Here is a 72,089-nt window from a genome sequence, read left to right as displayed (position 1 = left end):
AAACTGCTATGACCCTCCTTATCTCCACTAATGGCCGAACAGAACCATAAATTCCGATTAGGGAAAGACGCTGGTTGGCAATGACATACAAGAAAGTTTGTGATTAGTGAACTGTAAAAGCTAACATGACATGCTCATAATTGGGATGTATTTACTGCGTGAAAAAACGCCACGCTGCCATTCGGGCAAAGTGACTTTGAGGGAACTTTCTAGAGGAGACTGACACAACTTCCCTCTTTTGCTTACCAAACAGCAATAACCATTATTGATGGTGCTTTTCAAATGGCAGCTACAGAGAGGGGCTGTGATTTCTTGTCAGAACTGCTTTATGGTGTCGTATTTTCCGGGTGTTTAAGAAGCCCTGTTCATTTGCTGCATTATCTCGGGTGATTTATGGACCCTCAAAGAGCTTACTTCATTTCGATGTTTTAGGCATTTCGCTTTTTTACAACAAACCTTATTCCAATATAATCAATGGAAGTTTCTCCTTCTGGCCTGGGAAGGGAGTGCCATGTGAGTTTATAGCAAAATCAATATGAGGATAAATGGACAGCAAAGGAAGTCCATTGTCAGGGTGGAAAGAGCCTTGTAAGTCTGGGACCCAGCAGCAGAGCCATCAAGAGGGGCTTGTCCAGAGGCCAGCTTCACTGACCATGGCCACAAAGTCCTCTCCTCACTGAGGGATGTTGGAGCAACATAGCTGGGCTGTGAGGAGAGGGCTCAGCCATGCTTTTATTAAATATGTTTGTTTATAAATGACCCCCCTGCCAGTCTCATTAATGTTCGAGGCTGTTTGAATGTGTTTTCTAATTAAAGTGAAAAATGATTCCCAAACACATCAATGTTCTAATATTTGCTTTCCAGGGGATGAGAAAGCAGACAAGTAGTTCACAGCCAGGCCTAGAGTCTCCTGAGGGGCAACTCGAAGCAGCAGAGGCCCTTGGAAGAGCCCCAGTCAGTGCCAGGAAGTCTCCATATTTTCTCTGGAGACGTGGAGGTACCACAGCAGGCTGCCACTTCCAGAGGGGCATGGAGCAGGGAGACCATGTGGGGCACCAGGAGGTAAAGGAGGTTATTTAAGACAAATGAGAATCTGCTCTGGTGGAGAAGGAATGCATATAGACTTTTTGAAGTCCCTTGGTGGGACACAGTAAATATTGAATTAATGAGCAAACAAAAGTTCAGGCTGGAAATAAAATCAAATGCCAGGCAGAGTGGACACAGGTAGGGGCATAATCCCGCCCCTGGCAGCCTCATGAGCACAAGCTGCTGTCCCACCAGCTGGCCTTAGATTCATTCACTCACATCTTTATGCATTGAGCGCCTCAGGTGGGCCCAGGCCTGGGCTTACCAGGAGCTGGGAACACAGTAGGGTCAGCAGCACAGTCAGGCTCTTGTCCTCAGGGAGCTTGCAGTGTAGTGTGCGGAAATGAAAAGAGTAAATAAAGAGTCGAGTGTAGAAGTGAATATATAATTATCCCTGATCAGTGTCATGAAGGAAAAGAAGCAGGCCAGTGCCCCAGTCTTCTAAATCATCCCTGCCATCTTCTGACCAGGGAGACCAGTACCAATCCTAGTGCTTGATGGCTTCCATCCCAGGTGGTTATTTAAGCTTGTTCTCAAGTAGTCTTCCACCTAGTAGGAATCATTCTAAGAAAAGCCACAGAATACTAGGGGCCACCTCCCCAGATAGCTGATGGAGTGGGCAGAGCTCTTTTGAGGCTTGGCTCTGTTTTTGCCAGTGCTGAGCACTAAGGATTCAGAGGTCCACATAGTTACAGTTCCTTTCTTTACAACATCTGCACTGTCGTCGTTGCACTGGGCACCGTTCAGCATTTAGTTATTTGCTTTGGGCTGGTCCTTGTCGATGTCATGTATTAGAGTCCCAGCAAGGTTGTGGTTTCTCCTAGGAGACCCTGCAACCCATTTGCCTATAGGCCCAGACACAGAGTTGGGGGGCGGGGGCTACTAGGCTTGCTTCTTTCTCTCCAGGACTTGTTACCTTGCTCTAAACTGCAATGACTCTCTCTGTCACCAATCGGTAAACTTCTAGAGGGTCTCAGCTATGTGAGGCCAACTGCCCACAAAAATCCATTCTCCCCTAGCCATACCAAAGGGCAGTGGCTGGAAAGCCTCTCCAGGGACTATATTTTCCAGCTGGCCTCTACCCTGCCCTATACCCCATGTGCTGGAGCATGGGGTAAAGTGATGAATTTTTAGTAATAGAATATAAACAGCAGTGATGTATGCTGCTTCTGGAAAAAGGTTCTTCCTCTTTTCACTGATTGAAGATGACCACAAGGTCTTATGGGGTGGTGAAGCTGCAGGATAGAAAGATCCTGGGGCCCTGAATTGCTCTGTGGAGGGAAGCTGTTCACTATCCTGGATCCTTACTTTGAGCTGTTATGTAAGCAGGGAATAAATGACTATTTGTGTTTGACTCTTTATACATACTTAGGTCTGTTAATTATAGTAGTACAAATAGATATTAACTAAAATGCCTTGTCTCATTCATTACCTACCCCAGCATATAGGAAGAACTAGACAGACAAGCCCAACCCTGGCAGTGAATAAACAATGCAGGTTAGCAGCAGGTATTTTGTGACTTAACAGTCCTAGGGAGGGGGGACTACTGTCCTATGATTTCAGGAGTGGGAGAGCAGAAGTAATATGGCTAGTGTTGGATGAGATTTCATCTTCAGTGGGGATGGGCATGGAACAAGGGAGGAGAGTGTCAGAGACAGCTCTCAGGTGCCTCTTCTCTCCTTTCTGGGTCCAGGATGAGCCCCTGTTTCTGGCCCCTCCCAGGATACACTTTCTTGGCAACCTGCTCATCTCCCCAAGCCTTTGGCTTGTGAGGGAATTGTGCCCTTAGCCCAAGAAGGTCTCTGAAATCACCATGCTTTCTGCATTTTGTTTTTAAACTTAATTATCTAAAAAGATATATGGAAAAGCAGAGCAGATAACATAATGGATGCCCATATGCCTATCACCTAGATTTAACTACCTTGTACATCTTGCCATATTTGCTTCATCTTTTTTTCAGAACTTCTTAATAATAAATTATGGACATCATGCTATTTTACCTGTATTATAATTTGCCCATCTAAAGATAAAATAATACTCGCATCTAATCATAATGCCATTGTAATGCCTAACAAAGTCTCCTGACACCATCTAATTACCCTAAGTTAAATTTCCCCAAACATGCCTCATAGACTACTTTCTTCAGACCAATGGTTCTTGCCTGTGATCATTGGAAGAGCCCAGCAGCCTGGGTCAACGACTCCTCCATGTCTGGGGGTGAGGATGTTTGGCTGTGAGGCTTGGCTGCAGGTCTGAGAAGATAATTATTCATTACTGAGAATAAGCACAAGCAGATCATCGTAGCATACAGGGCTCCATGCCCTGTAATTTATGGGCCCTCGTCACGGCGCACTTAATGTCTCTAAGTGCTTTACATCATTAATTAGACACACCTGGGACCCTAGCAAGGGCACAGTACCATGACCAGTGTTACCTCCAGCAAAGCATGAGAAACCAAGCGGACCACTCAAGGTCACCAGGATGATCTGGGCCTCAGGGTGTTTTGGGTTCCCTGTGCCCATCTCCTGAACCCAAGAACAGGGTCCTGGATTTCTCTCCTAAGGCAGAAACTCAAGCCCAGTGGGAGAGAGGCCAGGGCATGACCTGCTCTGGCCAAGCATTCCCAGGTCTGGGATTGGGTTTGCTTTCCTTTCTTGGGGGGAACATGACCTGAGGGAGCCCAGAGCAGTACAAGTTTCCTAATCAGGTCCTGGATAAATCAGATCACATTTTAGACACGTTAATGAAGTCGTACTCAAAATCCAAGTAAATCCTTTCCCAGAGTAAATGTTTCTTTTGTTTTGTGAATAAGAAAATGTGTCCGTAAAGTATCAGGTATCTGTGAACTGGGTTTCCTGGAGATGAACATAAAAGTACAGGAGTTAAAAGCATAGACCTTGAAAAAAACAGCTAGACCTTGGAGTTGAACCCTCAGATTCTAGACTCTGCCTTACCACAGGTGATGTGCCTACGTCAGCCTCAGTTATCCCACCTATAAAATGGGGATTATAACACTATTTACCCTGAAGAGTGATTATGAGAATTAGGTGAGACAATACTGACTTTAGTGCCTGTCACATAACAAATAATTTATCAATGTTGGCTAGCTGCTATTATCATTTATATAGCTAATTTATTAGCCCAACAAACAGACAATCAGGCAAAATTTCACAGAATTTAACTCTGGTTCAAGGACTCCTACAGGTCACCCACACTATTAAACCTGGAAGACCCCATGGTACAATGACCACGGGCTTGGGTTCCTGGTGGAATGGGGATGTTAGAACAGGACAGGGGTGCTTAGTGCCCAAGGAGGTAATCTGGGGCTGATGTAGGCACCATCCATCACAAAGCTCTAGAAAAATCCCAGGCTCAGGTCCTAAGTTTCATCTAGAACTTGATTGAGGGCAGGTCAAGATGGAGATTGGGCATGTTAGTTAACTTTCCTTTCAGATAGTCATGTTCACCTTCAGTGTGGTAAGGACAGCATGGAGTTCACTGGAGACTATGATTTTGCTCAGAGATTGGCATAGGCTCCTCTAGAGTGGCTGCTTGTGATGCCAATCCAAGGCCTAAACTTTCCTCGTGAGGTGGTGGCTCTAGAGATAGCAGCTGCCATCAGGAGCAAGGATGCTGGAGTGTCCCAATATCCTCCACCAGGTGCAGGGCCTGTCTGCATGTTGCCATTCCCACATTCCAGGTCAGCAATGGAGAATTCCTCTCAGAGCATGCTCCTGCTGGGGCCACTGGTCCCTGGGTCTGGGTTCTCCCCACTGAGGAGTGGCCTCTCTGAAGAACAGCTCCGGATGCTGCTGCTTGGAATGCACAGCAAGTGGCCTCTGTTCCCCTGACACTTTATTTTTCAAAGTGATGACCCAATAAAACAATTACTGTTCCCATCAGGATGGAGATCTCTGCACCCAGAGCCACATGTGGCCCCTGCAGTACCTGTTATTCTCCTTACCTCCTCTTGGGCCTCGCCAAAGACTGTCTGTCTATTGACAATTAATAATGGCACCAATAGCGAGGTCAAATTCTCCTCTGAGTGGACACTTTCCTTTAAAAAAAAGGGCCCCCATGCTGTCCTGAATAACTCGTGAAGAAGCCTCTGGTTCCACTGGTGCTCTCCGTTGTTCTTTGGAGAGCAAATTGAATTATGATGACATTTTACTTATAGACAAATTATAGTTATAATCTAGAAAGTTTAGTGATGGATGAGCAGTGGCACAATGCGGGCTGGGCATTGTTTGTGTATGAAGTGACTGTCTGCTGTAAGGTGTCCCTGAACGGATAATTCCAGAGCACAAGGAAAGAAATGCGTAGTTCTGGAAGTTGCTATTGAGCTGATTGATGGTCTGTGGACTTGGCCAGTGAGATAAGCCCCATATTACATGGTGGAGGTGGATCTCTAGACCGGAGCTGCAGGGAACGGGGAGGAGAGGCATCCCACCTGCAGAGTGAGCATTATTGCAGCGGGGGGAAACATGGAGTGGGGGCAGGATATGTTCAGCTGTTCCCTGGGACCCCTCTGCCTTCCCCCACCTTTCCCCCAGGAGGGTTTTCCCAAGATGCATGGCTGGCTTTGGTTCTATAGTCCCTCCTAGATGCCTTGACTCCTCTGAGGAATCTACTCTGGTTAAAGCAGACAGGACATGACAGAACCTGGTCCACTACTCCATCTGTCTTCTCACAGGAAGACCCAGTTCTCCAGTGTTGTCTGCCTTGGGCTTTGACTGTTTTTGTGATGAATATGGACCAGTCTAGGACAGACTGGCAGAGTCCTTGCTCCCATCTGCTTGGGGTATGTGAACATTGGAAGAAGTTATAAGTTATAAATCCGTGTGGCTGCAGGTCACTTGCTGGGGAAGGGGTCTTTGTGGGACCATCGTCTGAGATGCCCCAGAGCTTCTCCCAGCTGCCCTGCCTGAGGCCATGCCAATTGCCTGCCAGGTGGGGTGCAGTGGGTGCCCGGGCTTCCCAGACCCTGCTGTTCAGACACCTAACTTCTCCCAAAGGGCCAGCTTGAGAGCTGTCAAGACAATGATGTGTTTTTGAATACCAGAGCCTGGTGTCCCTGCAGGAGGACTGGGAACCACACTCTCCCATATCACGAGCGATAGCAGTGCGACTGTCATCACGTTTTGTTATTCTCCGCCTGCATTTACATAACATTTCTGCAAAGTGCTTTATAATCATTTCATTAGTCATTCATTTGCTTAATTGCATAGCTTTCAATTCAGTTAGAAGAATCTGATTTTTAAATTCAAGTTTCCATGACCACAAGTTTTAATTCAGAAAAACTTCTCTTTCTTTTCTTTAGAGGTTGGAAATGCTTCCAAATTTTGTACCCAATCTCACCAGCAGTGCCTAGTCCTGGAGTACCCAGTGAAAGACAGATTTGAAAGTGGCTGCAATGGTGGCCTGGTTATAATATCTAATTTGGAGCGGCAGAGAAACCCTGCCCACCACCTTGAAACGGGAAGAGGGCCAGAGAGAGCTCTAAGCACGGCAGTTAGACAGGGTTCGGTTGCTGAAGGAGACCACAGGACCCACAATGACAATGCTTACAAATCTACCATTTAGTGCCAGAGGAGAATATAATATAGCAGCAGTGTTACATTAAGGAATTGTGTCACTACAGCATGGTCCAGAGGGGCCAGGCCTGAGCTGCCATCCCCCCTCCCCTGCTGCTGTCTCGTCTTTTAGAACAGGAAGTAATAACATGTGCATGGAACACCTCGGAACTAGGTAACCTGAAATGGAGCCTTGGCCAGGGCTTCTTAAAGACTCCTGCTGGTCCAAGAGGTATATTTCTTGCTATGGTACTAGCCCAATGGCAGCGCCCTTTGATGGGCTCGCTGAGAACAGGTGCAGATCATCAATCTTACTGCTATCAATAAACGATGCTGTCAAGCTGGTACAAACTGCCCTGAAACTCCTTAGACCCATAGTTTCAAAGCAACGCTATTAATCAGTAAGTTTCCTGCCATGACCAGAGCTCGCTTGTATGCAGCTACATCTCTTATTCCAATAACACAGCTCTGACTCATTCCAGGCTCGTTGGAGTTAACCCCCGTGGCTCAGCCGAGTATGTGTGTGCAAGAATGAAGAGGACACAGAAGCCACCCATGTGTCAGTGTGAACCTGGGGGACTCCAGGGGAGCCATGGGCCCAGCTTGCAGGGGACAGCACTCCCACCCTGACCCAGGTCCCAGGCTATCCATCCTCCCTCCTAACCTCTCCATTCTCCATCCTCTCATCCTTGACTCCTGAGCAGGCAAGACGGATCCTGCCCTCACTCAGATGTCACCTGGGTGAGCCTGTTCTTGTACCCGACTCCCTTCCCAGGTTTATTTTCTTTTCAATTATAACTCACATGTTACATTTTCCTCTTTCATCTCGCTTATTGTCTTCTGCCTCACTAGTGGAGGTGCCATGAGGCAGGTGGCTATTTATTTTTCCATCTGTTTTGATCATCATCCATGGGTGCCTCAGACAGAGTGCTTGGCACATGCTGAGTGGACATCTCAACTCTCTCATGGGGTCTCCTGGTTTCTAGAATCCAAGCTTGGGCCCCTCTCAAGCTGGGCTGAATGGCCTTTGTGTCCTCTCCCATGGCTTCCTCCCTCCCATCCAGCATGTACCTGTCATTTGCCACCAGTGGCTTCTGGGTCCCTTGACGAGCCTTGTATTGGAACCACTGCCCACTTCCCACATGCTGGTCCCTGTCTGGAATCGCCTCACATTCTTTTCCTTCTTTCCACCTCCAGCATCACCACCCTGCCCCTCACTCCCAGCTTCTCTCCATCTTTCAAGGCCCAGTTAAAATGTCACTTTCTCTTGGTTGCCCACCCTCAGGCTGCTTCCCCCAGACCAAACTCTGTCATAGAACCTCATGCATATCTGCAACCCAGCCCTGCCCCCGCAGTGTAATGTCCTAAGATCACCTGCCACTGGACTAAGGAAAGGCTAAGATGATCTCCGTGACCACTACAACGGCCACCACCATCAGGTTCTGGGCATTGGGTTAAGTGCTTGGTGTGGATTATCTAATTTGCTTTCTCAGTCTCCCCATGAAACAGGTATATGGCTACCCTAATTTTACAGAGAACAAAACTGAGGCTCAGAGAGGCTAATAAATTACTTGGTGTCACACAGCTGGTCAGTGTTGAAGCCAAGAATCTAATCCAGATTTTAATCTGAAAACCTGCCTTCTTAATCACTCCTACTCTGCACCACCTCCTGCCAGCGTGTTTATATTTCTATTAGCCATGATGTTAAGGAAAGCACGACTTCCCACACTTCTAGTTTCTCCCCACTCTTCCTGCCCTTTTGCCTCACCCCTCGCTGTTCTTGATTGACAGGTTTAGGGGATGAAAGGGACATGTTTACAGTCTACCTTTTAATCCATGGGTTCTTCACCCATGGATTCCACCAACCACAGATTGGAAATATTTGAAAAAGAATATATCTGTACTGAACATGTGCTGATTTTTTTTCTTGTTATTATTCCCTAAACAATACAGTAGAACAACTGTAGTATTTACATTTTGTTAGGTAGTATAAATCATCTAGAGCTGATTTAAAGTTTATGGAGGATGTGTGTAGGTTATATGCAAATACTGTACCATTTCTAGAAGAAACTTGAGCATCAGTAGATTTTGGTGTCCATGGGGGGGTCCGGGAACCTACCTCCTGTGGTCACCAAGGGATGACTATACCTGCCCTTCCCCTTCTCTTGGTCCTGGGAGCTGGGCTGCCCCTGAATGGCATATGCTTACAACTGCTCTGGGGACAGTGGTTGGCCCTCCCCCATCCCTCCATGGGAAAACCCACTTGATTCTGAGGTAGATCACGAGGGAGCCACCTGCCTCCAATTTTAACTATGGTCCCCAGTTTAACCTGTTTAGAAATAAAGGTGACCTTTTGATCTCCTTCCTGCCTTAGAATCTTTTTTGTCAATTGGTTCAAATTTCAGTCAGAGAAGGGGTGAGCTGCTTACCAGGCCCCAGAATGTGGGTGCATGAGATAATCCCTGAGGTGAAGCAAGGTGGGACAAGACCCTGCAGAATGGCAAGGGAGGGTGGATCAGGCTCTGTGCAAAATGGAGATGTTTTCCAGTCATGATGAGAGCCCGGGGCAGAGGAGCAGCTGTGATATCCCTGGGCCGTGGGTTGTCCCAAGCTGGGGCTTACTGAGGGTGAGATTGAAGGATTTGTGACCCTTCAGTGCAGCCCTACATCTGCAGGTGCTGTGGGCGCCTCTCCAGCTGGCCTGGCCTCAGTTTGCTTGGCACACTGCTGGTGACCAGTCCTGTAGAGAGTATGTGACTCTGTGGCCTCTAAGAGGGGAAGAAGGAAGTCCTCCAGCCTTTCCTCTGGGCCCTGTGTGTGTACCCTGTGCTTGCCTCAAGCTGAGACCCCAGCACCTCTGTCTTCAAAGCATCTTGCTCTACTTAGCACGGGCAGCCTGTCCTTGGCTCTGGCCTGTGAGGCAGTTGGGAGCTCCTACTGCCGGTGCCTAACCTCGTGTGGCTGTGTCCCACCTCCCAGAGAGCAGGGTTTTTAGTTCCTCTACCTGGCTTGGCTCCAGTGGTATCCCTGGAGTCTGGGACAGGCAGCCTGAGGTGAGGCTGCTCCTATACCAGCATGGCTACTTGGAGCTGTGACTCAAGGGTTGGAGGCCATTCTCTTTGCTCAGCCATAACTGCTGAGCCCCAGGCCCATGCACAGCTCAGTCCATGCAGCCTGTGCATGGTGCTCAGAAGAGGCAGGAATGCCCAGAGGTGGGGCCTTCATGCCCTTGACACCCTCCCTCCTGTGCATGTCCTTCTAGAATCTCAGTTCACCTTTGGCAAAGTGCTTGTGTGGGCAGGGTGGCTTCATGTAGTCCCTCACTGAATCCTCACCACCCCTACCCCGTTCTGGCTGAGGTTAGAGGTCACACCCCTAGGTCCCCTTCTGCAGGGGGGTCACAAGCTGCTCTGAGTGGTGCAATAGCTGCTTTAGACACATTTCAGGCTATGGCTTCCTGCACAGAGTCAACAACATCACCCAGGCAGGGACCATGGGAGATCCATTTCCTCCAGGTCTGAGGTTCCCTTACAGAAAAATTCGAAAATTCCTTCGTTACTTGATTTTTCAAAGCAAGGCACACCTCTCGGTTTTCCTGGTCGCACTATTGGCAGCTCCCAGTGCTTCTTCCGAGAGCCCTGTCTCCCTCCTGTCTCCCATCACTGTGAGAGGTGAATGAGACTGGTGGGGGCGAGGGGACAGCCTAGAACTGGGTGTGGTTCTGCCCACTGAAAACTTCATACCCAGGCAGAGCCCTCTAGGGCCACTGTTCCTTTTCTGTGTTATGTCTGACCCTTGCTGGGCCCTGGATCCTCAAACTGTCACTCTGTGGAGGTAATATCACTTACAGGGCTGAGCCTGGCCCTGCAGGCTGCTAAGCTGGAGGACAAGGCCAGGCATTATTGGTCACAGCCCCTTGGGGTACCTGGGTTGTATCAGGGCAAAGGCTTTCTGAGACAGAAAAATCCTTGACATTTCAGTGGCTTAGTTGAATGCTATAAACTTCACTTCCTGTTCATACCTATTCCATCAGAGGTGCCCCTGGGTAGGCAGCTCTCTTCCAAGAAGTGACTCAGGGACCCAGGCCCCTTCTATATCATGACTTCTCTGACTTCAGTGACCTCCGATCACTAAGAAGTTGTCTCCTTTCCAGCCAGAATAGAAAGTAGTAGGGTGACTCCTTTGTAGAAGGTTTGTGTGGGCAGGACTTGTGAGGGCCTGCATCCCATGACCATGCCTACCCACAGGGCTGCTGGAAAATGCCGTCAGCTAGAGGCCTGAGAAGAGAGCAAAATAAGTTCTGGTGAACACAGTCCCTTGGGGTGAGGAGGGAGGCCTTCTGGTGTCTCTTCCTTTCCCTGTGCCTGGTACTGAAGGCCCACAGGATGGGCCCCTATTGTCCTTGTCCTTCTTATCCCTATACTACGCAGCTTCTGCCCCAAGTTCTGGCTTGTCCATGTGAAAGAGACCAATGGCAGCCTCAGAATACCAGTGTGTCACCTGCCACTTCTTGAGGCATCTCTCAGGCTCTGAGTCCTTGGTTGCAGACCCCAGTGCCTCTGTAGGGCCAGGGACCCTGAGTAGTGAATCTGGGTGAGGGCTGGACTCCACCCTGACTGATGCACCAGGTGACATTGGGGGAGGCTGCTCACCTCTCATGGCCTCCGATCTCTGATGAGGCCAGCCTGCCTCTTGGAGTCATCAGAGGAGAAAATGAAGGAACCCAGAGGAGAAAATAAGGGGCTGCAGAGTGTTGGAACAAAGGGTGGCAGAGTCACAATTGAGCATGCCCCACAGAAAGTCAGAGATGCCTGGCCTGAGGATGCCCAGGTAATAACCACCATGCATGGTCCATTAGCCACTGCCCTGCCATTACGGCTGGCCATCCACCTGGGCTGTTTGTCCGATTATTCTGCATCATCAGTGGAGGCCCAGGGGATCTTAATGCATTAGTAGAATTTGATCCAGTCCCGTTCCCTTCCAGTTAAAAATAAGGCTCATAAATTGAGGCCATGCCCAAGGGGACAGCAACGTTATAAGCTCATCACCTGATGATATTCAAACCTAGTTATAAAAATACACAGCACCTCCACACCCGGGAGCTAGCGACCTACTTTATACCTCATGGACAGACACCGATTCAGTGGGGGTAAGGTCCCGGCCCTTGCTGTTTTTAAATTCTTGACAACTCATGGTCTCCGGCTGGTTGCTCTTCTGAAAGTGCGAAACCCTCACCAGTGTTTTTCTTGGATGAGTGTTGTAGCATGCTGGGTTTCTGGGCCACAGTAGGGCTCCTAAGGCACAGCTGGGGACTCCCTGGGTTTCTTCCGTCTCCACCATCAGGGTGTGGGTCCCCTGGAGTGAGGAGCAAGTCCTTCCCAGGTGCTGGTGTCACTTCTTTCACTGTGCCTGGTACCCGGGGTCCTACAGGATGGGGCCTCATCACCTTGCATCTACAGTTAGCTCTGAAATACCCACCTGGGTGCCTCTCTGGGGTCCAGACCTGGAGGACACAGAGAAATTCCATTGAAATTCTCATTCATTCAGTGAGTGTTTACAGTGTGTGTCCTCTGTGGCCACTCATGGACCTCAGCCTCCATGAAGTAATTGAGCACATAGAAATTGCAATGTTGATCGGTGCCAGGAGGGAGGAACCCACAAGGCAATGGGGGAACCTACAGTGTGCAGGTCTGACCTAGTCATTGAAGTCAGGGAAGGCTCCCTGGAGGAGGTGACAGGGAGATAAGATCTGAGTAAGCCTGGTGGAGGAGGAGGGTGAAGACTCAGGAAAGGGGCTGTGGAGCACAGTGGGGGTAAGCTGAGGAAGCCTCCTCAGGGCCACCTGACCACAGTTGCATCTGGCTTGTACCAGAGTCTGCCAGTCTTTCAGAGACGGGTCTCCTGACCCTTGTCCTTTCATATCCCTCTCCCCAGCAGCCTGGGAGCCCAACATGTATGCAGAATGCTTTCGCTGGGATGAATTCAAGAAAAGCTCTTCATTTTCTAGCTAGTCTTCTAAGCCCTCAAGGCTTCTGTACCTTCTTCGAGGTCACACAACAGCTCAGACTCAGCTACCTGGCTGAGGGTGGCAGAAACAACCCGTGTAGGGCTGGGGATATAGCTCAGTTGGTAGAGTGCTTGCCTTGCAAGCACAAGGCCATGGGGTTCAAATTCCCAGTACTGCAAAAAAAAAAAAAAAAAAAAAACAACCCATGTAAACATGTCTAGGAGTCACCTTGGTGGTAGGTGCCCATGTCTATCACTGCCCTCCTTATGACTTTCAAATGCAATCTTTTTGTTGTTGTTGGTGGTACTGGGGAGTGAACCCAGGAGCGCTCTACTACTGAGCTACATCACCAGTCCTTTTTAAACATTTTCTTTTGAGATGGGGTCTCACTAACTTGCCAAGGATGGCCTCTGACTTACCATCCTTACCTTAGCATCCTGAGTAGGTGGGATTTCAGGTGTGCACCATCACCCCTGGCTTCAGATATACTCTTGATATCCATTTTTTAAAAGAAAAGAAGAAATGAGATGGTTTGCTAGCATGGGAGTGGGGGTGCCTCTATATTTGGTGTATTCAGAAGCAGGCCTGAGCAATTACATTGTTCCTCTCTACCTGCGACTTCCTGGTGGATCCTGACCTCTCACTCATAGTGTGTGGTAAGATGGCCCTGCTGCCAGGTCTGTGGGTGGTTAACATGCTCTCTGCAGCTGAATCTAGCCTGAGGAGGCTCTAGGATGAGGCCAATGGGCTTATAGGTGCCATCGTATGGTGGCAATTTTGAGGGTGGTCCTGTACCTTGTGGTTAGGTGACATTGATAAGGTGAAGTGACTCAAGGAAGCACAGAGCTTCTCTGTCCCCTAGGGTGCTCTGGAAGGCCAGGCGGTATCTGGAGGAGATAGGGTACTGCCTCAGCTTGAAGGCCTCAGTGAGCACACCTGCCTCCTCTCCTACCCCAGCTTAACCCTGCTGTCTCATAGCATGTGGCATCTGCCCTCTGCTCTCATTCCAGGACAGGTCACGGAGACTTGGTCTTACTTGAGAGTGCAGGTTCTAATGGGGTTCTAGAAAATTCTTCACATTAGAGCTGGACCTGTCATCTCTCTCATCATCTTCAAGGTTTTTTGTAGAAGCCTCCAACCTTCTAAACTGACTTTAGGAGGCAGCCTTCCTAGAGGGAGAAGCCCTCCTCAGTTCCCCCAGTCCAGAACCACCGGAAGACTCAGGATTCCAGAAGTCTGAGGGCCAGAACTTGGCAGTAGGGGGTGTGGTTAAAGAGATTCTTACTGATATTACAGTTATAATCGTTGAATTGTTGTGGAACAATTACAGTATAATTAGGCGAATACCTGAATTGGGGCTGCTCTGAATTGCTGTTACATAGATACTTACCAAATCGCTTCCCTACCTGGGCTCTCATTATTTCTTTCTAAAATGATCCTGTGACATCAGATGTTACTAACTCATTTGCCGAAGGAGGACACTGATGCCCAGAGAGGCCATTTGACTCCCGGGGGTTTTCTCATCAGTCTGTGGCAGAGCCGTGAGTCCCCAGCACCCACCGTACCTTCCTTTCCACACTCTTAGTTGTTTGTCCAGAGAAACCAGATCTAACACAGATGGGCAGGCTCTTTCTCCCCGCAAAGTCTCTGAGAGAGATGGGTTGCTGGTGCTGACCCTGTTTCACCAGAACCATTTCCGGAATATCTGGCTTGAAGGGTACACAGGACTCCAGGGGCTTGTGTGTTTTCTGGCCCACATGCAGATTTCCCAGGACCAGAGAAGAACTGAATTGAATGCAGGGCAGAGAAGGGCCTGGGTCTCCCACTATACACCTCTAGTTCTGGAGGACTGGAAGCCACATCCCAGCCTATGTGAGGTCAGCTGGCTTATGACCTGGGCAATCGATGAGGCAGAAGGAGTGCTCTGGGCCAGATGTGGAAGGCAAGGCTTAGTTAGGTCATCCAAGGAGAGAAGCAGGGACCCTGGGAGGTCTAAGCAGACCCATCCTCAAAGAAAAACCCCATGTGTGTCTTGGCCCAGACTGCTGGTCCTCCTGCTGGGGGCCGTGTGTGATGCTTGTCCTGAATGGTCCCTCTGGGAATGAGGCTCTCCGATCAGTATGCTTAGAGACGAGTCCTCCACACTCCTGCTAGCCTGTCTGCCCTGCCCGATGCATTATTAATGAGGCAGCCTTCATTTCCAGTTTTTGGGTAGCTAATTTGTTCCTACAATCATGATTTCAAATATCACATGAATAATTCAGAAAATTATTTTACTGTAGTTAGATAAGCCTGTTAGCTGTCACATATCTGAATAAATTAGCTTCTCCATCCCATGGGGCATGGAGGGAGGTGCTGGCCATGAATCAGGGGCCCAGCACAGTCCACCATAACACTCAGAACTTGACTTCAAGAGACCAGGTCTGCCTTGGGGTTGAGGGGGTAATAGGCACCGTAATTTGTCATGGAGGCACTGGGTTGCTGCTGGGAGTTGGTTGGTCACAAATGGCAATTAGTCTCCCCTGCTCAGATCTGGATTAGAGATGCATGTGGCTGCTCAACAAGCCCTGGATGGTACAGCAATGACCCCTCCAGCTCAGAAATGCAGACAAGTGTCCATCTTATACATGTGAAGCAGCTGGTTCTGCTGAGTGGCAGCCAGACCTAGAAATACTCTCCTTCCCCCTATAAAACACTTTCTTCGGGAAGGCAGCACATAGGTAGAAATTCGCCAGATTTTTTTCTTTGGTGGTGGTAGTGGTGGGAGAGTGCCCTGGCTCCATCCCTTATGCACTGTGTTGTAATAGTGAATTCGCTTCCCTCCTCTGAGCCTCAGTTTCCTCATCTATAGACTGGGCACTGTATTACTAGGAGTACCCACCCACTGTTTTTTTTTAAATATGGAAATGAGGTAATGGGTATGCAAAACTTGGCAAACTACACTGTGCTGTGGAGATATAAGGATTATTTTGTCAGACGGTCTCCTCCAAGGGAGGGACCTCTCCGTATCCTTCCTCAATTAATACCTGGGAAATGGCAATCCCAGCCCTGTACTGGATGCTCATTCTGTGCTTGAGAACCTATGGCCTCAGTTCCTTTCATCCTGGTGGGATATTCCATTTTCAGGAGCATCTCCAGCTGGGATAAGAGGACCCCTGTGCCAGTGGTAGTAAGTTCTGACCCTGGGCATGAAGCAGGCTCTGGTGTAACCATTTGTCCGAGAACTCCACTGGCAAGAGCAGAGTCGAGGTGCTCATGGATCCCCTCAGAGAGCAGCCTGAGAAGCACAGTTCAGAGGGAAGTGGGGGAATGGTCTGGTGGCATTTCTCCCCTTGCCTGGCATCATGCTGGCCATGGCACGTGCTCACCAAATGCCTGCGGGAAGGATGACTAGATCCTGTAGGAATGAAGGAAGCCCCATTCACGTGTGGGTTTCATCTGGGGCTCAGCTGAAGGGTGAGGTGGGCAGCAGTTGACTAGGGCCCATGGAGGTAGCAGTGAGATCTGAAGTTGGGTTGTCAGGGGCTCCACCTGTTGTCAGGTGGAGGCTGGGGACCAGTTGAGGGGAGGGGAGGAAGGAGGTACCAGGGAGGCAGCCAGGAGGGACAGGAGAGAAGACCAGTGTCCAGGGATGTGGGGACCATGCAGGTGTCCATGGGGCAGAGGAAATGGTCAGGGAGGCACAGCACTGAAGTTAGTGATGTAGGCTTTTGCCTCAGACTTGGGTCAGTCTTGATGCCACCAGTGGGCAAAAGATGTGACCTTTCTAGACTTCTGTTTTCTTATCTGGGAAGCAGAGTAGATAATAGACTTGTCTTTTGGCACTTAGAGCAGTTAGCAAAGTGCCTAGTGTACAGGAAGGGCTGAAAGGATTGACTATCACCCTACCTCTATTATGATCATCTTTGGTTCCAGAAACTTCTTGGCTACCACAGACTTCAGAGCTTTCCCTAGAGTCCTGGTCAGGTAGCACTGAGACACAGGAGAGGGAATGTGCTTGCTGCTGGGTCACAGGCTTGGGCCCACTTAACCTGTGTCCAGGGATCCATAGGGCCACCTTAGTTGGCAGATCATCCATTGAAGCTCTCAGTGCTGGCCAAGTGGGGATGGTGGAGGTTGTCCACCACCTGAAGGGCAGGGTGGTACTCTCTTTTGGGGAGGTCAAGGATAGAATGGGGAGACCTGCCCAGGGAGGAGGAGTCAGAGTACTGCCCATGGCCCTTGCAGAGGGAGGGGTCCATGAGTTCATGCAGAAAAGGGGATTGCTGGTCCAAGATTCTGAATGCAAGCAGTGCTGCTGAGCAAGCCATTTATCAGGATCGTGGCGACAGGTGTTTAAAAGGAAAAAAAATATTTGCATGTGTGTTTTTTCAAAATGATTAATATTCAAATTAGGGTTGGAGATCCAAATCGCTAAAGTGTAACTAGGCAGAAAACTTCTCTGACAGCTTATAATTTTCAGTCCATTCCACCGTCCAACCATCCTCCCTCCCCACCCTTGTGCCCCAAACCATCTCTCAGCTGCTACACACTTGTTCTGGAAAGGCAGCAGTTTCCTGGGGATTCAGTTCCTGATTTTTTGTCATGTTGTGGTCACCTGAACCTCCAGACCAAGAGAAGCTTCCCTGTGACCAGCCAGAGCGCTTAAGGGGCCCACCTGCTCACACGCTCTCCCTCTGCACTTGGACACCCTCCTGCCCATGTCACACTCCCAAGGGTCCATCCTAAGCCACCCTGTGAACACACCAAGCCCTGCTCTGGCGGCACCACTGTTAACCTCCCTGTTTACAAAACAAAGTTTGGATTCCTTTTTCTGGAAATTATTAGTAGGTGTCTACTATGGTTTGGATAAATGTCTTCCAAAGACTCATGTGTCACAAGCTTGTTCACCAACCTGTGGCACTACTGGGAGGTGATGGGACCTTTAGGAGATGGGGTCTAGAGGAAGGAAGTTAGGTCTTTGGAGCCATGTACTTATTGGGGCCCCAGCCCCTTTCTGTCTTTCTTTTGGCTGCCATGAGGTGAGTGGTTCCTGTGTGCTCTCATGGTGATGTTCTGCTTTGTCAAAGGCCAAAAAACAATGGAGCCAGTTGATCATGAACTGAGCCCTCTGAAATCATGAAAAAATAAACCTTTTCTTTTTATAAGTTGTATATCTCAGGTATTTTGTCACAGTGATGCAAAACTGGCTGGCACAATCCAAACTAGCTTTCCAACCCTACAACCTCTGTTCTCTGCCCCAACCAAGTCAGGCCCCCATGGCTCTTAGGCAGGAATCCATTCACCCCTCCACCTGTTGCTTGTAGGGTGGCCTCAGCTGGAGTCCTTTCTCTTCACAGGTAGTAACTTCTTGAAGATTTCATCAAGGCCTACTTCTTCTAAGCAAATACAATTTATTTTGCAGGTTAGAAAACTAACCAGGCAGAAGGGAATATCAATATGGTATTTACCTTTACTTCTCAGGTTTAGAGAAGACTATAAATTCTAGCTTAAATACTGTTCCTAATTCTGGACTAACTGACTGTTCCTAATCCTGAATCCCTTTGTCTGAAGAGGTTTCCCAGAGCATGTGCCATGAATCAACCTGTGGCAGACTGGATCCACTAGGCCATCATATACTCTACCTGTTCCTAGGCACTAACATGTTTATTCTTGGCTTCTATTTTCTCTTCTAGACAGAGTGTTCCCTGAGGACAGGTCTAATTTCTTCAATCTCTGTGTCCTTAGCATTTGGTATTCATCTGCCTATCTGTCTAATAACTCCTCTGTTCATCCATCCATCCATCCATTTACCCATCCACCCACCCATCTACCATTCATCCATCCAACTATCCACTCACTGACACACACATCCATCCATCCATCCATCCATCCATCCATCCATGCTTTCATCTATCCACCCATTCACCAACCCATTTACCAATCCTTCTGTCCATCCATCCATCCATCCATCCATCCATCCATCCATCCATCCATCCATCCATCCATCCAGTCATCTACATTCCCTACAGCTTCTATACATCATCCTTTCATTCACCCATCCATCCATTTGTCTATTAACTAAACCCATGTTTATTGAGCACCTAATGAATTTTAAGCCTTTGCTAAATGCTGAGAATATAGCAGTGAAAAACTTAATCCATTTCTTCTCTCAGAAAGCTACTTATTTACTGGCGAAGACTTAAGGGCAAGAAAGTAAATAATTACTAGTCCGGTGGGGGCACTCTGGGCCCAGAGGGGACACAGACCCAGGTGGATGGAGGAGTTCAAAGAGACCTCCTGGAGTAGTGGTGTCTAGGCCAGAAGGAAGTTTGCTTCAAAGTGTGGACTTTGGAGTCAGATGACCCTGGATTTAAGTACCCACTCTATAGGCTGAGGGACTGAGGATGATAAACTAACCTTTCTAAGCCTCAGTCTCCTCATCTGTGAAATGGGGATGACAGCTATCTCATGGTTATTTTGAGGTTTTAATGATATAATATATGTAAAAGACTTGACAGAGTGCCTGGCACTTGGTGTGTGTACAAATCTCTAACTAGTAAGCTGAGCCCTGAAGGAGAGTAAGAAATAACTAAAGGCAGAGTATTCCAAGCAGTGGGATGTGCAGGCAAAGAAAGACCCAGAGGCAGGAGGAAGCAGGAAGCACAGTGAGACTCAGCCCTCGCCCTCCTGTTTCCAGGAGCAGGTGGATGGTAGGAGGGCAGGGGAGACAGTCTGGAGCTGATTGGCAAGGCAGGGGAGACCTCAGGAAGGAAGGACAGGAGGGACACCACTTCAGAGAGCTGGAGTGAGCATTCTGAAGAAGGTGGCTTACCTCTGTATCCTTGGAGGTGGGTAGGGAGCCAAGGCCAGGCCATATCCTTGTCTGTCTGGTATTCAAAGGCTCCCAGAGGCCCCTAGACCTCTGTTGGTGGTTCCTGGATCTCTTCCCAGCCAATGGCATCAGACAGGGTGAGGAAGAGACCCTTTCACAGATGTGACCAGGGTGAAAGCATCTAAGTCTTCAGCCTTTCTCCTTTTACTGCCCCAAACCATCCCTGACTGAGAGGCCCCCAATCTGTGGATGAGAGTCCAGCAGGAAGGCCAGAGAGTGCTGGGCCACGGCAGAAAAACTGACATAAGAAGGAGGAAAGGCAGGAGGGATTGGAGGGCCTCTGGGGTCTGGGCGGGTGCAGTTGCAGGAGGATGGGATGCTAACAGAGAGAAGGGTAGAGAAAGGCTAAGACTTTTGCTATGCTTTGTAAATGGAATTACCCTTTGGAGAGAAAGATTTAGATTGCTTGGTAATTATATTTAATTTTTAAACTGGTACTTTTTAAAAAGCAAAGTCACATCCGGATTGGCCTGTACGGCAGACTAACTTTGTATGGCTTACATGGCTAAGGCAGCCTAACCTACGAGAGGCTGGGAAGATCCATAGTCATATAATTAGGGGTTGAGTCAGTGACTGCACCTGGGCACCCCAAATAGTGCCACTTCCTCTAGAGCATGCTGGACTGTGGGCAAAATTTCATTTACCACATTCCTAACTATAGGACAAAAAGGGTTTAAATAAATGAAAAGCAATGTAAATTTGGGGTGTTCTACTATATGGATATTCAAAAAATTGCCTTAAAAGACTCTTAAGCCAGGTACGGTGGCACATGCCTGTAATCCCTGCAGCTCAGAAAGTTGAGGCAGGAGGATCATGAGTTCAAAGCCAGTCTCAGTAACTTAGTGAGACTCTGTCTCTAATAAAATATAAAAAGGGCTAGGGATGTGGCTCAGTGGTTAAGTGACCTTGGGTTCAATCCCTGGTACTGAAAAAAAGACACCTAAATCAAGAAGAAAATTTGGAACGAAAATCTAAATAATTTAAAAAACTATAATAAATCAAAATGTATGGGATGTTGTTCAAAAGAGTACATATAGAAAAACTGTAAAAACTGAATTATTCTAAATTCTTATGTCTTAAAGATTAAATATGCACACGTCCACGTACACACACATATTAAACTAAGCTCTACATTAAAGATCTTAGACATGTAAGAAAAAGATAAAGAAAATTGGAAAAGCAAACAATAATAAAGCCAAGTAAGACAGAAAAAATGAGTATTGATGGACAAAACCAATAATTGGCCTTTGAAAAAAGTCCACAAAGCCATTAGTCCAACAGATCAGAGAAAGGACAAATGCATAAACAAGTAAAACCAAAAATGAAACATGAGCTGCAATAAATATTATAAAAGAGATTTGTAAGGTTTGGGGAATTTATTGATTTCATTTATTTGTGATTGTAGACATATAGCTGCAAAAAAGTCTAAAATACTGCTCCTAATGATACAGGCACATTTCCAAAGGAAATGTATCTTCTTGCTTTATTATTGGGTTCTGGGTTGAATTGTGTCCCCCAAAAAGGTGTGTTGAGTCCTATCCCTAGGCACCTGTGACTGTCACCTTAATTGGAAATGGGGCCTTCGCAAAAATAATCATACTAAGATGAAGTCTTTAGGGGAGGACCTTAATCCTAATGTCCCTGTAAGAAGAGGGACATTGGAACACAGACAGGGAGAGTGCCTTGTGATGGCAGAGAATGGTGTGGTGTGGCTGCCAGCCCAGGATCACTGAGGAAGGACCACCAGAAGCTAGTGGGAAGCCAGGGAAGGTCCCACCTGGGCTCTCAGAGGAAACATGGGCTTGCTGATACCTTCCTGCAGAACTATGAAGGAATGAACTTCTGTTTGAACCACCCCATCCGAGGTACTGCTATGGCAGGCATGGAGAACTAAGAATTTCCTTCTCTGTGTCAGCTACTGGGCCACATTTGTACCATTTCTCAGGTCTGTAATGTCTATGTCTCTATCGGTTCTTGGTCGACTTGATCTGTCACCCAGAGAGTAGAATGTACAGTGAGGGGCATTTCTGCCTCTGTTTCATGGCTGTGTTGTTTAAGTCACCATGGTGGCAAACCCCCTGTGTGTGTTATCTGTCATTACTGCTTCATCTTTAGAAAACTACTCTATTGTAACTCTGTGTACATCACAATACTCTTTGCTACCATATCTACATTTTTTGTTGTAATTTAACTCTTGCTTAGGGCTTTTTTTTTTTTCATAAGTGATAAATATTAGGCAACATTTTAGCTGTCACTATTTATAGTCAGGGTTTGTTAGGGTTTTTATTACAGGTTCCACAGGCAGATATTCATGCTTATTTTATTTTAGAATTTTCCAATGAAGCTTTTCTGGAGTGATTTATCCTGTAGGTATGATACGCAGGCACAGGGGCTGGCACAGGGGCTGGTCCCTGGCTTTGTCCTTAGAGACCACAGAGTACCAGAGAATTCCATCAGTGGTGGCTCTTTGTTTAATGGGAAGATCACTCAACTGCATTTCATGCTGGGACCTGTAGAAAGACAGGGCTCTCCGCCACTGTCTGTGAAGAGCGAGAAAGTGGAGAAAAACACAAGGAGTAAACACCACAAGGGGAGCAGAGGTTGAGGGGGCAGGTGAAGGGAGTCTCATGTTGAAGTACCATCGTCCTGGGGTCTTTAAGGAGATTGTAGCAGGCTGTTTAGACCAGTGTTGTTTTCTTGCTACCAGAGATTTCAGAGGCCGTATCCGTGGTCCTGTAGCATGAACGACACATACTTTGGACCAGGGTAGGATTGGCACCACGGGCTGTCTAACATGTCCCTTCCTGGCATCCCCAAGCCTCATCCTGAGATGGTGTCTGCCTCAGGGAGTCCGAAAGCAGCTCCATTTGTTCTGTTTTCAAACTCCTGCGTGAGCTCTTCCCCAAGTCCTCCAATGTCATTGTGACTGGGAATTCCCCAGAAAGTCAGGCTCTTCTAGGGCAGGGCACCTAACTGCCTGCCATCTTGGGAGGCAGTACCTCAGGAACTAGGGCCTCTTGTACCCCTAACTTCAAGACGCTGCAGCTTTTAACATGAGAGAGGGGGCCCTGAATCTCATCCCCCTCAGAGACTAGCCCATCTGTTGGTTCACAGAACAGGTGAAGAAACTGAGGCACAGCGTGGTGAAGACTGCTGCTGAAGGCCCCTCAGTGAGCTGGTGGCAGGTGGTGACTCTGAGGGCAGGGCTCCCTTGGCTCTCTGGGAGGGCACTGGTGCTGCTTCCCAGTTATTCAACTATCTGTGTCCCTGTTGGACATCCGAGCCTGAGAGCAGTTGATCTTTGGGCTGCTGGCCTGCCTTGAGCAGGTCCTGGCCGTCCTCACAGGGGCCTGGACAGAATCCCTCTTCAGCCAGCACACGTTCTTTTCTCCTTTTGATTTCCAGCTCCTGTCCAGTCATTAGAGTGAGTGCATCCATCACGCCACAGCATCCACCCTGGAGGTTTCATAATTGAACACTCCTCTGCTGAAATATGCTCCATTAATGGAAGCCATGGTCCAAGTCCTTCCTGACCTTCTCTAGACTGGAAGTTCTAACTTAGCCAAATTTATTTAGCCAACCATCATCAGTCATGATGGGGATGCCCTAGAAGTCTATAAACCAAGCACATGGGAAAGGGGTGCGCAGTCAACCCTGGGGTGGTATGCTCTGATGCTGGGCTCAAGGTCCCCACTGCCCTCCCTGCCTTAGGAACTTCACCTGGTCAGGGGTATGTTCTAGGACCAATGAGTAAGTTGATGTACCAAAAAAACAGGTAAAGCAGCAGCTTCCAACATGAGAAGTCATGGTCCAGGGCATGGGTGCTCACCCCTGCCCACTTCTGGGTCGCATACTGCAAGATTGGCTAACAGCTCCACTCCAGCCCTGGCTTTGCTCCGGATGGTGCCCACTACAGATGTTCAGAACTTTCCCCATACCGTCTCACTGAAGACTCACAGCTGCCTACAAGACAGGTATTATTATTATCCCTATTCTTCAGGGCAGGTCACCTGTCCAAGGTCTCAAAGCCACAAAGTGGTAGAACTGGGGTTTGAACCCAGGGTCTTTAATCCCAGAGTCTGTGCTATTAAGTACCCACGGTTCTCCACTGCATGACTGGGGAGGGTTTGGTTCGGGTAGAAGCTGACTCTTATATACCCCCTATGTTTTCTGAGTCCCTTCTCTACACCAGCCAGATTCCCTCAAAAGAAAGAGAGTGTCAAGTGCAGCTAGCTCTCAAAGCCAATAGCCTGGGAGGCTCAGGGCTGGAGGCTGGAGGCCAGAGTGAAGTTCGGCTTAGGATGCTACCCATTAAGGGCAGTTCACTGTCAAGCCTCCAAGTCCTAGCTGTACTTGAACTCCAAACCTAGCGAGACCAAAGAGTTGTTCTAAAGGCCAAAGGGAGGGTTTGGCTTACCTCCAGCCTGCCCAGGGATGTGTGTGGTTTCCATAACCCCCCTGGCTCAGCCTGCTGGAGAAGCACTCTTTCCAAAAGTTTTCCAAAACAAGGGACAATCCTCCCCTACCCCACATGTACTAGAGTAAGCTTTGGAATATACCCGGGGTCTCCATTTCTATTTGTGATCACTGGCAAAACTTCATGTATGTTTTTTTCTCAGAATTGCTGGGCATTGATCAGGGCCCAAGGGACACAGGAAACAGAATGAAAGTCAAATGTTCTCTTGGATGATTCATGTTTGGAGAGAAGATACCTGGGACAACTCTGAAACTTTGAGAACATTCTGGAAAGTTTATAACTTCATAGAGGATGAAAACAAATTCCTGAAATTTAACCCTGGGACACCATGTTGGTTTCTAAGTTTTCATTATTCCAGTTTGATGTGTTTGAATTTCCCAAAGAACAAAAGTGAAATAAAATGTAGATCTTCAGTTTCTCACATCCAATTGTGTGTCCTGGATGGAAACCTGGAGATGTGAAGCCTTCAGCTGTGTTCAGCATTTTCTGTCTCTGGGTGACCTCTGACCTATGTGTGCATGATGGAGAGACAAGAGGTGGATCTGGGGGAGGCTTACGGCTGGTCTCTGAGCCTCCTTGTCCATGTGATCAAGATGGTCCTCCACAGGGAAGGTCACCTAAGACATCCGTCTTAGCCAACACCCCCACCCTGCTCCTACCCTTCCTCCTCCACAGCTGAAACACAGTCCCCGAGCTTGCCTGCTTCAGAGGGGACCTGCTCACTGCTACTCCCTCCACAGACTAACATCTGCAGTCTCCACCCCAGGAAGGCCCTGGAACATTTACAGCCTTGGAAATAGTCAGAATGCGCTAAAAATGCAGTGACAACAGCCGTCTTTGGAGGATATTTTTAAGGGTGATAGATCTGAGAGTCATTAGTGCCAGAAACATGGGGCTTGTCTTATTTTTAAAAACAAAGTGCCACACCTCCAGATGCTGCGGCTTACACCTCAGGCCATGTCCTCAAACAACCATGCCCTTGTGTCCCTGGGTGGAGACCCTGCAGTGGGGCGCTGGGGACATTTCCAGATGTCATGTTGGGCTCCCCATCTTTCCAGCTTGGGCAGACATCCCGGTCTGCAGAGGTAAGCTCCCATTCCAGCCCTTCCCCCAGCTCTGGCGTGTTCCATGCAAGACTCACACAAGAGACTGGTGGTGTGTGGAGCTTCTGGGCATCTGGACACATCTGGCAAAGAATCTCCCATGGAGCAGGCAAGGCTGACCTTTCTAGTCAGTGTCCAAGGCCCTAGCTGCCAGGGCCCTGAGTTCCATTGGCAGCCACTGAGGTCTCCTGGCTACAGAGGAAAGTCATCCCTTTCGTTTGCTGTGACACTTAGGAATAAGCAAACCCTGGGGGGCCAGGGGAGCCAGGGGACTGCCCTCACTTGAGGTCAGCACTTCTTCCAAGGTGACCTTTCCCTTCAGATCAGCTCTGTCCTCTACAAATAGGATGCAAGCCACATGAGTAATTTAAAATTTCCTAGTAGCCACATTTAAAACAAATAAAGAGGAACAGATAACATTCATTCAAATAATACTTCTCATTTAACCCAGTTTATCCACAATGCTATCATTTCAACACAGAAAACTATAAAGGAGATAGCTCACATTCTTGTTTTATACAGTCTTTGAAATCCAGAGAGTATTTTCTACTCACATCTTCAGTTTATGTTATTGACATTTAAAGGTTGAATAGCCACACGTGGCTAGTGGCTGTAGTATTGGACAGCATAGGCCTAGGGACTGTTCTGGGTGTGTGTGGGAGGGTGCGGGAGGGAGAGGGGAACAATCCTTGATCTTGGGGGGCAGACTTGGTATCACTCATGGCTACATTTCTCCAGGGACCCAGGGCAGGAGGTAGCCAGGAGCTGGTCCTCAGGTCTTTGCATGTGCTGTTCCCTCCCCAGAAGTCCTCTGCTCTGGGTGGATATGGCCAGAGCATCAGGACTGGAAGAGCTCAGAGGCAAAGTTGCTGGGGACGTGGACAGTCAGTCCACCAGCTCCTTCCCACCCCCCACAATACTACCAGAGCACTGGGAGCTGGGAATAATAAAATAGACAAAACAAAACAAACAAACAAACAAACAAAAACAAACAAAAGCACACTGAACTGAATCCTCCTCCTACCACAAATCATTGCCCATACCAATGTCCTGGGGCAGAGATGCACCTGGTATGTTTGAAGGAGGGAGTGGGCAGGAGAGTGGAGAGTGGGACAGGGGAGGTCAGAGAGGAGGCTGGGCCTACATCACATGGGGTCTTGTAAGCTTTTGCAAGGACTTGGTTTTTACCTGGAGTTAGATTAAAAAATCACTGGAGGAGTTTCAGCAAAGAAGTGACATGATCTGACTTATATTTTGCCAGGCTACTGGATGGGGAATTGGATTAGTTTCTTGTTGCCACCGTAACAAATTACCACAAACTTAGTGGCTTTAAAAACCACAGATTCAATTTTTTCCCAAGTTCTGTAAGTCAAAAGTGTGACAACAGACCTTGACCTCAGCTGAAATCAACGTGTCAGCAGAGCTGCGGTCCTTTCTGGAAGCTCTAGAGGAGGGTCAATTTTCTCGATTGCTCAGCTGGTGGAAGAATTTAATTCCACACAGTGGCGAACCTGAGGTCCATCAGCTGGGGCTGCCCTGCACTACCGCAGGCCACTCCTTGCATGACCTCTTGCATCTCAGAGCCAGCAGCACTGTCGAATGCTTCTCATGCTGCCTTTCCTCCGACCTCCTTCCATTTGTCATGTCTGACTGCAGCTGGGCATGGTTCTCTCGTTTTAAGGACCCATGTGATTAGATTGGGCCCACCCAGGTAATCCAGGATAATCTCCGCTCCTGAAACCTTAATCGCATTTGTAAAGGCCCTTTTGCATTAAAAGGGGACATATTCTAGGTGACAGGGGTTAATACACTTGGGCATTTTAGGGGTGGGGGCATCCTTCTGGCTGCTACCATGTTAATAGACTGGATAGTGGTGGTGATGGTGGGAGGTCAGGAGACCAGGAGAGGCTGGTGCAATAATACGACAAGAGAGAATAGTGGCTGGGACCACAGTTGTAGGATGGGGGTGGAGTCAAGTGATTAGGTTCTGTACACACACACACACACACACACTTTTGTGGTATTTGGGGATTCAATTCAGGCCTCACACATCCCAGGCAAATGCTGTATTCCCCGCTCTTCCGTACATGTTTTGAAGGTAGAACTACTGACAGATTGGACATGGACATGGAGGTGGTGCGCAGGAGGAAGGAGGAAATGAAGAAAAAAGGAGGACAACCCAGCCCGAGCACCTGGAAGTATGGTGTGGCCACTTCCTGACACAAGGAAGGTGGTGGGAGAAGCAGGTTTAGTACTTAGGGAGTCAGGGTGGAAAAGAATTCCTAGTTGCTGTGGAATCCTGATCAATTTAAGGAAGCAGAAAGATGGGGGACACTACCAAGGGGTTCGCTACACCAGCACGGCACTTCCTGTCTGATGAGGGCCAGTTATGGGTGGGACCACGTGGAAAGCCCCGTGACAGCTCCGTTCTCTGTGGTGGGAAGCTGCCCACCAGCTGGACTGCCTTGAGGACTCACTCTCTGGGGGGTTTTGGCACTCGCCAGGTTTTGGCTTGTGAACAGAGAGTTGTGGGCCCCCTGGGAAGTGTCCATGCCTCCCACCCAGTCCTTTAGCCATGGTGATATCTGTGGTCTCCCCAGGCCAATGATCATGAGTCCCTGTGTTCAAGATCCTCATCTCCTGTGTCTGTGTCTATGACTCCTCTTGTCTTACAGCCATGGTATCAATGTCAGTATTGCCTGTGTAGTGTCCACAATCTTCTGTGTTCCACATCCCCATTCTCTCATGTCTGCAATTCTTTCCTGAGGCAGTTGGACAGCCTGGAACATGGTAGGATGCCTGTCCCTAGTGACCTTACTCTTGGTGCACATGGGGGAGGAGGTGAGGATGGCTAACTTGGAAGTGTGCCTGGCCTGCTAGCAGTTTCCTCCATCAACTCCATCTCCCCTTGCCCTCCTTCCTTCACCCACCTCTTCTGCCTTCTCCTCCCTCTCATTCCCCAGGGCTAGCCTATTGCTTAGGCCTACGTGGGGTATTTGCTATCTACCCACTGTCTGGACTCTGCTGCTGGGGACAGAGATCTGAGATGGTTTTCCTGCCAGGTTTGGACTTAGAGGGGGCTGGGGCACCTGATTTCCTGTTCTGGGGAATCCTCAGGAGAGGAGCTACTTTGGGGGGGCCTCCCACAAACTGAGGAAACATCCTGGAGGAGTGCCCGTGACTGTGACCTTCACTGGGCTCCTTTGTTGTGTATGTGGTAAGTAATGTCATTAAGATGAATGTGTGTTTTGGTAAAGGGTGTAAATATATGAATAGTGTCCTCTCCAGCCCCATAGATCACCCTGTGTTTATTCAGTGCCTGGTGCATAAGCCAGGAGGCATGCGTTGTTATTGGGGGCTGGGAGTTTTAAAGTACATTAAAGGAGTTTACTGAAAACTCTTGGCAAACAGATAAAACACAATTACTCTAATTCCCAAGGCATTGCAGACAGAATGTCCCGAAAACCTGCAGTGTAATAACTCACAGGGAGCTGTGGCAGGCGGCCTTTGAGGCCTCAGAAGCACTGCTTTTGTAAACTTCAGAAGCGGCCAAGAATGGTCCCCTAGGAGCCTCCTGTCCTGTCTTTTATTAACCTCCCTGTTCCTGGTGAGAAGCTGCAGTGGGAATCTTGCCAGCAGGGTTGACATCTGCCCTTTTCTAGGGTTAGCATGTAGGGGTGGAGGAACTGAGACCTCCCGAGTTCTCTGCTGCACGTGACCTTCAGTCACAGGCTCTGCTGGTTAGTCAACTTCAAAACAACGAATTCAGACTTCCTAAGAAGTGTCCAGGATGCCCTTAGTGGCACAGGTGGAAGTGGGGTATGAGTGATCGGGTTTGACAAGCACCTAGAGGACTTATCTCTAGCTATATGTAGGGAACGTCTATGTGGAGGTGGACTTGCCACCCCCTGGAGTTTGCATGAGATCTCACAGGTACTGTGGTTTGCTTTGCTTCCTTTCGCCTTTCCATGGAGATGGAAAATGTTCCAGAACATGCAGATTCAAGGCAATCAGCACCTTGTGCCCATAGTGGACACTACCACTATTCTCCAGAGCACAGGGAAAGCTAGGACCATCATGGGGAGGAGAACTGGTGGACTGGTGGGTGGCTTAGCTTCTAGTTATCTGTGTAGTCAAAGGTGGACAACAGCCAGAGCCCAGAACTTTGATGGTCCTAGACCCTTTTCTGGGAGCTCAGGATGGGCTTTTCTTGAGCAGGGTTCCTCCCTGGCTGCCAGTTTTGAGGCTGACAGCTGACCCACTCCCCAAAAGCTGGGCCTGAGTCTGCTTTGCTGAAGGCCACTGGCAGGTCCAACACATTTGTGGAGGGTAAGCAAGGGATCTTTAGCTGGTGGTGTATAGAGAGGGAGGGATAGTTAGAGAGCAGAGCTGGGGGAAGCCTGTCCCCTTGGGGGAAGGTCCTTCCATTGTCTAGGATCAAGTTCTCCCAGCAGAACACATGCTTGTGGGAGAAGGGTCTTCCATAAACTGGAGACGAAGCAGCAGATGAAGCCTAGTGGATTGCATGAGCTAAAATATCAGGGACCTCTGAAAGATGTCATGTAGGAAGAAAGGTTAGTGCTACCTGCACTCACAGTTGATAGTGAGGTCACACTCTCACCTGTGTCACACAAAGACAATCATAGTAAACAACTCTCAAAATAGCAATGCCTGGGATTTACAAGCATGTACTACCAGGGGCTAGGATTGTTGGTTAAGGGGCAGAGAGATCCTGGTGTTCATTGCTGCCTCGTTGGTGTGTCTCAAGTGCTGTTCCTTGTGGGGTGGCCCCAGAGCCTCCAGCCAGAGTCTGGTTTTTGATGTCTTTAAACTTGGGTGCTTGTTTCTTTTTCTATGAGAATGTACAAATGAGCTTCTAGTTGCAAATGAGCATCATCGTGTCCTGGTACTTTGTGCACATAGCATTGTAGTTAAGTGTCCTTGGAGCTTGGGCCGGTCAGGGACCTGCTGCAGATGGGGATTGGGAGCACCCCAAGTGGCCCACATGGACTTGACCTGCACTTTCCTCCAGTCCCAGGTTTTGGGGGCCTGGGAAGTTGATAGCTTTGTCTGAGACTTAATTGCTCGGAGATAACAACATAGAGTTTTCCCTAAGGGAGACACAGAAATTAGACCTCCTTAACTTGACTGACCCCTTCTCAGCCATGGCTGCCATTTGAAAGCATCCACCCCCGCCCCCACCGTGCCACCATGCAAGTGGTATTGCTTAAAGTAGTTGTTCGATGGGGCAACTTATTAATCTAGCATTAGTTACGGTAGTTAAGCTTTTAGAGATAATGAAATGTAAATGTGCCTCTAGAACATGCCGCGATTCCTGCAACCAAACACATTCGTGAAGAAAAATGGTTGCAGTAAGATTATAGAGAATATTAATTGTGTGGATTTACATACTCTACAGATGGTGATGCAGATGCTGGGTAGAGTTGGGAACCTTTGAGAGCTTCCAGAGAGAGTCCTGGCCTGTCTTTGCTCTTCCTGTTGGGAATGTAGCCTTAACTAGTTCCTGAAGGCTTCCCACTGAAGTTTTATGGATGAAGAAGCAGAGGTGCAGAAAGTTTAAGAAAGTTTAAGTAGCCTGACCAACCACACAGGGTTGAGAGGCAGGGCAGGGCCTGGAGCCTGGGCAGGCTGCCTCTGTGCTCTGACTGGTCCCCATTTCCCCACAGGAAGCCTCCCAGGCTGCCCTGCCCACCTGTGTTCCTGGCAGGTCCTCAGCTGGTCACTCTGCATCTATCCTGACCACCTCCCTCCTCCACATCCTCTGTCATCAGGACAGTGACCCTTAAAGTCGTAAATAGGCAGTGATTATTATTTTTTAATCAACAAGTGTTAATTATTGAGTGCCTGTGTGCAGCAGGCACCATGCCAGGCATCGCGGTTCTGGTCACTCACGGAGCTGATGTCTCAGCAGTCAGCAAATAACTATCAAGTAGATGTGCAATTACCACCTGTGCGAAGGGCCATGAAGGCCAAGTGAAGAGAGTAATGAGAGATTAGAAAATGATGGTAATCATAGAGCAGACACTATCTGCTATGTGCCGGCAAAAACATTCAAAGTGAATCACGCCTGTCTCAAAATTAAAAATAAAATGGGCTGGGGATGTGGCTCAGTGGTTACTCTCCCCTGAGCTCAATCCCTGATGTCAGAAAAAAAAAGTGTAGGGGCACCAATGGAGCTGTGACCCCAGAGACACCCCAGCCACTCCTTCCTCTGTGACTATTTGTGGAGTCTGACCAGAAACCTTTGCTTCCTACTGCCCAGCCTGTCTTCTCTGCCTGTGTCCAAGGATAGACTCCCAGTTTTCGATCCACCTCTCAAAAATCCACCTCTCAAGGGCTGTTCTTGACCTCGTAGAACCTCCCATTAGTCTATGTCTACACATATCCCAGCTACCCTTCAGGACATTTCCCACTGACCAACTGTAGGGATCCCAAAAGAACAGGATCTGGGGTGGAGTAGGTGTGCAGTGAACATTTGTGACGTGGATGAATAAATGAATGAATGAATGAGGCTTTCCCTCTAGACTTCAGGGTCTCACTGGACTTTTATGAATTCCAGCTGGCATTTATTAGATTCATTCCTATAATGGGTTTAACAGTGTCCCCCCAAATTCATGTATACTCAGAGCCTCAGAATGTCACCTTATTTGAATAGGGTCTATTGTGGATGTATTTGGTTAAGGATCTTGAGATAAAATCATCTTGGATTTAGAGTGGACCTGAAAGTGTCTTTTATGAAGGGGAGAAGACACAGAGAAACAGAGATGGAGACAGGCTTTGGAGCCATGTGTCTAAAAGCCAAGGAACACCTAGGAATGCTGGTAACCATGTGAAGCTAGGGGAGAGGTGTGGAATGAATTTCTCCCTCAGAGCCTCCACAGAGAACCCAGGCCACTGATCCTTTGATTTTGGATGCACGGCCTCCTGAACCGTGAGAGAATAAGTTTCTGTTACCCATTTGAGGTAACTTGTTACGGCAGCCCTAGGACACTAAAACAAGCCCCACTGTCAGTTCTCACTCCTCTCTAGTCCAAGGGTGGGGTCAGATCAGCAGACAATTCTGGCTCCCCGCTATATGTCCATTGCGCAGCATATCAAGTGACTAGCCATTCTGGTTTGCCTGGGGACTGAGGGATTTACTGGAGTGTGGAAATTTGAATGCTGAAACTAAAGTCTTAAGAAAGTTGGGACAAGTGGTTGCCCTGGCCGGTGTCTGATAAGTGGTGGGCAGTTGCGTCTTTTAAGTGGGCAGAGTACACGACTGGGCCAGCTGCACATGGGGTGTGCAAGGATTTTGTGCAAGATCAGATGAGAGCTGGACAGGGAGGGCTGAAGACTTAGAACCTTCTCTGGGCACTGGGGAACTGTAACAGGTCTGAGGGCTGCAGGTTTGCTCCTGGGGAGGCCTAGGGATTTCTTTCCTGGAACTTGTGGGAGTTTCCTCTTGGCCTCCTGGGAGGCCCCGGCATTTCAGCCCAGAGGGGGCTGTCTGTTCCCAGGTAGCAGCTGGCACCTGCCAAGCCTAGGCGCTTCTTTGTGAAACAGTGCAGAGAAAGCCCCAGCATATCATAGTCACCCTCCTCCGTTTAAATATTCTGAATGGAGCTGATTGCCTAAATTGAAGGTATTATGCTATAATGATTGTTATAATTAAAACTATTACCATTTGAAAGAGACCAGAACATGGGAAACCACTGCAAAGACTTTTAAAGCTTTTAAGGCATGTTTTTGAAGCAGATAAAAGTGGCTTTGTGTGGAGTGTTTTAAAGAGAGGGAGACTGTATGCAAGAGGGCACCTGTGGGTTCTGCAATGCAGGTCTGGCTGCACAGGACAGGGGACTCTTCTCAGCGAGGTGGGTGGTAGCCTCTGTGGTCTGCTGGCAGAAGGTGGCAGCTGCCCTGCTGGCCCAGACCTAAGGTACAGGCTTTGGGGAGAGCCAGCAGAGGAGTTGTTTGGAGGGCAGGAGCCAGGCTGGGATCAGTAGGAGCATTGCTCTGAAAGTTGGGTTTGTTGAAATAGTCCATTTGCATCCCCCACATTTGGGAAGGACAGCTTGGCTCTCAGCTCTGAGCCAGGAAGGGGAAGTGTTTAGCCCCCAGGATTCCAGACAGCAGCAGCAGAGGCTGTAGCAAGGTGTGCTCAGGGCAGGCCTGGGCCAGCAGGAGCTGGGCTTGTACCAGGGTCTGGGCTTGGCCCTTGGGATCCTCCAAGGCTCAAATTCCAGGCTCTGGACCTGGGTGGGTATGAAGCTGGATCACAGCCCAAGAAGAGGGGGGACCCCACAGCAGGTAGCAAGAATATCTGTCATCACATTTCTCTCTGCCTTGGCACCCTCATCTGGTACAGGTGAAGAAACTGAGGCGCCAAGAGGAAAGAGATGGACCTGGTCACCTAACTGCTGAATGGTAGGGTGAGGCTCTGAACCCCAGCTCCAGGAGTTTATACCCTTTACCTTGGGAATCTCCCTTGAGAGTTGGGCTGTTCCTCTCAAATGTGGGGGATGCCAATCTACTGTTTCAGTAAACCTGACTTTCTGAACAATCCTCCATTTGATCCCAGATGCCAGTTCTTGACAGTTCTTTGTTGGACTGGTACCTTGAGTGTGAACTCGTGGCTCCACGGAGTGCTTTGTTATGTTTTGACCCCCACCCTCCAACAAACTTTTTTTTCCCATTTTTTTCTTTTCCTTTTTTAAAATTAAAAAAAAAAAAAATCACATAATGTGTGAAATAATTCCTGTTAGGATTTTAGATGTATTCTGATTGATTAAATACATTTAACCCTCAAACAACCCTACAAGGCAGATAGTATTACCTTTATTTTTTAGTATAGAAAATGTACAGGCAGACTTAGATAGAACCCAGGAAGAGCCTGCAAATGTGACTTCTGTGCTGTATGTGAAGGGTAGTAGAATATGCTACTGTAAAATATGCCACTCTGGCCTAAGGATCACTTTGAGCTAACCGTGAAGAAGCAAATGAAATTAAAGCTCTCAGTCCTTCTCCTATTTGGCTAAAAGTGGAACCTGAATTTACAGAGGGGGCAAAAGTTGACCACTGAAGATGATGTAGATCTTTCTTGACCTGGTGGCCTGCACCAGAGGAATCCACATAACAAGCTTTACCTGTTGGTGTTTATCTACCATTTGATTTCCATATATTTGCCTTCCACAGTTTGCAGGTCCTAGATACCCACTTTTCTTTTTTTTTTCTTTTTATTTTATTTTAATTGAAAATCATAAATTTACATAGGGCAATGTTGTTTGATTCATTCTGTTATTTTTTTCCCTTCCCCTCCACCCCTCCCACCCCTCTTTTCCCTCTATACAGTCCTTTCTTCCTCCATTCTTACCACCCTCCTTATCCCTAATCCTAAACCTAACCCTAACACTAACCCCTCCTGCCCCCCCCTTATATGTCCTCATCTGCTTATCAGTGAGATCATTGATACCCACTTTTCTAAAATTTTCTTTGTTTTTGGAGAGATGCCATATAAACCTGAGTTGTAAACTGCTTCTTTGAGAGACTTCCTGAGCTTTAGTCCACGTGTATATAACATAGACACATTAGTAATCTTCTGTTTGTTTTTCTCTTGTTGATCTACCTTTTGTTACAGGGCCCTCGTTAAGAATTCAAAGGAGTAGAAGGAAAATTATTTTTCTTCCCTTTCAATGACTTCTATATATTTTTTAGGAGAAGGTGAACATCTTCCTTGGGAATATACCCCTTCTTCCAGCAATCGTACCCCCTTCTCCTGCAGAGAGGAGCATAGTAGTTCTTATTTTAGATTTTATCCTATGAATGTTATGAAGTTATGGAAACTTCTACCTAAGAAGGAACACTTTGGTGAGAGAGAGAAAAAAAGAGAGAGAGACGATGGAGCTAGAGATCACCTGGCAGGCTGCACTTACCCTGACACAGATCTGTCCATAGCTGTAAATACAAGTTGACCTATCAGTTGTGGACTCACAGATGTCGATGGTTGCCCGCACCAGTCATTGTAGGGTTTCGCCATCTTAAGCACTAGCTCTTTGTTCTCTCTTCAGAGCATACTTTTGTTTTATCAAATTCATGTTTTCAGAATTGTAATTCCCAAGACCAATTAAAGCTCTTTCATATATTATGTCCTTGATATTAACAATTTAAACACACACACTTTCTCCACATAAATAGTACCTTTTGGTACATCATTATTTTCAACTTGCTTGTTTTATCACAGAAGAGATGTCTCTGAAGAAGGGTTCAAGGATTTCTTGAGATGGGGGAACTCAACTCAGGATCAGTAGGCTCCTTGGTGTATATGACAGAAAAGAATTTTAGCATACATCAGTCATAGGAATAGACAGAGGTTTATTTGTAGATACACATTCAAAGGAGAATGTGGGCAATTTTAAGGGAGAGATATCTTTGGGCGTAAGAGCAAGGGATACACTCTCAAGGGAGAAGTGGGCCATCTTGAGGGTGAAAGACGCATTTGGGGTTCCTTGTTCTTCTTTTGAAGAAAACTTGGTGAAGCGTGGGTATATGCAGGGATGATGTTTATCTGGTTATTTCAAGGCAGTTTATGGTGGTCTGATAACCCTCCGGATCCTTAGGTTGAGGTGGTATTCATTATCTGATCAACAGATAATGCTGCAAAGTCCTCTACATGACAGGTTTCTTAAAACATTATATATATTTTTGCTTAATCTACTTATTGGGGAGTCAATTAACAGTGCACAGGTATCTTTACAAATTTCCCATGAATTTGGGAGCAACAGGTCTGAAAAAATACGCAGAAAAATATGCAAATTTTATTTCCTTTACCTTCCTTAATGTCTCATTTCTACCTATTTTTTTAAAATATATCATCTATCCTACCTCAGTTTCACCAAAAAATGCATCTTGGGGATATCTTCCTGCCAGCCCCTTACCCTTTTTAACTGCTGCTGCTAACTGCAGTGTTCCCTACCTGACTTCCTATAGAATATATACAAATACTCTTGAAGATGAAGATTAAAAAAAAAAGAGATGTGGCAGTTTGGCAACTATTAAAAATATAGCTATTATCAAGTGTCAGAAAGGTCAAGGGAGAACTCTCCCTCACCGCTGATGGGAAAGTACTTTGGTACTTACAGTCTCTGTGGAGGGCGACTGGGCATATCTATTAAATTGAAACCATTATCCCAGCCACCCTGCTTCTAGATGTCTAGCTTAGACAACTATGCACATACATAGCATCAAAGAGATGAGTCCAGTGATGTTTCTGAAGCCCCTTGACCAGCACAGCATTGAAGACCCCCTATTTTCTCTCTTAGTCTCATTTCTCAGTGGGATTTTAAGATGCTGAGGTCAGGCATACAGGAAGTGAAAACAGATATGACCACATGCCAGGAGATCTGCAGCCACTTTGTTTGCTTCTTTAACTTCTTTTTATTTTTTAAATATATATATATTTTTTAGTTGTAGATGGACACAATACCTTTATTTTATTTATTTATTTTGATGTGGTGCTGAGGATCGAATCCAGTGCCTCCCATGTGCAAGGCAAGCGCTCTACCACTGAGGCACAACCCCAGCCCCTTCTTTAACTTCTTAATTCAGGTTTGGTTTATTTATTTATTTTCATCCAAAATACAATTACAGGGCTTAAAATGAAAGATGGCCAAACCCTGCCTCCTGGCTCCCTATTCTCAACTCTCAAGAATCACCTGCTTTCAGTATTTAAACTCTTTTTTGTCTTGTATTTTCTATTTCTATGTTACTTGATTTAACAGCTCTGTCTCGACTTTTTAAGATTTTAGATATGATCTCAACTTCCTTTGGTGGGAGGGGAGAGTTTTAGTTTTCATTACTTTCACGGCATCCTCCTTGCTGCTCCACAAGCTCTCTTTCCTCTATCTCCAGAGAATGTTAAAACCTTCATTTTGGGCTAAATCAATATTCAGTGTTTGCATTATGTTGACTATATAACCATTATTCACATGAGCCACATATAGCACTATGAGTAAATTTTTCTTTCTTTTACAACTTTTAATTTTCTCAGAAGTTAATAATTGCCCTGTTTCTTTTCATTTGCTTTGTTTCATATATACCAATTACAAATTATTTTCCTAACTCCATGACAGAACTGAAAATCTCAGAACATTTCAAACATATCAAGCAATCTACTTGCTTTGTGTAGGTGCAATAGAGCAAGGTGATCTTTGGACAGCTTTCTAGTTTTTCCCTACTCAGACTATTGTTTTCTAACAAAATTTCACTCTAGAATGTTCAATACCATCTTTGGGACAACTAGCGGACCCCGGATTCCACTGTCTTGACTGTGCACTATGTTAGTTTTCTATTACTGCGACAAAATAGCTGCGAAAGTCAACTTGAAAGGAGAAAAAGGTTTATTTTGGTTCATAGTTTTAGAGGTTGCAATCCATGGTTGCTTGGCCCCATGACTTTGCAAGACACCACAGTATAACATGGCGGGGAGTATTTAACAGAGGAGCAATGTTCATGGCAGTCAAGAAGCAGAGAGAGAAAGGAAGGGGATGGGGTTCCAATATCTCCTTCAAGGTCACACCCCCAATGACCTAACTTTCTCCCCATAGGCCCAACCTTTTAAAGGTCCACCACCTCCTGATAGTGCCATGGTCTGGAGATAAAACCTTTTACAAATGAGGCCTCTGGGGGACACTTCCTAAAATTTTCCCTTCTTTTGAAGTAATCCTTCCTCTGGTAAATTCCTAAGAAAGGGTGAGTAGGCAAAATGTTTTTGAGACCTTATTTATCTGAAAATGTCTTTATTTTAGCCTCACATTTGATTGATGGTGTGGCTGACTCTAGACAATCACGTTCCCTGAAACCATTGTTCTATTGTCTTTTAGCTTCCATTGTTGTGGAGACAACAGATGCCTTCCAGTTCTGAGGTTTGTGTGACCTGCTTATTTTCTTTGGAAGTTTTTAGTCTTTTTCTCCATGTCTTTGTTCTATATCCATGATAATGTTCCTTGGAGTGAACTTTTTTTTCCCTCCTCTTTTTTCTTTTAAAGTTTAATTCAGAGTAGGAGGATCTGTTAAATTATGGAATACTGGATATCTTGTATCATTATTATTATTTTCAGTGAAACGTGTTTTGTACACAACAATGGGATTACAATACAAAGTGAAAAATATCAAAGCAACTCATTTGTAAGTGGATTCTAACAAACATATATTTATTATAACCTCTGAAATTTTACAAAGCTTTGCAGTTTACATTACTTTCATATTTATTATTTATTTATTTAATAATGTATGCTATCATATTTTTAATTTCTAAGAGTTTTTAAAAACTTTTTTTCTGAGTATTCATCTTAATGTCCTTTGTTTTTATTTTATGAATGCAATATCTTTAACTTTTTTTTGGTTGAACCCACCAGCACTTTTAACACTGAGCCATATCCCTAGCTTATTTTATTTTTTATTTTGAGACAGGGTCTTGCTAAGTTGCCAAGTTGCTGAAGCTGGTTTTGAACTTGCAATCCTCCTGCCTCAGCGTCCAGAGCCACTGGGATTACAAGCATACTCCATTATGCCCAGCTCTTCTAATTTTTTTGAGGATACTAAAACACGTACATTTATCTCTATCCAATATTTTTGTTTCCTACAATCTCTTTATTTTCTTTGGCATTCTATTTTTTTCCTACTTTCTTTGATCTTTCAGTTAGATAATTTTCTGAAACATTAGGTGGTCTTTGGCTATCTGTGCATATTTAAGAGTGAGGTACCAGGTAACATTGCATACTCTGTGTGCTTGGTTGGCTTGTGGACAGAATGGGCTTTGGTATAGGATGATTGGAATGAGGGACTTGGCCATTTCAGCATGGGTCTCCTTGATGTCGGTATCTTTAGGTCTTTTCTCTTTGGGTGATCAATTTCTCCAGACAGAAATCTTATCTGCTTATGTGTGTGGGGTATGGGTCTGGCTGAGAACCTTCTGGAAGGTTACCTTTATTCTTCCTGTTTTTAGTATGGCCCTTTATCCCATGCTCAGCTGTATTTGACATCCCTGAGTCCAGAATCTCTTTGGTCCAAATTCTTTTGAGAGCTAGTCTCTCATCTTTCTCATGGCAGGGGTAGAGTAGTCCTCTTGCCGCGGAGTGGGAGTAGATTTCTAGTTCTCATGCAGACTTTCTATAAGTCTTCTGTTTTGATTTTTAAAAGTAGACTTTGTATTTTAAAACAGTTTTAGGTTCATAGCAAAATTGGGAGGAAGGTACATATAACTTTTTCTGCCCCTTCACTCCTTCCCTATCATCAATGTCTGCCACCAGACAGGTACATGTGTTACAATCAGTGAATCTATAGTGACATACCATTAGCACACTGAGTCCAAAGTTTACATTAGTGTTTACTCTTGGTGTTGTATATTACATAGGTTTAGACAAATATATGACATGTGTCTGCCATTACTGTCTCAGAATGTAATAAAATATCATAAAGTCCTCTGTGTTCTCTTCTTTCCCCTTAATTCTTGGCAATCACTGATCCTTTGATGGTCTCCATAGTTTTGCATTTTCTAGAATGTCGTATAGTGGGAAACATATAGTATAAGGACTTTCAGATTGGCTTCTTTCACCTAGTAACATACATTTATGTTTCTCCCATGTCTTTTCATGGCTTTATTTATTTATTTATTTTTTTCTTTTCATGGCTTTATAACTCATTTCTTTTTAGTGCTGAATAATATTCCATTATCTGGATTTACCCCAGTTTATTTATCTATTCTCCTTCTGAGGGACATCTCAGTTGCTTCCACATTTTGGCAGTGATGAATAATGCTGCTATAAACATCCGTGTGCAGGTTTTTATGTGGACATAAATTTTCAGTTCATTTGGGTAAATGTCAAGGAGCAAAATTGCCGGATCGAATGGTATAGTGGCTGCACCACTTTGCATCCCCATTAGCAATGGATCAGAGTTCCTGTTGCTCCACATCCTTGTCAGCATTTGGTGTTGTCTGTGTTCTGGATTTTGGCCATTCTAATAGGTATGTAGTGGGATCTCATTGTTTTAATTTGCAGATCTCTAATCTGTGTTGTGGAGCATCCTTTCATATGCCTACTTGCCATGTGTATATCTTCTTTGATGAGACCCTGCTCAAAGCTTTTGCTCATTTTTAAATTGGGTTGTTTGTTTTCTTATCATTGAATTTAAGGCCCTGCATTAATTTTCTGAGGAATTTGGTGCTTCCTCAGTTCCTGGAGCTTCCAGGTTCTGAATGAACTTGCTCAACAAACCCAGGCTTTGGTTTTAGCTTCCTCTGATCTGCTGAGTCACTTAGCTCATGCAGATATGCTTTTTAGCTTCTAGACTCTTATCTTTTGTCATGTTCTCTCTTCTTGCTCTTGTGGGTTTCTGTCACTTTAAGATCCTCATTGCTATTTTAGGGAAGTTTTTCGGAGAGAGAAGGAGCGGAGATAAGTGTGTATGTTTAGTCCTCTGTGCTTACCCTGAACTCCTGCATTTCTTCTTTACATCAGAAGCCTGAGCGGAGGCACAGCCATCTGTTTAAATGTCCCCATAAGGATAGTCTGTACCAGGGCCCTGTTTTGTTGCTGGGATGCTGTTGTATGTAAGCAACTAAAAATTCAACTCAAATGGCTTAAATAATGAAGGGATTTAGCTCATTTAACAAGAAGCCCTGAGGTAGGTCAGTTCCTGGTTTGACTGATTCCCAGCAATGTCATTGAAGGCACAGGTTCTTTCCTCTTTTCTGCTTCATCCTAGGGCCCTTCATAGTCACAAAATGACTGCTGTGGTTCCACCCAGCCCTTATGTTTTCCCACATGAATGTATCTTGCAGAAAAGATAGCAACCCTTCCATGTTTCACTCTCGTTTGCATAGATGTTACATCCACAGGTTTGTAAATCTAAAGTATTTAAATGGTATATGCCTATTATTTCTATCTGTAGCTGCTCACAAACAGGACATTCTTGTGTATTCTTCCAGAATCCATTTATATAATAAGGTATATTATAAGCAAATATGAATATACAGTTTTATCTATCCCGTTTCTATGTTCCAAAATAGCATACTCTATGCATGTTTGACACTCTGCTCTTTTTAATCACCTATCAAAGTATTTCGATATATAAAGTATACCCTCAATAATGTTTTATAGCTATATCATATTGCATTCTGTGTAACCTTATTTGTTTAAGTACTCATTTTTTGATAGCTATTTAGGTGGTTTCCAATCTTTGCTATTATAACCAATTCTACAAATATTTTAGTATTCTTATAGAATAAATTCCCAGAAGTGGAACTGCTCAGGCAAGAGGGATATGTACTTGTAACCTTGACACAGATTGTCCTTCCCAGGATTTGCACCAGTTTATAACTCCTATTAGCAATGTGTAAGAGGCCTGTTTCCCCACATCAACAGGATGTGTTCCCAACCTTGTGGATTCTTGCCAATCTGATGGGTGAAAAATGACCCTTGGATCTCTAGTTAAGAGCTAAGAAACCATTTCCAGGAACTCCTCCAGCAGACCAGTTCTCCTAAGCAATGTCTCTTAGCCAGGATTTTGTGATGTACCTGTTCCTAAACCAGTCTTGAGCAGAAGGAATGAAATGGCTTTAATTGGCTTAAGGTTAATTTAGCTTTCCATCCTGTGGTGGGGCTGGGATGCCAGCCAGCTTCCCCCTGCAAGATGCCTGGATAGCACTGGGGTTCTGCTAGCAAGGGAGGTGGCTTTTTGGCTGCTGGGTAGGTGTTCAGCATTGTCTGTGACTGTATTCTTAGTCCACATTCTGTGCTAGAGGCCTGACCCCAGATGAGTGCCTCCAAAGTCAGGGAAGGCTGCTCTTTTGAGACCCCATTCTTGTGTGGTCAGTGCCTGACATGGCTGCCTGGATGTCTGTGTGGGAACAGCTTGCTCTCTGGCCCGATCGAGATATTGGTTGCAGAAACCATATCAAGGAAGGGCCTAGCTTGTACAACTTGGCAGCCTGAGGTCAAGTCTCCACTCTGCCCTTACTAGCTACATGATCACTTAGCCTTTCTAATTTTTCTCAGTTATGAGACTGGGCCATAAGCACCTATCTCAGGGGCTCACTGGGAAGCTGAGAGGTATGGAAGCAGCTCAGGCCTGGGTGGACCACAAGGTCTCAGCAGGAGCCTCCTCCATCAGGTCTCCTGCCTCCTAGAAGGTGGGGAATGCAGGGGTGGGGTGCTGTTCAACCAGCTTTGCCCTAGGTCATAAGCTTCTGGGGATGGAGTTGGGAGGACTAAGGGTCCTTGTGTTCCCAAGACCAGCACACAGCCAGGCTCATGAAAGGAGCTTGATCTATGCCTGTCAAGTGAATGAAAGAACAGCAATAAATTAGGGCAAAACAGCTGCTACACATCCTACCAGTGTTTGGTGTTCGGCATTGTCAGCCATATTGAGGTAGAATTTCCCTTGATACCAATCTGTATCGAATCATTTACACATGCCGAGCTTCCCGATGACGCATACTGTTTATCTACAGCATCAGCTTCATATTGATTTATCAAAGCCCATTTTGCACAAGAATCGATAGCTTAATTGCATCTCCGGCCAACATGGGGATACAACCTGTTTGCCGTGTAGAGAGCAATCCTGAGTTGAGAGCCCGTCAAAGCCTTTGTTCCTGCGCACAGAGCTGCATTAATGGCCAGTGACCAGCCATTGTAACAAGCAGTTACTTTCCTGGAGGTCAGGACCAGAAGACACTGGCAGCCACACTGGGCATGTATGAAGGTGTCTGAGTGGTGGAATGAGGGGTGTCTGCAACCAGGGTGGGTTTCTCCTTCCTGACCTATCCTGTGGTGGGTGTCGCCCTGTCAAAATCTGCATCTGTGGTCATTTCTCATGTCGACTGAACACCTAAGCGGGGATGTTTCCTCTGGTCTGTACCACCAGGTTCTGCCCCACACAGAGAAAGAACTGGCAGAAAGCTGCAGGATGAAATGCACGCACGTGTTCTTGTAGCACTTCTAGGTGGTCTGAGTGAAGGTGTGAGGCTTGGACGGTAGGTGGCGCTGTGTCAAAATCTCAGGCCCAAGTCTGGGAGAGAGCCTGTCAGAATCCACCCAACTTTAAAATTAAACTAAAAACGATGATTAAGCATTTCTTACTTTTTCAATCTTGAAACGATATCAAAAGACTTATCTTATAAGTTGTATGGAATTTCAATCAACCAACGAGTAGATTATCCATTTATTAAGTACCTACTAAGTGCTGGGCATTAGAGTATTAATTCTGATGGAATATGCCTCCTTATGTAACATGTCCCCCTGTCTAATCTATCTACTTACTTACCTTTTAGAGGAATATGTTGATGAATTGTTCTATTAAGAGAGAATAAAGATATTTAAAGTCTTTAATGGGAGAGGAACCACAAAGGAGTTTTTAAGACTAACTTAGAATTGTATGGAACATTCAGCACATTATGCTAATTTTTTTTCAGAAGCTCAACAACTTAGATGGGAAAAAAAATCAGACTGTTTCCATCTTGTTGCAGAAGCCGGGTAATCTATGTCTCATCAATGCTAACAAATATACCCCCTAATAGCAGTTTGTGTTTGTAACGGTGAGAAATGCTTCCCTGGAAAATATTATTAGCGCTTATATTATCTAACAGATTACACTCTCGCTCAACTCGGGGTCCCAGTAAAAATATAATGGCAGATTGTAGCCGATGGGCTCTCTATTTTTATGGTAGAGACTTCATTATTTTGCAAAGTTGAAAGAAATTCTTTGAAAATACAGCAGTGCACGTGCGTGCCCGTGCGTGCGCGCGCACACACACACACACACACACACACACACACACACAGATTCTCCAGCAGTATGTGCACACACACACACATGCACAAGTGCCAGAGCCCAGGTTGACTGAGGGGCATGGTGATGGAGAGGGTTGCAGCCTGCCAAGTCCCAGGAGCTTCCCTCACAGGTTAAGTTGTCTGAGACAGTGGGGTGCTGCTTCCCCAGGATGGGCAGAGTGGGAAGTGGCCCCCAGCTGAACCCTGCCCCAGCTCTCACCCTGAGACCAATATTCTTGCTCAACAGCCACCTTCCCTAATAGATGATAGATGGTTGGATCCATGGGGACAAGGTGCAGTGTGTCTAGCTTCTGCTACTGTCTGAACCCTGAGCACAGAGCCTGGAAAACCTAAGGGCTGTGGCAATTCTGGATGCCCAGAGGAGTTTAATTTACAAACAAGAGTCCAGAGAGGTTGAGTAAGATGAGTTGTCATCCAGGGACCCAGTAGCACTTCTCTGCCAGCTGAGGAAAAGATCTGGAGGCCAAGGGAAAGATCCCAGACTCAGGCTGTAGGGTAGGACTGTGTGGTGGAGAGCTTAGGGAGAGGACAGAGGAGAGGGAGCTCTGTCTGCATGGAGGACGCTGGAGAGGGCTTCTGGAGGAGGCGGGGCAAGAGAGGAGAGGAGAGGGAAGGACTTAATCAAGTCCAGGAAGCAAGAGTGAGATTAGGGTGTATGTAGGGAGCCAAAGTGTGACAGGGCAGTGGGGGATGTGTCCCCAGGCTTCCAGATCCCAAGCTAACTACACCCAAGGCCCTGATTTCCATTCTTTTAGTCCTTGGAGGAGCACTTGGGGTTTTTTTCCTCTCAGAGGCCTCCTCCCCTTTCTCACAGGGCCATTTCCCATTTGCAAAGTGTGCGGTGGGATGACCAATGGACATCTTTCCACCTGTGTTTACCGTGCATGTCAGTGAAGTGGCCATGCACTTCTCTGAGGGTGGCTGCATGTGCTGAGTAGGGAGGTGGCTCCCCCAGGAGCTCACGGGCCAGTGGTGGAAAGAGAATTATCAGGTGGTGTGCTGTCAATCATCAGGTGAGATGTCAGAGTGAGGTGTTTTCTCTTGCCTCTCCTCATCTTTATGTTCCGCTGACCCTGAGCAGGATGTTCCCAGATGGGGTGGCTCCCAAGGGTAGGACTATTGAGACCCCTTAGGGCTGGAGCTGCTCCCCCACCTGGAGCATGGTGGGTAGTGTTCTAGAAATGCTTAGAAGACAAGGAGCTCAAAAAGGTGGAGTGGGGCTCCAGCCCGAAGCTGGAAAAAGAGCCAGCTTCTCATCCAGACACCAAAAGGGACCCCACGCCTTGTTCTGGAAAGAGGAATAATACTTGAGGGTGTGTCTAATGCCAGTCTCTCAGCAGGGCCAGGAGCTGCTATAGGGACTGTCATGCCCCTCAGTTGGAGATGGAGCTCGGGCTCCCTGGAGGCTGGTGGTCTCTAGCCATACCCCTGTCACCTCTTTTAGATGCTGCATCTGGGGTGAAGTTCCTTGGTCAGATTCCACACACTTCAGAGTACGTGCCAGAGAAGATGCCCAGCTCCCAAAGCTTCATGACTGAGCAGGGCTAGGTCAGGACAGAGGATCCTGCATGGGGATGAAGTGGACTGAAGAGGCTGGACACCTGAGGAATTTTCAGGAAGCAGGTTTATTGACTGCCGGGTTCAGAGGTGACTCACGCCTAAGAATTCTTCCACTGAACAAAGATTTTGGAAATTCTTTAAACTTTATACCCAGGGTGAGGGGAGGCTTGGAGGTTCACATGACAAGCACTCTCTCTTCCATCCCCTAGACCAGATACAGGTTTCACAATTTGTTTTTTTCCTGCAGACCTGGCATTTACAAAAGGGAGAAACAACCAACCACAATATCCTCTGCATGCAGAAGTTTTTGCTGATAGAAAGCTTTCTGAAGAAGAGGAACTTACATGTTACAAATATAGTAGGAGTTTCTTCTCAGTTATGGTAAGGGTCTTCTGGTTGGGGGAAGTCTCTGGCCTGCTTCAGGGAAGCAGGGGCCAAGCCAGGCCTGTGAGCTGTCTGATGGTGGGAAGGTGGTGATGGGCCTCATTCTTTGATTACAGATACCAGCCTGAGTGCCCACCCTGGTCTTCTCACTGCTGGTGTGGGTAATATTCCTCCCAGAGCTGAAGGGAGAGAAGTACCTGGGACAGGATGATTTGTGCAGGAGAGAACACAGGAAAACAGCCACCTATTACTACTATGCACGGGACACAGAAGGAGCTCCGAATGGGAAAGGAGTTGGCATAGGACCAGAAAAATGATGTTGGGGGGCAAGAACAGATCAGAGCAACAGTTTTTGCCAAAGCAACAGAGTCCAACCTGGACTCTGCAGCTCTGGCCCTGCCTCCTCTAATCTCTGCTCCTTCAGGGCTAGTGGCTGCCCTGCCTCCAGACCTTCTCCCTGCCTCAAGTGCCCTGCCCTGTCCTCGAATCCTGCCTCCATGACCTTCCTCCTCCGGAAGCCCACCCTGACTCTACCCAGCAGAGGCCTAGTATCCCACCCAATCCAGATCTGGCCCCTTCACATAGTACACCTGTACAGTCTGCATCTTGGCCTTGGGTCCCTTGAAGGTAGTGACTGCCTTTTTTTTTTTTTTTTTTTTTTTCCATCTCTGTGGCTCCAGGGTCTTGTCTGGGGCCTGAGATGATGTTTGGGGTATGCATGAATGAGGCCAAAGAGCATACATCTTGACCATTTTGGGGTGAAATAGTCTGGATGGGAAAGAGTCCTGGCACAAAGTGTCAGTGCTAAGCAGGCAGGTGCTGGGTCTCTGGAGGGCTGTGTGCTGGGATAAACTGCAGGGGAATTTGCAGATCTCTGACCCAAGGTTGGGGCTGCTTGGGGGTTTCTCAAGTCCTCTCTCCTTAGGGCCCAGAGAGGGAATGAGGGTAAAGCTAACATGTGACTGAAGAGCAGTAAGAATAGACACCCCAGAGCCCAAGGAGTCCCTGGGATCCAGAGGACTGAGCTCACAGCTGCAGCTCCTGTGACCCCAGGGTATAGCCTCCATGTCCTTCTGTAGAGCCTGCCAAGGTATGCTCTGGTGGGAGGTGTGGCATGGCCAGCGAGGGAGGGAGGGCGACTGGGAGAGCTGTCTTAGATTGCTGAGACGGCCCAGCCAGGCTGCTGCAGGAAGCAGGCAGGAAAGTGCTGCTTGGGTCACTGCTGCTCGCTCACCTTCCCTGGGTGAGTGGAAGAGAAGCAAAGCCCAGGCAGCAGCTTAGCAAGGAGGACAAGGCCTCAGAGTGGTTGGGACCTTACACCCTGCTCCCCAGGGAAAGTGTTGGATGTCCTCGTGTTCTAGGAGAAAGCAAACAGAATTAAATCTCCATTCTCAGAAGATCCACGTGCAGTCTGCCCTCCATTTCCTCCAGATTCAACCAACTGCAAGTGGAAAGTACTAGTAAATATTGCATCTGAACTGAACATGTCCAGACTTTTTTCTTGTCATTATTCCCTAAACAATGTAGTATAACAGCTATTGGCAAAGCATTTACATTGCATTAGGCATTATAAGTAATCTAGAGATGATTTAAAGTATCTTGAAGGATGTGCATAAATTATATACAAAACGGATGCCATTTATACAAGAACTTGAGCATCTGCACATCTTGGTATCTGTGGGGGGTCCTGGAACCAGTCCCCACCATGGATACTGAGAGACAGCTATATTTAAGAGTGAGGTACTAGACAGTAGAATGGAAGTATATGAGTGTGTGTGTGTGTGTGTGTGTGTGTGTGTGTGTGTGTGTAGGAGAGACAGAGAGAGAGAGAAAGAGAGAGCCTGGATTGGGGTGTGTACTTTGCTTCCCAAGGATGCTGCAACCAGAGGACTAAAGACAAGGTACCAGCAGGTCCACTGCCCTCCAGGGCCTCCTCCAGCTGCTGGTGGCTCCTGGCAGTTTGTGACTGTGGCAGCACAGTCCCCATCTCCTTCTTCACGTGGACGACTTCCCTGTTTTTCTATGTCCTTATTTGTCTCCTATAAGAACACTGATTAGACTTAGGACCTAGTCTGACACAGTATGATCTCATCTTGATTTTTACCTTAAGTGTATCAGCAAAGGCCCTATTTCCACAGAAGGTCACACTGTGAGGTTTGGGGTGGACATGAACTTTGGAGTGGGGAAAGGCAACATTCACCTCGTCATTAGGAGGCGGGGCTTGTCTATATCTGTAAGTCTCTTTTCTTGAGTTGGTAATTTTCCTTTGAGACAGTGCTATGGTTTGAACCTGATCTGTCCCCAAACTCATGGAAGAGTTTCATCCCCCTGTCATAGGTTAATGGTATGAAGAGGGTGGAAACTTAATTCAACTAGGGTGAGACTCTGGAAAATGATTAGGATTAGATAGGGTCACTGAGGTGGAGCTCCAATGATTGAATCCTGGTGACTGTATAAGAAGAGGAACAGAAACCAGACATGTACACATAGATGCTGCTCTCTGTGTACGAGCCATGTGATGCTCTGTACCACCTTGGGGCTCTGTCAGCAAGAAGGCCATCACCAGATGAGATCCCTAGACCTTGCATCTCCAGAATTGTGTACCAAAATAAACCTATTTTCTTTATAAAATGAGACTGCCTCAGGCATTTCATTATAGCAGTAAAAAACAGACTGATACATACAGGTAACTGTTGTTTTCAGAACCAGGCAGGGGAAAGACTGGGATTCTTGTCATTTGAGAAGTGCACTTGCATTTCATTTGTCTTTAGTGTGGGCTCCATGCTCAGATGGGCCTGGGGTCTTAGGGCATAGCACCCCCTGGACTAGCCTCTTCTGAGAACAACCCTCCAGGCTTCTGCTGGGAGACAAGTAGGACATAGCTCTCAGCTGCGCAGGTGAGGGAGGGCACAGGGATAGATTTCCAGGTATTCCTTTTGTATTGAGGCCACTTTTGCTTCCACCCTCAAAGGTGCTTAGGCCTCTGATTCCAGAGTCCATGTGAGGGTGAGGAAGTGCAGATCAGCTGCTTTCAGGACTACCTCCTCTGGTTTAGATGTGACTTTCTCAATTCTGCTATGTCAGTCACTGTTTATGCATTTGCCTTCCAGTTTCCCAAAGTTTGATCTTTGTCTCCTGTTCCATTGACATCTTGGTGGGTGTGGTCTCTGCTGTCGATATCCTCCTAGTTTGCCTAGTGGACTCTGACAACATTAGAATGAAGCCCAAACTTCCCCTGGGCTTACAGGAACTGGCTTTGACCAACTTCCCAGCCTCACCCATCCTGCTCTTCATCAAACCCCACCCACCAACCCTGGCCTCCTGACTTGCCCCCTCTCCTCCTCTCTCCTTAAGAAGGTCACTCTTCAGAAAGACCTCCCCAGCCTCCCACCTGTCCTCTTGTTTCCCTCCCGCACCCCATGCTGCCTTCCTGGAGTAACGATTTGTCTTCATCTATCCTCTGCATCCCTGCAATCTGCTCTGTGTTGGGAAGCTCACTTGTGTGGTTTGCCTTGGCGACTCCCTCACACCTCTGGTTTCCTGTTGAGTTCATTGGCGGGGAGGGTCACTGGATTGGAGGGTGGGAGGAAAGGGAGAATCCATTCCCCTGATGGCTCTCCATGGGTTGGCTGTGTTCCTTTGCTGAAGGCCTCTGCTCTGGTGAAGGGGCCACTTTGTAGAGCTACCTGCTCAGTATTTTAGGAACTTGACCCTGAGGCCCCGAGATGCTTCCCTTGTAGACATTGCCCACATCTCTATCAACAGTCCCTCTCAAAGCACCAAGTTTGGTGTTGTGGTCAGTTTCCTGCTAAGGGTCCCACGTGCTCTTCTTTTTAGTTTACTGGTTTACCACTCATCTATCTTACTGGACTATCCATTTCATGGTGATCAGCACTGTCTAGTTTACTGCTGGATCCCCAGGGCCTACCTCTGGGTCTAGCACATGCCTAGCAATACAAAGTCCTCCATCAATGTCTGTTAAGAGTGCACCCATGCATGCCCACACACATGCACATGTGCACAATGCATGCATGCAGGCATATTTACACAGTAAAGGCCTCTACAGCTTTCAACGACTTGGGGCCTTCAGATGGTATAGAGCAAAGAGGGATTCCAAGCAAGTGCGCTCAAACCTTCTTGACCTCTTTCCATGTATTAGTCATTCAGTGTGTGGAAGCTACCAGCGTTCCTGCTGTGTGGCCCCCGGGTCAACTTAACTTCTCTGAGATACTGCTTCCCTTCATAGGAATAGTGATAACTTCTCTGTGATCACCTCTCATTCCACCACTGTGGAATGTGGGATGTGCCAGGTCAGTAGTAGCAGTAGCAGGAAAGTCACAGGAGTCTGAAGAGACTGGCCCGAGATGAGGAATAGAGAGGGAATTCCATGAAGAGGTTTTGTATCAAACTGCCTTCTTCCTAAGGTATACTCACGGCTCTATAGTAGCTGGCCAATCTGGTTGTCCGTGGATTTATTTTCCAAAGAGGAGGTGGGGCCCCAGGGGGAAGGTAGCTGGGCAAGCCAGGCTCCAAATGACACAGGTTCCACCCTGGCCCCACTTACACGTAGGAGGCCAAAAAGGGACAGACAGATGGGTGTCTGTGCAGGGAGCCAGCTCCCCGTTCAGCCTGAGAGCAGAGAGGCCCTTTTGCTATCTTCTCTCTCCTTTCTTCTTTTCCTTCGGCTGACTTCTCTGCTCCCTCCCCTTCTCTCCTGGGCTGGCCTAGAGAACTTGGAACTTTCTGGAAGTTTTCTTGGGGGAGGCTGGGGAATGAGGCTCATTCTCACTGACGCTTTTAAAGGAGGCCATAAAACCTCTCTGAGTTCAGGTTTCTATTACACGGGTAGAATGTGGAAGCTGATGATAGTCTATGAAAATTCAATAAACCTTGAAAACAGCATCAGGGTTGATATCTGTAATTTAAAATAATGGATACCAAGAAATTGTTTCTCATTTATCTCTACTGCTGAGAATGTGGCACCAGAGAGACTTCATTAGGTGTAGTTTAGTTTTTTTCTTTTTTTTTTAACAACAACAAAAAAATAGTGTCATTTATCTCAATCAATGACAGATGTGGGAGGTGGCAATGATGGGTTTAATAACACCCAACCAACAAAAGCCTCGGTTCTCTTCACAGTTTAGAACAAATAAATGGACACACAAAAATCACTTCACAATGGGAAAGGTGCAGACACTTAAGTCTGGTTCTGTATGGAAATGTCACTTTTGGTTTGTTAAGCAGCACATCTGGCTTGTGGTATTGTTTGGAAGGTGGGGGTGGGCCTGACAACATGGCCAGGTGTCTGCTATGCCTGGTTGGAAGCCTCTCATCCCATTGAGGAGCCCTGAGCGGAAGCTGGGTGGCTGGGAAAGGCCTCAGGCCTTGGGAGAGTGACCACGGTACCTGCTCTTGACTCCTGAGACAGCAGTGCTTGCTGGATACATTCTTGTCTGCCTGTGTGTGTTTCTATGTATGTGTGTCTGTATGTGTCTCTGTATGTATGTGTACATGTGTGTCTCTGCATGTATGCGTCTGTATACGTGTCTGCATTTGTGTGTGCCTTGCTTATGTATTATTTGTTTATATTTGTTTATTTGGCTTATATATGTGTGTGTATGTGGATTTGTGTGTGCGTGTGTGTGTGGGTGTGTGTATGACCCTCAGGCTTCTCCTGACCAAGTCTTTTTGCAGTATTTCAGAAACCCAAGATCCAGGCATTCAGTCTCTGCAAGTGACAAACCGACAGAGTAAAACTATCCACCTAAGGGTGATTAATAAACTCCATTTTTAGGACAAAGAACATTTTACAGAAGATCTTAAACTCCCCCACAGTCCCAGTGTGGTTGAGGGTGGGAGGAAGGGAGTCCAAACCTCCAGGGGATCTGGAAGTGGAGGTTTCACTGAGCGCCCCCCAAATTTAGATCATCTGTTTCTTTGACCACAGGCTGGTTACGTGCTGAGTGGCAGGCATGGTGCTGTCAAAGCCTATGGAGGGAGTGGCAGTAACCAGGGGACAGGGGACATGGGTAGCTCTATAGGCATTCACTCAGTTAGGTAAGGGTGCGGTTTCCAGGGAGACACCCACCTGCTATCCTGTGAGCTCCTGTTGACCTTCCAGCCTCACTCATGTGTGCCCTTTCTCTGTACCACAGGCTATTTGCACCTCCAATGTGTCTCAGATACAGGCCCTGTGTGAGCCTCTGCCCCCCCTTATACACACATACTCACATACACATGCGTGCACACACTCCTCCCACCCCCCAAACAGCAAGCACTTCATCCAACTATAGCAGCCAGGGACATCCTACTGTTAGGAAATGGATCAAAGCATGCTAATTGATCAAATATTAAATGCCAGCTAAATGCAGCACTGAATAATTCACCTTTTCTCGTGCAAGCGACTTTGCAGTGACTGAAATAGGAAGCGGGAATTTTCATGCTGATAACGGTGTTAGCAGGAGAGGGAGGAAATGTTGTTTGTTTTCCTGAAGTGTTGCAAAATGTGTGAGAACCAAAGTCTTCACTTATTAAATTCAGCCCTGTGGGAATACAGTGTCAAGATTTTCTCCCTCAGCCTGATTTTTAAAGAAGTAGGTGGGAGGGGCCTGGAGAGCATTGAGGGGCCTGCAGGTGAGGGCAAGTGGGTTCCTTGGTGTGGGGCACAGTGGATGGTACGGGGGATGCTTTACCTGGAGGAGACTCAAGAACAAGGGGACCCCACTGTGGCAGGCCGAGTCATGCACCCCGAGGGTATGCATGTCCTAATCCCAGGAACTGTGCATGTCCCCTCACATGTCCATGTGAATACATTAAGAATACTGAGATGGGAAGGGGATGCTAGATGATCAAGCAGATCTAATGAGACTATAAGGGTCCTTTTAAGAGAGGCAGGAGTGTCAGAGCCAGAGTTGATGTGACAACACAAGAGTTCAGCGTGATGCTACCATAAGCCATGGAATGCAGGCAGCTTCTAGAGGAGGAAGGGGGTCTCTTCCAGAAACTCCAGAATTCTGCTTAGTCAGCACTTTGATTTTAGCCCTGTGTGATCTAGTTTGGACGTCTGACCTCCTGAATCTTAAGGTAATACATTTATATTATTTTGAGCAACTAAATGTGTCATGGTAGTGACAGGAAATGAATATAGGCATCCTCAACTTTCTTCTTATAGCTTGCTGTGTTCCCCAAATACCACCATTGGGTCCACTCCTTTGGGGCACATGTGGAAAACAGGCATTCTTCATTATATTTATAATTAGTAACATTTATAATATGTGTCATGCTCTGTGTAAGAGCTCTACCTGCATAAACCTACTTAGTCCTCCTAATAACCCTACAGTTAGGCACCATTAATATCTACACATAGGGGATAATTAATGGTGTTCATTGTCTATTGCTGTTTAACAAATAGATTAAAACACCAAACATTTATTATTTTACTGTTTCTGTGGGTCAGCAATCCAGAAGAACCTTAGCAGGGTGGTTCTGGCTCAGGATCTCAGGGGACTGCCATGGTATCCACTGGGGGTCATCTCTTGGCTGGATGGCTCCCCAGCTCAAGTTCTCCAGCTGGTGGCTGAAAGTTCCTTGTCATGGGGTCTTCTTCATAGGGCTACTCACAATATGGCAGCTTGTTTCTCCCAGAGCAAAAGATGTGTGTGATGTGTGTGTGTGTGTGTGTGTGTGTGTGTGTGTGTGTGTGTGTGCGCGCATGTGTGAGAGGGAGAGAGAGAGAGAAATGAAAACAAGAACCCATTTATAACTTAAACTCAGAAGAGACATCTATCATTTCAGTCATATTCTATTCACTGGAAGTCAGTGACCAGATCTAGCCACACTCAAGTGAGGAGCTTATCCAGGAGTGTGATTACTGAAGGCAGAGGTCACTGGGGACAGTCTTAGAACTTGTGTGTCACATTCTCTGGATAACTGAAATTCAGAGAGGCTAAGCTAGTAAAAGGGCTAGAATTGGCGTCCAACTCTGGGTTGAGCTCAGTGCCCATCTCCTCAGCATCCTTCTGTCTTGCTTGATGAAGATCATGTCATTCACATGCTCTTGCCACTCTCAGGCCTTTACTTTGATGGCTCTCTGGTGCACCCTTGGCCCTCATGTGCACCTCTATGCTAGCATGGGCCCCCAGCACTGCTGTGTTTGGTTTATAGTTGGTCTGTTCTGCTGGAAGGATGGTGAGCCAGACACAAGATAGACCCCTGGAAGGAGGAAGGACAGAAGAAACAGGCTCAAGGGGAGTTTGCTCTTTAAAAAGCAGCATGGACCCACAGGATGAAGAGTCCTGGGACAGGAGGACTGTGCCTGGATGTCCGTTTCTTATGTTTGGTTATCTCTATGTGGCTTTCCAAGGGTCTCGGAAGCTTGTAGGTTGGCCACTTCCGGGACAACCCTGTATCTCTCCAACACCATCTCTTTGAACACCATGGCACCGTGGGAGGAAGGAGCAGTGTCCCTGAAACCCAAGGTTAGTGGACCTTGGAGGGCCCACTGTGAGAAAAGGAGACAGTGTCTCCTGGACATGATGGGGGTAGTGTCTATTGTCCAGATACCTCCTTCCTCTTCATTTTGGGAGGCAGGAGGAAGCGAGACCATGCTCAGGGACCCCTAGAAGGTCAGTGTCTTCCTGCAGTAGTGATGGGGGTTTCGCTCTCATGGATTCTGCACCCAGGTGTTGCCCTCAGCTGGGAATCCCTACACAGTGCTTTGCAAAGGACCAGGGTCAGCCACATCAGCCCTTGTTGAGACTTTAAAGATTTAAACATGCAAATTCCCAGTCCTTTCTTCCCAGAACTACTGAGCTAGAAACTCTGGGGGTGGGGCCCAGCAATCGCCTGTTTAATAAACCCTCCCCGCGATTCTGATGCAGATAACATTTGAGAACCATGCTCTGGGCATTCATTTCCTTTTCAGTCCCAACAAAGCTTTTATACTTTTTTTTTTAAATAAAAAGTTCAACATATAAATGTTGGAAAATCCAAGGAGACACATAGAGGGGAAATTTAAATTATCTACAGATCAGTATTAACTCAGTATATCTTGCTTCATGGTTAAGGTGTACATGTATGTTTATGAATATGCATAGTATTTAACAAAATTGAAAGTTTACTCTAAAGGTGTTTTGTTGACTGGATTTTAAACATCTGTCCATGTCTTGAATGTTGCCCCCCTACACCATTTCCTCAGGCTGTGTAGTGTTCAGTTGTTGGAATGTATTGGCTTTTAACCAATCCCTGGGGTTGATGGATCCAGTGTTGGTAGAGGGCATCGATTGTGAACTGTGCTCAGATGTGTTCACAGTGCAAACAGATGGTGAGCAAAGCCAATTAACCTCTCCCTCCTGTCTCTGGGTTTGGAGGGCAGACCAATCAGGAGGCTCCTGAAAGTTGGGGGGTAGGGTCCTAGATACAGCCACAGGCCAGGAGAATGTCGGTAAAGGGACAAATGAAGGAGGCACCCTATGTCCAGAGAGTGCCTAGAAGAAGGGAGAGGGGAGTCATAGAATCTGAGTCCCTGTCACAGAGATTGCACTTTGATAGGAACAGAGATAAGGAAGTCAACACGTTGATTCCAGTTTTTGCTTCAGAAACAAAAAGGAAAGAGAGAGAGAGAGAGAGAGAGAGAGAGAGAGAGAGAGAGAGAGAGAGAGAGAGAGAGAGAGAGAGAGGGAGCCACAAAAACAAAAACCTGTGTTTATATGCATAGAAAAATGCGTGGAGGGCTATAAACCAAAATGTTAATGTGATTTCTGAGTGGCGATGTTATGAGATATTTTCATTTTCTTCTTATTGCTTATCTATATTTCTTGAATTTTCTATAATGAACATCCATTACTTTTGTAATAAAAACACTGAAAAGAAGACTAGGGGAGTCAGAAGGAACTGTTGTTTTGGGTGGAAGATCCTGGAAGATCCTGGAAGGTCCCTTGAGTTGTGCTGAGGTGATGGGCATCAGAGAAAGAGCCACTGGGCTCATGGGCCAGGCTAAGCAGGCTGGGGAGATGACCCTGGACTTCCTGTCAGTTGATGGAAAGGTGCTCAGAGAGGGTGCTGCTGGCAGGGAGGGGTGCTGTGGCCTGGCCTCCCAACCCTGCAGGGTGTATGTTTACATACGCGTGTTCCCAGCCTGGTCAACAAGTGACCACAAGGCGAGCCCCGCTTGGGGCTGCACAGACCCTGGGTGAGGGTGGCAGGCAGGAAGGCATCGAGCCCAGCCTCCTCCTCCAGAAGAGGCTGATTAGGAGAGAGTCAGGGCTATTAACCCCTCCCCCATCTCCTGGGCTTTCACTCAGCACAATGCCCTGCGGAAGCAACCTTGAAAGACAGCGCTCAGATGAGTTTCAGTGACATCTGATCTGATGCTGAAGGGGTTACTCTGGTTTTTTTATTAAAGTTCATTACTTTCAACTGCAAACGAGGGGGTTTGGTGGGTTTATGTCTTAAACCTAATTGAACCATTTCCCTCGCTCTTTTCCCCAGTGTGAAACATTCTTACCTTTCGGTGCAGGAAAAAAAAAAAAAAAACAGAAAAAATTTTTTTAATTTTAAGAAGATATATTTATCTTTGAAGGACATGGAGAATTGAAGAAAACATAACAGGTTTGGAAACAAGGGAGGAAGCGGCTGCATCTTGGTGAGCCGGTGATCTTGGGGTTCCCTGAAATCAGATCCTAGCAGGGAGAGGTCTAGCTCCAAAGATTCTGGGTTCTCCTGTGGAACTGTGCTGGTTGGTTTGCTAGGGACCTCAGCTGCTTCAAAGGGAGACTTCCGCAAGATTGATGGAGCCTGTGACAATGGATGAGTTCCGAGAGCAGCCGCTCTCTACTTTTCTCTTTTCTGTTCTCATAACAAGATTTCTGACCTGGAAAACAATTTTTCTGACCGGAAATGCTTGAAAGGACTGAGCTAATGGAGGCTGAGCTTCCAGAGAGCTCACAGGGACCTCATGAGAAGTGTCCGCCTGTAGGGTGGGAGCACAGTGTGAGTTAGGAGAGCTGGCAGGCTTAGTGGCTGATTTGTTTTGTAACGTTTTTCCTAAGGTGATTTTGCCGAAGTCTGAGAGGAAGGCACATGATCCAGGGAGTGGCGAGAAGTGAGTTTGGGGATTAGGAGTAAGGGTCCTTGAGGCTGTTGCTGTGTGACAGGGGAAATGCAAGACCCCCCTCGGCTCTACCTGTGCAGGGTTCCCCTTGCTTTCTGCCACTGAAAAGAGCTCTTATGGTGACAAGTGTGACAGTGCCCTCCTCTCCCCAGGCTCCTCCCCAAGCGGAGGAACAGCGAAGTTTGGAGTAGTGTCTTGGTGGAATGGATTCTACCAATGTGTTCTACCATATTCTACCAATGGATTCTACCATAATGGCTTATGGTCTCTTTGTTCCAGGCCTTTTATTGGGACCTGAAGGAAGTTGGGGGTGGAGGGGCTGAGGAGGGAGGGTCTGCTGTTCTGGTGCAGCTGTGGGAGAGCAGGGGATGGCTCTAGAGCCTGGTCCGCCCTCTGTCTGACCCCAGCAGGTGCTGTTGGGCTCTTCTCCTGGAGTCTGACTTGGCTCCCCGCCAGCGGTCTCTTCCATCCTCCTTGTCAGTTGGCACTGCTGACCATTACTGCCTGGACCTTGTGGCATTTGTAGGGATGGGATTCTAAAGTCCTGGCCAGGAGCTTGCTGCCTACCAAGAAGATGCCACATGTTCATAACTGACAATGCTCCTAGCAGAGGGTGAGAGGATCCCAGAAGAGGGACTTCCTGTGATATTCAGGTGCAGTGAGAATGTGGAGTCAGGACAGGCTTTGTGGGTGAGAAAGCCCTTCTCTGGGGTCTGCACAATTTGACAGGGGGATTTTTGAGAGGAGGTGTTCTAGGCTGGGGCCTGTGAAGGAGTTGTGTGAAGCGGGTGGGAAGAGGAGGCAGCTCCATGGTGGACCAAGGATGAGTGGAGGGAGGAGCAGAACTGAGTAAATAGGGGAAAGGGAGGCAGCTGTGGGGAGCTTTAAGGGTCATTGGGAAGAGGGGACCCTGGAAGTGTCTGCCAATTTGAGAGTGACTAGGTTAGGGCTTGCTTTGACAGCTGACTGACAGGTCTGGGGCTGGCAGCAGGGGCTGAGAGAAGAGGAGGTGAATAGGAAGCTTCCTGGGGAAGGGACAATGGGATTATTCTCCTTAGTACCCCAAGCATCATCATGGAAGATGCAGTTAAGTGGTGAATCGACCAGAAATGTTCCTGATGCCCTGTTGTCTGGGGCCTTGCCTAGAAAACTAGAGGTCTCAGCTCTTAATCTTGCTGTTAAATCTGGGCCCTTGAGGGTCTACAGCCTCATCCCCAGCAGGAGCTGACAATGGTGGTTCTCTTTCTCCTATCCTGGAGGACCAGAGATCTCTCATATTGGTTGTCTGGATCATGCGTAGTCTGCCAGAGCCCTGAGTGTCAGATCCAACACCCTGAGGAAGACTTGAACACACTGAAGACCCTGCCAGATGGAGGGTTCTTGGGGAGCCCATGATGGTGGGGATGTAGAAGCCCAGAACTGGCACTTGAAATGTGTCATTGTTTTATTAAAGTTTAAAATTTAATGAAATGAAATTTATGGGAGATGTTCCAGCACCACAAATCCTTCAGCTTCTTGCTGATGCAGCAAGTCGGTGCACAGCTGTGCCTCTCTGTCTCGGGATGTTGCAAATGGAAGAAGGGCTTGGTGGTTGTCGAGGACCCATGTGGCTGGGGGGGCGGTGCGCCAGTGGATGATCCGAACTCATCAGGCCTGGGGTGGCACAGAGCCTTGGCCAAGGTCATGTCCTTGGTGCTGCTGTTGAAGACCTCAGGCCTCTCTGTCCACCTGACATGACTACCTTTGCTGCAGTAGCATGTCCTTGAGACAGACATTGAGGATATACTGAAAATACTTAAATTACCCACACAGGGAGCAGTAGAGCAGAGTGATAAACAGACTGCAGAGCCAAACAGCCAGGATCCCGGCTCTGCTGCTTACTTGCTCTACAAGTTCCCGGGCCCTTTCTTTCTGCATTTGTCTGATGGCAATACCAATAGATCCTCCCTCACAGGGTTACACCAGGCAGTGCTGTGAGGCACTTAGCATGGGCTGGCACCCTGAGCATTAAAGAAGTGGTCACTTTTTAAACTTTTTATTATTGGTCATATGTTACTGAGCATTAGGTCACTGCCCTCACAGAGCCTGTGGTCAGCATGAGCAGATGGGCAAGTACAAGTTCAGAGACATCTGAAATACTTGGAGGCATGCTAAGTGCTGAGAAGACTTGATAGAATGTGTGGGCATGTGTGCATGCACACACACACACACACACATGTGCGTTTGTGTATGATCTGGGGAGGCTTTTAGGAAGGGCTGATTTTGGCCCTGGCCTTTAGGGATTGGGGAAGATTTCAATGAAAAGGCCTAGAGAAAATTGAGACACTTAGCCAAGTGATTCATGTCAATATCAATAATGATAAATCATGTTGATAGTATGTACTCTGGATGTGATATAATGAAAATGACATGTTACCCCTATGTCCCCCCAAAAGTTCATGTGGTAGGCAATGCAGCAATGTCCAGAGGTGGCGTTTTAAAGAAACCATGAGGCCTCCAACCTCATCAGTGGATTAATTCTTTGATGGATTAATAATTTGAATGGACTTCTGGGTGGTAATTGTAGGTAGGTGGGGTGTGGTTGGAGGAAGCAGGTCACTATGGGGATGGCCTTGGGGACAATAATGTGTCCCTGGTAGCTTTCTATCTCACTCTGCTTGCTAGCTGCCACAAATGGAGCAACTTCCCTCCTCCATGACCTTCTGCCTCACCACAGGCCTAGAGAAATAGAGTTGGTTGACCATGGACTGCATCTCTGAAACTATGAGCTAAAATAAATATAAATGGTTCCTTCTCTAATCTGTTCTTGTCAGGTATTTGGTCACAGTGACAAAATACTAACTAATACAACAGTCTAATCATGAGAAAAACATCAGACTAATTTCAACAGAGAGGCATTCTACAAAATACCCAGCAGTACCCCTCAATGTTGTCAAGGTCATTAGCAACCAGAAAAGTATGAAAAACTCTCACAGTCCAGAGGAGCCTTGGTAGACAGGACAGCTAAATATCCTGGATGGAATCCTGGAACAGGAAGAGGACATCAGGTAACAACTAATGAAATCTGAATAAAGTGTGGATTTTAGTTTTCTTTTTCTCTCTCTCTTTCTTTTTTCTTTTTTTAAAGGTTGTAAGCTAATTTTCTCTGAAAACGGAGAGGTAGAAAAACTTAGCACAGAATGATTCCAGAAAGTTATTAACAGTGGTTGAAGGCCAGAACTCCAACCATTGGTGTTTGTGATAATAATAACAACAATTATTGGCTCAGGATGTGGTGAGTTTGTGAAAAAGTCACAGTCTAGCTCGGGTTACGTGAGCCAGTGAACCCTTGGGGGCACCTGATCAGGAGTGCTGGTGAGCATGCCTGCAGGTATGCGGCAAGGGCAGCTCTGGGGCGCCCCCTGGTGTCAGTGCTCAGAGCTTCCCTTACTCAGACCCTGGTCACGCTGGGCTCTGAACAGAGCTCCTCAGAGAAGCCAGATGACAATATTTTTTAAAAATCAGAGAAATAATTAGAGTTTGGCCCAGATTTCTGGAACTGAGAGAGCAGCGAGACATTTGCATGAAGGCCTTGGAGGGTCTGGAGCTCTCTTCCGTCATTTATAGCTTTCCTTTTAATCGCTATTTATTTTTAAATATCTGTCTAATGTATAATACAAGCTTAGGCTCTTGAGGCCATCGCCTCTTCTTTCAGCTCTGTTTCTAAAATCCCATTTACAGAGGACAAATAGCTTTTGGGTAGAAAAATCTTTGCCTCTTCAAAGAAGCAGTTAGTGGCCCTGCTCCCCTGACTGTGCCTATCTGTGGTTGGGCAACACAGTGAGATTATTTTAATTCCATTTAAACTCTCTGGGGGTCTGGCTGCGGAGGGAGGCAGCTGCTGTCTTTGTTGACTTCTTTCTTCTTAGAAGTGCTGTGTAGGTTTCTTAGAGTGAGGTAGGGGGGCAAGTCACTGGCATCTGCAGGAGTCTCTCTCTACCCACTGGCCCCCATCAAGGCCTAGGGAATCTGCCCCGTCATTTCTCTGAACTTCAAAGGTTCTCTCAGCAGGAACTTCGCTGTCAGGACTCAGGGGTGTGTGTTTGCTGAGTTTGTATTTGTGTGTGTGAGTGCCCTGGGTCATGTATGTGCCTAGTTAGATTGAAGAAGCAAGACCCTTTCGTAAGCCAAAATTTAGGGAGCACAGACTGTACCAGTCACTGGCCACACAGAGATATCAAGTCATTTCTCAGTTTGGTAGGAGGTAAATCCTGCAAAGGAGAGGTGTGGGGTGCTATGGGAGTTCAAGAGAGGCACCTGACTCAGTTAAGGAAGGTTTCCTGGATTGAGCACTGAAGGATGAACAGAGGACACCCTTCTGGCATTTTCCTCCTCCAGAAGAAAAGCATGGAGCATTGTGTCTGCCATATGCAGGCCTGGCACCTTGAGAGGAATGCTGTGATATGGCCAGACATAGGTAGCTCAAAGGACTGTGGCAGCGACAGTGAGGGACAGCTGGCGCCAGAGTCCATTTGGAATGATGGGATAGGTTCAGGTGGGGGAGGGGAGAGTGGGAGGATTCCTTATCCTCAGAACCTGGGGCTAGCTGGGGCACAACATCATGTGGGAACAAATTGTAGCTGTTTTATTTCCCAGCAAGGAGGACTTGGCCAAGAAATGGCCTACTGGGAGGGAAGGGAATTAATTATCTTATTGACTTTATGAAAGACCAATAGGAGATTAGTGATGTTCCCATCTTAAGGATGATGTAGGGACGAGGGACCTCAGATGATCTCTCAGATGGACCCTCTGCTGGGGTCACTGGGAGATGGCATGGGCGTCAGGTTCATGTTCCCTTCGCAGCTGGTGTTACAGAAGTCCAGGGGTCCTTCTTGCCTTTGTTGAACCTAGAAGTGGCTCCTTCTGGTGCTTGGGGGCATAGGGTTCCTGGCTGGGGTTTGGAGGGCTTATGGGTGTCTTCTTTAAGAATGTGGAGACAAGTAAGCCAGACCCCTGGCTGGTACTCTACTATCATTATGAATAAGACAGCCCTTGGCCTTATGGCTCTCAGAGAGCCAGACCCTCGAGCTGTGTGTGTGGCTCTCTTGAGGGTGGGTCAGCCCTGGGACCATTAGTGCCCCAAGAGGGGGCCAGAGGTGGGCAGAAGCTCACCTGGCATCTTTTGGAGGGTGGCATTTCAGGACGAGGTGTTAGAAAACTCAGGCCCTGGGTCAAGGACTTGCTGGGTTCTATTGTCAGGTCACTTATCCTGGCTTCTCCTTCTGCCTCCCCCACTCCTTAAGTTTTGACATCTGTAAAGTGTGGGTAGCTAAGATTATATGTGGCATTCACATGATATGTGGCAAACCTCATGTCCCCACTCGCTCCCTTATTCTGCAATGTCCCTTCCCCCAGCTCCTTATTAGGCCTCAGGGGACCCAGGGAGCGACCAGAACAGAACACCCACCAAGACCCGCCTCTCTGGTGACTCAGCTCTTAAAGCACAGGAAAAAGTCAGAGCAAAGGATGTGAAGATGAACTCCACACAGAATCTCAAAATAACTCCTCTGACAGCTTGGGATGGGTGGGCAGCACTAATTTTATCTGCCTGCAGTTCCTCGATTCACAGTGACAGCAAAGTGCCCTTCCCAGATAGGGCCAGATGGTTCAGGGTGGTTTTAGAGTGGGGATAGAGCCCTGCCCCCAGCAGGCTCTGTGTGGACATAGAGACCCTCCTGTTTGAGTCCTATGGTAGGCATTTCTGTTCTATAGAAGCCCAAGTAGGCAAGACCCAGAGTCCTCCTTGGATTTTTGGCCCAGTGATGGGCAGGCATTGCTTTCCCTATTTTATAGGTGGAAAGTGCAAGATCCAGAGTTTACCTGATTCTTTAGGCCACACGCTGAGTCAGAGGTAGGGCTCAGTCTAAAACCTAGGTTTTTCTTGTATTGTCCCCAGGTGGGTCACAGTAATGAACTCTTCTCTTCCTTCATCTTCTCATCTTCTTTCCCTTTCCACTCATCCTCTGGAGTTGTGCTGTCCAATATGGTAGCCACTAGCCACATGTGGCTACTGAGCACTTGAAACATGGTTTATCCAGATTGGTTGTGGTGTAAAGGCAAATGCAGACTGGAATTTGGAGACAGTACAAAAAAAAGAAAAAAAAAAAAAAAAGAAAAGATTATCTCATTAGGGATTTTTTTTTTTTAAATGCTGATTATATGCTGATGTGATTCTATTTTGGACACACTGGGCTACCTAATATATATTTTAAAAATTACTTTATGGTGCAACTACAAGACAATTTAAAATCATCCACGTGCTTTCCCTTCTGTTTCTGTCCAACACTGCTGTTCTTGAGCCTTGCTACTCAAAGTATGGTCCATGGACCAGCAGTGAGCACTGTAGACATCACCTGGGAGCATGGTGGAGATGCTGGACTCAGGGGCCAGTCCAACCCTGCTGAATCAGAATTGGCACTCTGGTGGCATGCTTAGGTGATTAATAGGGTCACTGTAGTTTGAGAAACTCTGAGCTTAGCTCCAGCTTGATAAGACACTTTTACTGTGAGTCTGAGCTCACCTGTGAAATAAAGACTGTGCCCCACAGATCCTTCTAGACCCTCAAGTCAGCACAGCAGTGGATCAAGGGCTATGGCTTCTGCTCTGAGGGGCTTTCAGCTTGGGGACGTGGAGTGGGAGGTTGGGAAGACCCCTCAGGCCTTCAGGACTGGCGTGTGAGGTGGCAGAGTCCTGAGGAACAGTGCCTCCCTCAGGAGAGGGAGGGACAATACAGGCCTGGATCATTTCAGTGCAAAGACCTTCCAACCAAACATCCAAAGGATTGTGGCTCACTGGTCTTCAATGGAGAATTAACAAATTAACCCAGCTGTGTCAACCATGATCTCAGGCTTTGTTGTAACAAGTAGGAACTGTGCTTGCCGGACACCCCCGACCCCTGCTGCCCTGCCCCTGTGAGTTTCCCCAAGGTGTAATGAATGAATTGTTGGGTTTGACAGATGTAGACATGTACTCTGAATCCTCAGATCCTGGAAGATGGGGAAAGTTGAATCCATAGCTACACAGTGGGGCAATGGGTGGCGGGGCTGCCACATGCAGCCACCCCCAGGACTCCTCCTAAGCCGATGCCCTTGCAGTGCCCTCTGAGATTTCCCCAAAGGTTTGGGGGTGATTTGCTACAGGATAGAGGTGCTGATGCCCAACAGCTTACAGACACCTGATAGTCATGGCCATTTTTTTTTTTTTTCAAAGTCAGGATTCCTTGCTGTGGTACATGCCACCTTTAGGGGTGAGGTAAGGGTTTGGAGTGAGGATACCACCTGTTGAGAATATGTTCTGAAGAAGGAAGCAGAGGGAGAAGTCTGGTCACCTGTGTCTTGCTCTCTGATCTCAGACTTTGCAAAACCTAATGGTGACTCCAGCCTTCCAGGATTGCTTCCCAGGACTGAAAAGAAGTGTGTACACAGTCCTTCAGGCTGTTGAGATGAGATTGTGGAGCAGGTGACTTCTACCCCAGGAGAGGGAAGGCTGGCCTAATCTCACTGCTGGGGAGACACTATATCAGAGTGTGTAGGGGAATAATGGGTTTAGCACAGGTGAGGTACTAGCTGGGTAGGGCCAGGCCTGAGGGACTGCCCACGGAACACCTGTCCCCAACGACAGAGGTGGCCTCCAGGAGGAAGACCTCTGCAGGTCTGGGGGCCCTACGTGGGCCTGGCTAGGTGCAGATGCAGACCCATCTCCCACCACAATCTGAGCAGCTGACCTGACACCCCAGCTGACAGGGAGGGGGCTCAGCTTCCATGGTTGCTAGGCCCAACCTTAAGGACACTGATGAATCTAAGACTGGAAGAAAACAACAACAACAAAAAAAATGTGTATTCTTTTTGTTCTTATGTGTTTGCATTTATTTTTATGGGTTCTGATTTTTCGCTGAGTTTTCTACTGTGGCTCCTTTTGATAAACTCAAAACTGTGTCCCTGCTGCTCTCAGATGGGGGAAAGGAATTTGCTTCCACCTGGGCTGGGATAGTGGGGCAGGGTGCACTGTGGGGACCTTCCAAAGTGGACACGGCACAGTCAAGTGGAGTTCCCTATCTTGGGGAGAATAGCAGGTGTGACATCTGGAGAGGCCATATTTTCCATAATATCATCTTTCGCCTCTATAAATCTGCTTGACCTTCTGTGCCAGCTCCATGCCCCTTCCTCCTGGCCACAATCTCTTTCACCAATTTTGTGCTAGGTCCTATCCTAAGTGATTTACATGTGCTATCTCTTTAATCCTCACATCACTTTATAAGGTGTGATATAGTTATCCCCATTTTCCAGATGAGGAGACTAAGACTCTGGAGGGTAAAGTGGCCCATTCAAGTTTTATGTGCCTGCCACATAGTTGAACTGAGATCCTGTCAGGACATCCACTGCACAGAGCAGATGCTTAATATGTTTTGTGTCTCTCTAGAATGGATGCTGATTTCTGAGTTTCTGTGTCAGGTAGACTGAAGGGAACTAGGCCTGAGGAACTAGATGTGGGTGGAGGGGTCTTGAGAGAGGGCCACAGTCCTGTTATCAGGAGCATGGGAGGCTGGGCGGGTTACTGGAAGGCTGGCCCTTAGTGTAGTCCTGGATGGTGCAAACATCCCAGGCTGAATTTGGGGTCTCCTGCCACTGAGGGAGTAGGGGATGTTGCACACTCAGGCAGCCCCCTAATTGGTGACCTTGGCTACTGACAACCCCCTGACCTGTAGGCAGGAATTGGTGTGTGAAGAAGCTTCTATGTAAATTCACATTTTGCCTCTCAATCTTCAGGTCTAGTTCTCATTGGTAATTTCTCTAGGATGAGCCCATCATGGAAAGAAAGATAAGGTTTGGACTGCATCGTGTTCCCTTGGCCAGATATAGAAATTTCAGGCTCCTGCATCTACTTGGTGATTAACCATTACTGAAGGTGACTTGAGCTGTTGTTGGTGGGTGCTCGACACCATTCTGTGTTCCTCAGGTGAGGTGGGCATAAGGGACAGAAACATGTCCCCCTCTGCTCACTATGACCTGGAGTTCTTAAGCTGGAAGGGTCCTATTGACCACCCTTCTGCCTTTACTGACCTAGCCCAGGAGGGTGATCTTGGGGGACACACCCCATTCTTCCCTCTATGACCTGTCCATTGTCTTGTTGGGACAGTGGTTGGCAATCACTTACTTGGTGGAGTTGTGTAGGTAAGCCTGTTTAGTTACATATGATATGTTTATTTATCCATTTAATAAATGTCTGCTGAGTGCCACCAAGGGCCTGGCTTCAGGCTGGTCAGTAGAAGACACAGAGCTAAACATGACCTTGCCCACAGCAAACCTGGTTGTGATACAATGTCTAATGAGTGCTATGATAGAGATAAGATAACAATAGTCATGACTTAGTCATCAACAATAGTCATCATTTCATGTGAAGTTTCTTCATTTAATGTTGTTTTTTTTTTAAATCACTTACACTTTATAAATATGGAAAGCAAAGTTCAGAAAAGATAAGAAACTTGCCCAAGTTTATACGGCCAGTAGATGAAGAAACTGGGCATTGAACTCAGGCATGTGATTCTAGAGGCTACACTCTTTACTGAAGGACTGGCAGAGCACTCTAGCAACAAAGAGAAGGGAGGCATGGAAATCAGCCTAAGGTAGCTGTGGAGGAGCTGAAAGTCTATTTGGGCTTTGATCTGGCTGTCCATTACAAAACACCTGAACTTAAGGGTATAAAACCATACTAGTTATTTCCTACTATCATCTCTCATGGTATTGGAGACAGATTGGGCTCATATAGGGTTCCTGTCCATGGTCTTTCGTGTGGTTACAGTCAGATGGTGGCTGGTGGGGAGTCAGCCTTGAAGGCTTCCTCACTCACGTTCCAGGAGTGGAGACTGGCTGTTATCCAGATCCTCAGCTGGGTCTTGATCACCTCTCCATGTTAAGGGGGCTTCCTCACAACATGGTGGCTGCTTTACTAAAAGAATCTTCCTAAAAGAGAGTTGGGAAGAAGCTGTCTGGCCTTTTATGATTTAGCTCTGCATATCTTCTGCTGTACACTATCCATTTGAAGGGACACACTAAGACCAACTCTCATTTGCAGAGAAGGAAATTAGACTTTGCCTTTCCTTTGGAGGGGTGGAAGAATAAGTAAGAAAATAAGTCACAAACTGAGAAGGGAGTTCCAGGCCGAGGGGACCTTGAGAGCAAAGACTTGTCTGGAAGGCCACAGGATCATTTGGGACCATGATGGTATAATTCTGATGTGTACATTTTCATGTAGACCTGATCCTTAAAACCAAAAGCCAGTCTGCCTTTGGTACTCACTGGCTTTCAGGCACTTTGAAAAGCAGACAGACTCAGGGCAGGCCCCAGGCCTTCTTAAGAACTCAGCTTTGGGAGCCTCTCTGACTGGTAATTTATAAAGCAGGTACCATTGCTGAATCCACTGACTTGGGGTGAGACCTGGGAATCTGCACATTACCTCTGCTCCCCAGTGCTTCTGAAATATTCCTCACCCCTTGCTGGTATCCTAGTGAAGAACTGCTCCTGGGTGTCCAGAACCAAGGTAAGGACACAATCCAGTGGGTATTGGGATTTGCTCTCCCTGGAGAGGATGGGAAAGGAGCAGGAGGTCTTTTGAGGAGAAGCTGAAAGGTGTCCTGAGGAAGGACTTCTTTTGGGTCAAATATGAATTACTGCCACTTGGTGAGGAGGCTGCTTGTGAAAATACTCCTTCTATGACGTGCTCACCAGAGAAGGCTGCTCCTGCACTCAATGCCTTCCTTGCAGGTATCATGGGGCCTGAGCTGGCTGCTCTCTGACTGTCCTTTTCACCCAGCCAGGAGTGAAGGCTTGGTCTAGTGAGGAGCACCAGACCCTCCAGGTCTGGTGTGTGGGAAAAGGAATTCAACCTAAGGCCCAGATGCTGGAAGAAACGCCAGCAGGGATAGCCGAGAGAAGGATGGATATCACACTCCAGACATGTAGTGGAAGGTTGGAGTGAGAGTCCCCTACTGGCTTTGAAGAAGTAAGCTGACATATTGTGGAGGGGCATGGGAAGCCCCGGGGACCTGATGATAGCTCCAGAACTGACAGTGAGTCCTGGCTGACCATTAGCAAGGAAGTGGGGGGTCTCAACACTGGATCTGCCAACAGCCTGAATGAGTCTGAAGTGTTTCCCACTCAACCTCCAGCTGAGAACACAGCCAGGTGAACCCCTTGACTCTACCTCATGAGCTTTGGAACACAGAATCTAGTCCAGCCATGCCTGGGCTTCTGACCTGAACAACTGTGAGATTAACTCATGGATACAGTTTCCAAGTTTATGGCCATTTGTTAGTTAGTAATGGAAATTGAATACAACAGGGAACACCTCTGTCAGTTTAGGCAAATCTGGGCCTGTGGCAGTCAGGGCTGGCAGGAGCCATGGCCCTGGGTGTGACTTGCCCTGTGGCCACAGTGATTCAGTTCTTGGTGGCCTCTTCTGGAACACTGGCTCACCTCCCACAAAGCCCCCAATTACATGACAGCCCACTTTTTATGGCTGGCACAGCCACATTTTATTGTTGAATTAGCAGGAATAACAGCAGCATTTTAGTGGCTGATTGGGAGCTGTATATTAGTGATCGTATTAATAAGTGCACAGTGACAGGAGACCAGTGAGAGTCAGAAAATGAGACATTGTATTTATCCCCAGTGCAAAATCTATTTTATTATTAAAGACACTGGGTTAACTGAGGATAGATTTAATGCCTGCTGGTAATTTTATTGGATAAGCAGCAGCCCAGGTCCTCACTGCAGCCTCAGCTCTGGAACCCTCATCTGGGGCCATTGGGGACCTTGGAAAAACTGCGGGGCTGGAAAGTTGCAGATACGGCCACTTGCTTGGGACTTTCCCCTGGGGCTTCTGCTCCCTGTAGGTGGATCCTGGGGGTCTTATTTAAGGTAGGGCAAGTCCCTCACCCATTTGGAGATGAACAGGGGAGGCCAGTGTTAAGTTCTGAGGCATCTGAGGATGATGGTCAGAACTAGTGCATCCTGACTTGGGACTCACTGCTGGGAGTTTTGTTTCTCTAAGGGGAGCTGCTCAGCAGAGGGCCACACACCTGCAGGGTCCTGCATTTGGGACAGCCAGCCTCTGCACTTCATCTGTGCTCTGTTCTGTCCAGTGCCTAGCTGGGTCTGCTTCTCCAGGTGCCCGACCTTGGAGGGGGACAGGAGTGCCTGGCACTGGCTAGAGGAGCCCTGGTGCTAAGGACCACCCGACAGGAAGGGTTTGGGGTGGTTTCGGTCTCATTGGTATTTGGCAAGGGGACTCTACTTAAGACCTTGCCAAACTCTTAGTCTTCAGAACAATGCAAAGATAGAATAAGAGCCAGGAGAGCTGGGGGTGCAGTTCAGGGGTAGAGTGCTTGCTTAACACGTGCAAGGTCCTGAATTTAATCCGCAACACTGCAAGAAAGAAAATAGAATATGAGACAAGCACAGAATCTGGAAATGTTGGCTTGCTTCTGGACAGGCAAGTCCCCTTGAGTGGGTGTTTCTTTGGTGCCAGTTTAGATTCCTTCACTGCTTCTCTGTGGGTCTTCCTAGCATCAGTCCCTCCTATTCCTGGATCTTCTCAAGGACTCAGGAGCAAACCTTCTCTTTGTACCTTCTATCTCCCTCTCAGCAGAACCTGGGAAGAGAAGACAAGAGCTGGCAGGTGAGGGGCCCCTGGGGCACAGAGGATGGGAGAAAGAACACGGGCTTTGAACACCACTGGTGGGCTTGTTTCTGGCCCTGCTCTGTGCTGGTCATGTGATGGCTATCCTGGGTGTGCCACTGACCTCCCTGAGCCTTACTGCCCTCGCTGTCAATAATGACCACCATCTGGACCTCATAGGGGCAATGGTTGTAAGGACCAAAAGAGAGAATGAATGAATGCCTGTTGAGGCTTTGTAAATTGGCACTTCCATGCTACTCAGAATGGAGTACACTATTATTTCTAGAAGGATTAAGAATACTTTTATATTCTTGGAAGAACCTCCTGGCATATATAGAAGTCAATTTGTCCATTTATTCTTTCTGGAAGCACTTGATGCTGTGTGTTGGTGATATTGTGTGTGGCCAATAGGTGCTCAGTAAGTATTTATTGACTCAGTAAATATTATTGACTGGATGGACATAGAGATTATAGACCTATGTATATATGCATATATATGTATACAGATTATATATGTGTATATATGCAGATTTTAGTCTTCTGTATTTAAGGGACCTTAACCTGGGGGTGGGGGTAGTGGAGATATCTCCTAGGTTTCCTTAGGTCAGTTGATCTTGTTCTGATGCCCAGTTTTAAGGAAGCCTTGAAGGTGGACAGCAGCCAGGAATCGTGGGAGAAGCTGACTCTTCTTAGCTATGACAGGGAGATTGCAGTACCCGTGGACACAGCTGGTGTTTCTCAGCCTCCTGTGGTCACTGGAAGGCCTCCTTCCTCTCCCCAGTGGTGCAACTCCCCTGCCTCCATTAAGCCTGGAACAGACACAAAACTGTGCACAGCAAGTGCTCAGCTGAGAGATGAGCAGTCATTTTTGGAAACTTTCCACGTGCTGCTCTGGAGGGCCCGAGTGAACTCCTGGGAGGGGGCCCCCCTGCAGGAAGGCCGACGAGGGACTGCTTTGCTTCTCCGTACATTTTGGATCTTCTTGCATCTTTTTGGTCCTTACCTCCACATTGTGGTCCCCATTCTCAAAGCCTGTGTAGTCTTCTGGCCTGGCTCTTTTCTAGCCTGAATAGCCAGAAGTCCCTGGGTAATAAAGGTTGGTTCTGCAGCCCACTGCACCTAAAGTTGAAGAAAGCAGATGGAAAAGTGAATAAATGCAACTGGGCTGGGCAAGTGAGCCTATGGAGGACATCTCAAGGGTCCAGGAGCAGGCAGCCTTTTAGGGCCACAAGACTTTCACCTTCCGAGACTAATTGTGCAGAGACTAGCAAGAGCTCAGGACCCTGTGATGCTTCAGTCATTCCGGGACTGAGGACTGGAAAATCTGTGTGATTGTTTATTGCCTCCATTTTTTATTATCAGCAAAACTTTAATTACAGCTCTCACTAAACCTACTACCTTCTGCCAGCATTTACAAGGCAATAAATTTCCTCTTCTCGCCTTACACAATCTGAACCTCCAATAGGGCAGTGCATATGCACTAGAAGATATTGATTCCCCAAAGAAATTATAACAGCATTTGTTCTCAAGTAAACACACAGAGAGGCTATTATAACACCGAGGAAGAGTCGATTGTCTTTGCTTTATTAAACAACACCGTGCTCAATTGGAAGCACATCTAAATTATCAAGAGGTTGGTAGAACAGACAGGCAGCAGTGCCTGGAAAGAGGCTTCCAGTGGGAGGACTCTTGGATAGAGGTTAGACAGAAGGCTTTGTCTCTTTCTCCTTGTTTTTCGCTCCCTCATCAAAACACCCTGTTCCCCCACCACTCACCCCTGCAGTCCTTAGCATCCAAGGGCATTGATCGCGGCGCTGAGTGAGGGAGGGGGCAGCTCACTGCAAGCTGGCAGAAACGAAGCCCGCGCAAGCCCTGCCAACTGGCTAATGGCCCCATGTGTATTGGCAGACAGTAAACAAAAGCCTTTTAAAAACTTCTTGTTTTGTTACTGGCAGGTAGAAAAGGTTGATGCATTTATCAGCCTAATTTGGAAAATGGTACATGGCCCATCCTGACTTTGGAACACCCAAAGATTCATCCCACTGAGCAAAAGGGTGATCATCCATGACCTCACTCCCATAGGGCAATTTGAGGCAGAATATTTTATTGTGCACAACTTAGTCTACAGTCCCGCAAGAGCGGTGGTGGATTGAAGCTCTGAGGATGCTGTGTATGATGCTGGTGTTCATGGGGTGGTAACTGGTGTCCTGTTAAGAAACAGATAATTCCCTCTTAGAAAAGAGGAAGGGGACAGGGGAAGGGTAGGAGAGGGTGAGAGTGGGTAATGGGGCCCAGGAACAATCCAAGTACGTTACATGCATGTATGATATGCAACAATGAGATGCATTATTCT

This window comes from Sciurus vulgaris, assembly GCF_902686455.1.
Source record: "Sciurus vulgaris genome assembly, chromosome: 6".
Lineage (NCBI taxonomy): Eukaryota > Metazoa > Chordata > Mammalia > Rodentia > Sciuridae > Sciurus > Sciurus vulgaris.
Note: the sequence above shows the minus strand (reverse complement) of the source record.